Genomic DNA, 72089 nt, shown 5'->3' with positions numbered 1-72089 from the left:
AAATAATTATAAGGTGGTCACCGAATCAAAACTCTTTATAGGTACTTTATTAATGGGATAGAATAAAGGTAAAATTGGTAAGTACAACCAAAAAGTGGTCATGAGATGTACAAAATCAATTCTCTTTATTAATAGATATAAATAGTTTAGTAAAAAAAAAGGAAAAAACAGAAATAACTTAAGACATAAAATCAAAATTGTTGATTGTGTAAAACTTATTAGCTAAAATTGCGTATGAAAATTAGAGTGTAACCCAAAATTACAATTTAGTTGATTCCACATTGTTTTCTTCATGGAAATAATAATAAGAAAAAAAGAAAGTTAATCCAATGAAATTTGTTGACCAATTATTACACATGCTTGACAAGTTGCAAAGGAAAAGAAGTAGAGAATAATATGATTGTGAAGATGAGGTCATTGTTTCTTTGTTATGTCCCCACCATATCCCCATAAGAGATTTGGTGACTCAAGTGCCACCTTTATTCCTTTGGGTTCACATCACGTGCCTCTAATTATATAATCAATACACATGCTCCACACATTCAAACTTTTATCACATTTATATCTAATTAGGGTTTGGATTTGTCTAATCTTGTTTCTACATGTTAAGAGAGTACTTGATTTGAAACATAATTGATGGACGAGGAAAAATTAGACAACTTAAGAAACTTTACTATGTGTAGGTTGACATTGATGTTTCTTATACTTTCCAATGGTTTGGGATGAGTCATGAGTGGTGTTGTCTTCATTCTTGCTTTCATTATGTCATTTCTCTCATGTGAAGGAGATATAAATTGTTTGAGCCACTAATCATTATTATTATTCCCTTAATGGTGAGAAAATATGTGTTTTTTTTTGTTGGTTTTGTAACTTCAAAAAATTATTTGCAACTAGTTGGTGATCACTAGAAAAATGAATATTTTCTATGATGTAAAAGCTGTCATGTTGAGATAGTGGACAATTATTTGATCAATTATAAAAAAAAAAAAAAAAAAAAAAACTAAACTGTTGAATCAGTGTGAGACATGTAGTGTTTGAACATTGGTAGACATGTATTTGATAGGCATGGCAGTTGTCTCTCAATAGTTTAGTGTTGGAACATGGATCATAAGAAGTGTAGTCTTATGTGTCATTCAGAATGATATAGATTTAAGGTTAGAAGTGGGTTTTAAGTCTAATTCAATTTTACAAAATTGGTTTGTAAAATGAGATTTGCACTTCAGTTATATACTATGAAATTATTTTATCTCTAATCAATATGAGACTTCCAACAATTATCCTTTAAAATTTGATAAGAAATTTTAAAAGATAATTATTTTGTTTAAATAACAATATAAAAGTATTGAGATTTAATATTTTATCAAGTTCATTACACTAAAATATAGAAAATTATTTTCATATTAATTGGTATTTTAAAAAATATGAATTGGTCATGTTCTTTAATCAATATTGTAAATCTAAAGTCTATATGTAATTTTTAGTTCATGTTAGAAAAGGAATTTATACTTGTTAATTTATTTTAGCTAATGTTGATTTTACATATTAAATGTTGACTACGATTATTTTGGTTAACATATTAAAATTAATGCCCGACCCGCCTCGTCTTAGCTTTCGACTTGGCCTAGCTAGTCCTAGACGTCAGACCGGGCCGTTTGGTCTCGGCTGTCGACTTGGCCCATCTCAGTCGGTTTCCTATCCTAATTCGTCTCAGTCGTTGACCCGACTCGACCCATTTATCATCAACCCAAATCAAACTAAAAGTGGTTTTTTAAAGGTTAATTAATTGGTAAGGCCAAACCCATCTTAGCCCGGGTCCTATCCTAGTTGAGAGGAGGCTTTGGAGGCTGGAGCTTTTTTTTGCCCCTAAAAAGGGGCTTAGTGATGTGTGGTCTAGGGTTGGCCCATTGGCCATTGGCCATTGGCCAATATGACACCTCTACTAGCAATTGAACAATGAAAAAATGAATGTTTTAGAACACATACAAAGATAGTTTATATCATCGAGGTTCATACCAATCTATTGCAATGGTTAAGTAAAGAATTGTGCAAGTAGCGAAACCATACAACAATGTTGTCCTTCAGGAAAACCACAAGTACCTGCCAATCAGTGGCGGAACTTGGACAAAATATTTAGAGGTGCCAAATTAGATTTGTTATATATAATTTTTTTTAGTTAAAAAAATAAGTTTTTCATTTTTTCTCTTCATTTTCTTTTCTTAAAATAAAACACACATAATAGTAGAATTCAAAAAGATATGACTATTATTCGCTATTATATCATGCTATTATATCATGATACTAAACCATGAATATCATTTTAGATAAGCTCTTCATACCTCATCAATTTAATTTAGTGGGTATTGTCAAATTTGACGATGCTCTTCATACCTCATAAATTCATTATATATAACTCTAGGAAGTTTAGAGATTTGTTTTTCTTTGTGTTGAATTCTTGGTTCTCATAAAAAGTTAAAGGTATATGCATTTTTTTCATCTTTATCACAAACCTTCTTCTTTAAAAAAATAATCAATTTTTTTACTCTTTATCATAATCTTTCTAATATAAATTTATCACATATCACCTATTTAGAAAAAAGATAAAATTTATATTCACAAATCACAATTACCACAATGCAAAACATAACCAAACTCATACCACTTTAATTAAATAAGTATAAATTCAAAACTTAAAAAAAAAAATTACCATAGTAAGCGGAAAACACAAGATCCCTAAATTTCATAATTAAGGGTTATAATAATTTGGGAAAAAGTATAATTAGGGTTCATACCAATTTCATCAAAGAATCCCTAAAATCATAATTACGTTTATACTAATTTGGGATAAACTTAATTTGAAGAAACATACTAAAAGAATCATAAATCTAACATACATAGATCATAATAAGATACTAACATTGTGAGAGATCATGCGAGAATGTATACTTCAATCTTAATCTGTGTTTCCTAACTTTTGTTTCCCAATCTATCTCTTTATATTTATTTCTTCTCACACACTTCCATGATAATTTATACGATGAAAAAATCCTATAGTCAAAAAAAATCCTAATCTCTTTTATAAATCAATATCTCCATTAAATTCTTTATTTTATCTTTTATTATAATTTCCATAATATAAACTTAATATAAATAATATACAAATATAATTTTAAAAAATACATACATATATATATATATATATATATTATAATAAATTCCAAAAAAAAAAAAATTGGGGGAGCCATGGCTCTCCTATGTCATTCAATAGTTCCGCTAGTGCTGCCAATGATGCCTGAATTCAAAATAACTTCATTGTTATACCTTAAAATGAATGATTATAATTACAAGTCAACAAACTACATTTAGGCAACAACATAAGGAACAAAATATATTTCCTTCCCTAGTTCAAATAATATGGTGACGTATGCTTGGATGTAATCAAACTTATCGCCTTCGCCTTCATTAATGAGTTAGGGTATATGAACCCATATACATGACTCAACCCCACTTTGTTACTGATACCAAATATATACCTGAGCACAAAACATTTATTTGATATAAGTAACTAGATAAATCAATTAAATATAAAGAATGGTTCATAGGCTTACATCATTCATAATTAAATAAGGGTAATATTCAGTTCTTCTATCCTCGACACAAGCTTTAGGACGTCTTGCTTATGCAAGAACAATGATATGTCAATGTATATCCCAAATACATCAGAATCCCTTGGAACCGTCATTGACTCATCAACTATGATGTCAGCAAGTTGTTGTAATGCACTAAGAGGATCATCCAAAGATAAGAGAATTTTCTTAGGTTTAGGACTTTCCTCTTGATATAATTGTTGTTACATGCAAAACAATTAACATCTAAACTTAAAAATTGAGTAGTGTATGGTGAGTTTGAGAGTTCGTACCGGGGGGTCAAAAATAGAATCAACTAAACATATAGGTTATGCTAGGAAAGATTGAAATAGTTGTACTACAGTATATACCTTATTTGTTGCCTTAAGAACTAAAGCATCTGGTATTAGAGAAGCTGAAGGTTTCTTAGTGGTTGACTTAAACAAGTCCTTGCCGAAAGTCTTTTTGATAGAGGATTATGCAAGCATGTACCATTATAATAAATGGGGGACAAGTAAAGGTACTTGTGGTTAGCTCTAGGAAGGAGTCCCGATGTAAAGGGACTATGTGAACGAACTCACATTTGAAGAAAATATTATTGGTATCAAATTGTCCCTCATTAAAAAAGCTTATATCTTATTAGTGTTATATATGATTATTTCTCGAAATATCTATCCAAAAATAAGCTAAGACGGAATACTAGCTCTATATTGATGAATAAAGAGAAATTAACTAACTAATTATGACATATAAAAAAAAAACTTTTAAAATATTTTTAATCAAATGTATAAAAATGAGAACACGAGTTCTCTTATATAAATACAATTGTTCAGTTGTGTAATATCGCTTAGATAGATCAAAATCTTAACCTTACTAATATATGAAGGTTAAACGTTTCATGCTGAACAAAAATATATGAACTAAATTTTTAAAGAAATCAAAATTACTTACGCAAATTAAAAATCTAATTTTAAAGAAAATATATTCAATTTAGAAAAAAAAAAAAAGGTCTTTCTATTTCAAGATACTCAAATTACATTTTATATTTCAGAAATAACAATCAAGAAATAAAGCTAGCAAACTTGATTATCAATAATATTAATGAATGAACAACAACAATATTGTGATAATATATATAACAAACTGAAAATAATTCTTACTATTTAGAAGATTGTCTTTTAAGAATTGAAACTGTCTTAGAAGATACTTCAACCACATAAAGCACACACCAATTTACGTAACAAACTCATTCTCAAAAACATATGTTCACTTATAAAATTCTATAACTCCCAAAGCTGAGAAGACACGACAAACAACTCGAAAATGAGAAAATCCTGAGAGTTTGGATAAATTCTGAAATTGTTTCTGAGTTCTTTCGGTGCCAGCATCCAAAAACATAAGGTTGTCAAAGCCAGTGACCATTTTATCTGCATCTGTTGCGTGAATTGCTTCAGGCATTATGATCTCCATAACAATTACCTTTCCTTTTTCCGGCAAAGCTTTGTAGCAATTCTTTAAAATTTCTACACATTTTTCATTCGACCAATTGTGTAATACTGCCTACAATTATCAACAAACCATGAAAAAGTAAAGTGTTTTTGAAGTGGGAAATTCAAGTATTAGTCGAAAGACACACTTAAATAAAAATAAAAAATAAAATTAATTAATTATTGTTGGAAGTCCCACATCGAATAAAGATAAGGCCAATTTACAGTATATAAATGAGGTGCAAACCTCTCACCTTATAAAGTCAAGTTAGAACATATTTTAGCAAACTTTCTTGAACATTTAATTAGGTTATTTTAGTATCCTTTCGTTATTAATTTGTAACTTAAAGTTGATTTTATTTAAATAAACTATTTCAGAAATAGACTAACCTTTAATATTATAGCATCACCTTGCGGAACACTGTCAAACATGTTTCCTTCAACTTGCTTGATCCCTTCACAAGAATTTAATATTTCACTCATTATAGCTTGTAAAGTAAATAAACAAATGAAACAATAAATTCCATATATGGGTGTGTTGGAATTATATCTTGAGAGGTTATTTTAATATAAAAACTAGTAGGAGACCCGTGCATCGTGTTTTTTTGCATTGAAATTTTGATTATGTTGAAAATTTTAATTTATTATTTTTATGTATAAAAAAATAATTATTGGAAGAAAATATTTTGAAGATTTGAATACTTAATTTAATAATATGTAGCGATTACATGAATTTAAGGATATGTTATTGATATAGTTAGGTCAAATGAAGTATTATTCTTTATTTATTATAATTAATAATAAATTAGTTGTAAGGTAGATTTAAGTATATTTGTAATATGTAATTTAATTTGTTGTAATATATATTCTTATTTAATGTTATTGGATATAGATGATTTATTTCGATTTAAAAGTTTTGAAATGGTTGATTTGTCGGTGTGAGTATATGAAATGATTATACTTATTAAGTAAATATAATATATTATAAGTACGAACAATTAATTAATTTGATATAGAATATTTCAATTTCTTAATTTTGTTTATGTTTGTAACGTTAATGATTTAAAAGTTTATTATTTGTTGGTAAATTTAAATATAAAATCATAACTATTAAATTTGGAATATAAGGAGATTAAGATTTTAATTGATAAAAAAACCTATTAGTAGATTTTTGAGACTGAATGAGAGACGTTATTATTTTTGGTTGAAATTATTAATATCATTAAATTAGAAATAAGATATTTAAGGGAATACGAAGAGTTGGCGGCAAAAGGAATTATGGAGAGTCTTGTCAACGTGCTGAGACTGATATTGTGCAAGATTTTTTCTAAACGTCAGAAGGTTTGGATTTGGAACAAAACGTTTGCTTTATTTTAGTTAAAAGGACATATCGTGGCTGTAGCTTTTTTTCTTCATAAACGAAGAAGAAAAACAGTACTCCTCAGCAATCACAGAACCGTCCAACTATCAATGTCTGCCTCCAAAGATTTCAGCTTCACCAATTTCTACCAAAACTCTGTGATGGTGATGGAACCCTTAGAGGTTAGTTTCGTTTGCTTGTTCTGTTTTCTAATGTTTTGTATGTTTGACGTATACAGTTGGTTTTTGAACGAAAGTTTATATTTTTCTTCCATCCTTTGGTTGAAGCATGTGGATAAAGTCATACAGTTGTTATTTTGAAGGAAGTTTGTGTTTTTATGCATTACAGGAATTTTTGGAGTTTGAAGAAGGATTTTATGAACAATGGGGCAAATCTCTACTGCCGGGGACAAATTTTTTCAGTGATCCGAGAGGAAACGTGATCAACATAGAGTTTGAACCCAGGCTTCTTCTTCAGAGACAGTTCCGTGCGGTAGAGCAGCTGATGGGTTTTTATGATCTAAATGATGTTTATTACGTCGTTAGCCTTTACTGTGGAGATCGCTACTTTCGTATGAGATTGTTCGATCTGGACTGGACTGAAGTGGTGTATCCTGGTAGAAGGAACAATGGTGTACCACGTGACCCTCTGTCCTCAGTTAGATTTTTCCAAGCCTTTAGAGTGCAGTTCATTCCAAACACGGTATGTAAGTTTAATAATTTTTTTTTTAATTTTTACTTAACATTTGTTGTTATTTTGACTAATATAGGGTTTCTGTTGGTTGTTGTGGTAGCTGTTGATAATCTTGCCCGACTACTTCCAAATGTTTTGTGAGGATAAAATTTCGTTTAACCATCCGGTGAAGATATATGATCCTTTGGGCAAAAAATTTGAAATTTTTGTGGATACAGATGAGGGTGGAAGAATGGTGTTGTTTGGATTTTGTCAGTATCTTTCATACTACGGGTTCGTTTCTCCTTGTTTCCTACATTTAAATTATGTAGGAAACAATGTGTTTGTTCACAGGATCTTCTCGGTGGAAGGAGTTGAAATTGATTATAGTAGAGATTTGCAGGCTGGTGGTAGCAACCAAGTTGAAGTTGTTTATGTTGATTGTGAGAAAATATTAAGTTCTTATGATGTTCGTTCATCTTCTTTGGTATGGCTGATAGTTGTAGTTATGACTTAATAATATTTGGTTTATATTTATGTTCCTGACAATATTTCTTTGAGTGTAGTATCTGGATTCGAAATTTGTCAAAGAAGGCTTGGTGAAAGGGAGAAAAAACTATGTTCTGACGAATGGCCATGCACAATTCTGGAACTGCAAAATTCGATGGACCTTTCATTTGTAATTCCGTATGACACCTTCCTTCATTCACAAAAAAACTTGTTACATCAGCTAATGGTGTACAATTTCGTCTTTTTGTTTCACGGTGTTTCTGTTGTATGCACGTAGCATTCATCCTCTTGTGTTGGATTATTTGTTTCCTTTTTAATCTTGCACTTGTACTGGACTTGGTATTTTCATTATCCATCCTAATAGATAAAACAGTACATGAAAATAATTAACACAACAATACAACATTTCAAAAACAAATCTGTAAATGTTATGGAGACATTTTGTAATACATATTGAAGATTTAAGACGAACTTCCTAGAAAACAATTGTAGATGAAATTAAAAAATCATCCAGCAGCCAAATAATACTCTTCATTGCTCAAGTATAAAAGTTATCTGCTTCAAGTCATCAGTAGCCTCAAAAATCTGGTGTTCTACCATATTTTTGTATCTGCATAACAAAATTCTTCCTCAGATTCACATCATTGAAATATTTGGTGTATATGTTAATGGATGGAACAATCCATCCATTTTTACCGCCAAAAATAAAACGTGTATATAGTAATAGTAGTACATCAGATATCATTAGGCTTGTTAAATGAAGGTCATATCAAGTTAACATGTCTTATCTATCACATATACTGCATTTTCAATTCACCTAATTTAACATTAGGTGGAATAGCACAATGAAATATTAGGTTGAACACTTTTCGTTCAGGATACCCATCAAAATCTTCTCCGTAATAGTAAATTGACTACTTCTCTGCAAATTTTAATGTTCAACAGTAGTATTAGATTTAAATGCTTGTCCTCTCAATCAATATAATGTCCTTTCGAGAAATCCAAAATCATCCCATCCAAACCAAAAAGTGCTTTAAATTCTAACTATTACAGTTTTTGCTCGTGCGTTGTATTATTATAGTTCATGGATAACTTCTTTATTCAAACAATTGTATCAATTATAACAAAAAATGTATTATTATAGTTCTAATTAGCAATTCTATTTTGGGGCGCTTTCGATATAAATATTGTGATAGTATGATTATTATGTTGCATAATAATGATAATTAATGGTAGTATTAATTAATATTCAAACACCGTAGTAGTCATTATCCTTAATTTTTCTCTTAAATCATTACTAAATAACACTAAAAAACATATATCACTAATTTCATAAATTGACAATATAGTTACTTGAAAAAAAGAAGATGTAAAATATAATAATAACAATAACGTTATATTACCATTCTACGATATTGTGTTCTACAATTTTGCACCACCAAAACTATTAAAGATGATTCACAAAATCCATAAGTACAATTCATGATAACACAACCGGGATTGAGTCTACTATAGAAATTACAATATGGTTGACAAAGATAAAAACGTTCGCAAAAATATTTTAACAGACTTTTCTTGGGCACATTAATACATTTATAATTTCTCCTTTTTGATACTCTTCGTTGGCTTTGTAGTCTTTGTAGCTGATAACTGAGCTAGAGGAATATCTTCCAGAAAATCAAACTCCATGATACTTGATGGAATGTCTGGAAGATCATCAATACGAGCAGAAACATCTTTAGAGGGCGTCATACACAAAACTATATCAGGTTCATCATCAGCGGTGGAAGAAAGGCACATCTGCAATAATGAACATAATCATGTTACACATTCAAGGAATCAGTTATTTTATTATGCTAACTGAATTAAAATAATCCTTACCAATGAACTATCCGTATCAGCTGTTAAGTCACATGCAGCATTACCAATACATTCAGCAAGTTCAATTGCCTGCCAACATATATATAATTCATGTCAAACATTGTAAAACAATTTACCTCACAACCAAAATGACCATATTCAAAATACTTACTAAAGAAGTCCCGCTAGAAGTTGGTACATCAAGAAGACTGGCATTGCTACATTTACCAATAACCATTGGCTGCATAATTCATTTGCAATTACAATTTAAAAACAAAAACTATCATTGTTGTCATAACAAACAAAATGTAATTCAACTATACTTACTGAGGAATTGGAAGTATCAGGAACTATATCAGATGGACAGCTAACAATACATTCACCAACAAAGCTTGCCTGTAAATTGGTATAAAGAAACCAATTACTAATACGACTATGATTGATAATTCAGCTTATGAATACAAAATATTGCAATACTACCTCCTCCTGTCCCAGTAGTGCTTTGACGTGATCAATAATTTCCACGTCAGTAGAAACTCTCATAACTGAGGCAGGTCGGTTCTTTCCTTGAAGCTTAACCTTAAAAGCAAAAATACATCCTAAAATAACATCTAGATCCTCTGGAAAACACTTTGGATCGTCTTCACCATGCTAATGTAAATCAAGTAGAAGAAAATAAATTATTAGTAACTTGTTTACAAAAATGATTCTTGTAAAATTAGTTAAGTTATAAAACATACTGCATTTCTTTTACCTTGATCATTTTCTTTCTCAAATCAGCAGCAGAAACACCAATTAAATTCATGCAATCTTGGTCCCAAAGCATGAAATTGCCCACCTTTTTCCCATCAGTCACTTGAATTTCCAGCTTATACCTACAAAAATTTATATTAAAAATAACACTATGACATAAGGCATAACATATAAATTAAAAATATACTAACCGGATTCTTGGAGAATCATTAAAGGCATCACAACTAAGACACTTAAAGGAACCAACTTCGTGAGTTCTTTTCCCACAAAAGTTACACACCAGATAATTCCATCCATCATTTCCCAAGTTAAATTTAAGTGTACGTGCAACAGTAACACAGGAAATCTCCTATATGAATACAAAAAAGGTAAATAATATGATCAAAAAAAACAAAATAGATTTAAAACAAAATTACAAACATAAGAACTACCTCTAATACAGTCATAATCTCTGAAACACTTTTAACAACGGTTTTATACATAAACCTATCAACATGATTAATCTGTGAAGAGCCACTATATTGACTCCCTTCCTCAAAAGTTTCACTGCCACAGGTTCTACACACAACATATTTGTTAGTGTTTATGAAAAATAAAATAATGAAAAATACATGCCTAACATATAAACATACTCTGCGAATTGCTTCTTAAAATTGATCAGCTCAGGTATGTCATCGCCTATGATCAGTTTCGAACCATTCCAAGAATTAGACAGTGAAACTGGCCATGGACCTATACAAACAAATTAAATTAGATTAAATAATAATGATAATCTAAATATAGTAATGACGTTATTCATACCTGAAGCAGGCTTTATCTTAGCCTGAGTAAGAATAATAGCAACATTAGATGTTTGACTACATGTCCTCCAATAGGTCAATAATTTCTCACAATACGAATCCCACAATGTGCAACAGATTATAGCACCACTGCATTAAGGACATAACAACAATAACAAAAAAAATAGTTATCAAATAATTATAAAACTATTGCAAATATAAAAAAGCAAATATAATGAAACAAACCTCAAATCTTTCAGGTCAAAGACAACATTTTTCGAATGGCCTTTCTCCTCTACATTGTCCACCATACCAATGACATCTAACATGCAAAAAAATTAATAGATTAACAAAAAAACAAAATATAGGACACATACATAAAGATACAACAATAAACTTACCAACCAACAAATCAGAACAATACTTTCCATCAATGATATCCTTTATACTTTTGAACTTCCAGAGCTTTCTAGGTATGCTTGCAATGGGTTGTGCTCGTATAGACGTTGCTCCTATAAACAACAGCTTAAATGGATGCTCACAAACTCTATATTGAGCTCTGTTCTTCAAGAGTTTAAAGTTATGCATTATGTAACTTTCACCCTCTTTTAGCTTCTCTTTCCAAACACCCATATCTTCCTTCTTAATCATTGCAACAATAACATCACCCTGAAAAACAAATTAAAACATATATGGTTAAATATAGTTGTCATCGAATAAAGTCAAATTTACAATATGCTAAAATATGGTACTTTACATTACCTTTTGATCCATCAGAACCATTTCCATACTTCGTTTGGATTCCCAGGACTCAACATACCACAAATCTACGATTCTAACAGCAAGTTTCAACGTCTCCCTTTTTCCATCAATATCCTTGATCATATCAAATTTTTTTGCCATCTAATATGTCACAATAAGTTAGGTCTTAAGTTTCAACGGACCACACAACGAACAGAAATAAAGAAAAAAAAAATTAAGTAAACAAAATATTAAGGTAAGAATCATCTTCAAAAATAACAAAACAAAATAGTGTTCAATATGTTCTAATCATATACAACTGAAAAAATTAACAAAAAGAAGTCCTCAAAATAACAAAAAATATTTGTTATCAACAAAAACATCACAACATCTTAAAAAAACATTAACAAATAATATCTCAAACAAAACGAAACTTATATAACGGATTTCAAAAGATAATACAGCATAATAACCAAGTACAAAAAAATAATTCTATAAAAGTGTTTTAAAACACAATAAACAACAATGACGAAGTAAAAAAACAAACCATGAACAACAAAGATGCATCAAGAAGAAAAAACAGTAAATAAAAAAAATATTTAACTTTTAAGAAAATCAAATAAAATATCAACAGCAAACCATGAAAAAGAAAGATGCATCAAGAAGAAAAAACAGTAAATAAAAAATATATTAAACTTTTAAGAAAATCAAAAAAAATATCAACACCAAAGATGAACACATAAAATGTAGTTCTTTAAGTTAAACAATATTAACTTACGGAACTAACAAACAAAAGAAGAAGAAGATGAAGAAAAACAGAAAAAGGACGAAGAGAAAAGAAGGAAACCTGGAGAAGAACAACGCAGGTAACTTGCCTTGCAGAGGAAGAATTTTCAAATGTAACCAATTTTGCTACGCGACTGAGAAAGGAAGGAAGAAGAAAATGAAGAAATAAAGAAGAAGGAGGAAGACAAAAGAAAAGAAGGAAAGCTGGAGAACGACGGAGGAAACTTGCCTTGCAGAAGAAGATTTTTCAAATGTCACAGCCCATCACATCATTTAACTCTCTGCACCGCCAAAAACAATATAACAACAAAATGACTAAAATAACCCTAATCTAGAACACGTGTCAATCAACGGGAGTGTCTAATTTAGTAATTTCGCTATCATAACATTTTCTTAGATATATAGTAGAAGACTTGTTTACATTAAAAATATTATGCTGGTTTTATGACTTATAAAAAATATTTTGTACAATAATTTTTAATAGGTTCTATTTCATATTGATAATAATGATTTGAGAATGAAAGATACCTGAATAAATGGGAGCATTTTGTATGACATGAGGCAGATCAAAATTAATGCCCTTTATAGAAGGATACTTGGAGATTATGATATTCAGATTTTGGCCAATACCACCACCCACATCAACTAACGAAGATATATCTTCAAATCCTTTATAAATTTCTATAATCTTTTTCATCTCGATTGTGCCAAGATTAGTTATTGCTTCATTGAAAATATTACTCAGTGTGGGATCCGAATATATGCCTTCATAAATAGGAACTCCATGAACTTTCTCGTACAACCCCTTCTCAAACTCCAAAAGTACCTCCTTATAGTTCACCCTAAAAAAGAACACACCTAGTCAAAATTATATATATTAACATAAAGACAATTAAACAAAATAATTACACCAAATAACACGTCACTCAATTAATAAAAAAAATGTAAATTATAAAAACTTCATTAAAAAAATGTAAAAGTTTTAAATATTCAATAGACAAAAAAAATTTAATAAAAACTCAAATAAAAATAAGAAAAAAAATTTATGAGTAACTTAAAATTTAACTAAACAATTTTTTTTATTTATTCATCTCTCAACCAAACAAATAAAACTTTTTTAAGAAAGAAAGAGTTGTTAAAAGATATTAAAAAAAATATACTTTCACATTTTTATAGAAATTGCAGCAAATCATAGTCCATTTTAATAATATAATAATATATATCAAAATTTTAAATTAAAAAAAGAAAATAATAATATAATTAAAATATTATTATTTTGAGTTGTGAAATGAAATCTTTTATTTATTTGGTTAAATACGTTTTTATCAGTTAACTTTCACTAAAACTTGAAATTTGTCTCTTTTAAAACATTATCTCTATTTAATTTTTATTTTTAGAAATATATGAATTTAGTTATTTTAATCATGAATTTAGTCTTTTTAACTAAATTTTGTTAAGTTTATTTGACATTTCAAAAATGTTTTTCAATTATCATTGAAGTAGAAATGTACCAAATTATATAAACAACTAAAATGATATCATGAAACACGTTTGAAATATTAAATAAACTTAATAAAATTTGATTAAAAGAATTAAATTCATGCATTTCTAAAGTTAGAGAACTAAATTAGATAAAAGTTAAAGGAAAAAATATATTTAACTTTTTTTTTCTATTTGATAGTTATCAAAATATGACCACTTTAATGTATAAGTGAGATATAATAGTGACCTTAGAAGATAGGCTTTTTATAAAGTTAGATGAGAGATAAAATTATTTACTAAAAGGTCAATAAAATAACAGTGACCTTAAAAACTTGTTTATAAAGTTAGATGGAGCTCCAATGTGTGGTGGCTGGTAGGAACTCCATAGGCAGCGAAAAATGGCATGGAGACAATTATTTAAGACTCTTGTAACAATGGAATTTGGAGTGGTGAAAGGAGAACTAGACTAGAAACTAGGCTAATGGAAGGTGGCTAGAGGAAATGTTGTAAACCTCTAGCTTAGATGCTCTCAAAATAATAGAAGAGTGAAGTGATCTCAACACAAACATTCTATTAGAAATTTCAAGAGTGATTACAATAGCTTGAAATTTAGACTTTTATATGAAAGCAAATACACATAAGCACTCTTAGCCCTTGGATGAGAAAGGCATTTAATCTTGGTTGTGGAAGATGGCTTGGAGAAGGAACAAGGCTCATGGCCATTGGATGATGCCTTGGAAAAGGAGGAAACATTCCTAGCCCTTGGATGCATTGGATCCATAAGGTGTAGGAAGGAATGTTGACTTCCACTTAGTCCACCTTGGACCTTTAGTAGCTCATGGCCAAATCTCCTATTGGGCTTAGTCAAGCCCAATTTTATCAATTCAACTAGACATGGTTTGATTTATTATTCTAGAAAACAAGGACTAAACAATGTCAATTTTATTGTTATTCTATTGCTCTTTGATATACCTCCTCAAATCTTAACATCTTCTTTAGCCCGTTGAAGAGTGTGAGAAGCCTATGTGAGTTTGGGCCATCTTGAATGAAACTCAATTGGATCTTTTTTAGCATGCTCCTTGTTATTAGACCTCTTGGTGGGCTTTAAAATTGAGATGCATGTAGGCCATGGATTGGGTCTTGAACATGATTTGGACCTAGGCGTTGACCCAAGCTATAAGTCTTGTTGGAATCATGTCAGTGAGCTTAGAAGCTAGGCTTTTTATGAAGTTAGATGAGAGATAAACTTATTTACTAAAATGTCAATAAAATATTTCAAAATATAAATCTATGTTATTCGAGTTGAAGTTATTATGTGAACTTATAGTAAGTTGATTTTGTAAAATACAGCTATATACATTGAGCTGAAAAATTAGTATATTACTATAAAAAAAATATGAATGCATTTAGGTTAAATTATGGAAGTGCGATACTTACAAGACATGGAGGATGGAAGGGTGAGTGAAAAAAGTTGACAGGGGAGCCAGAGAGCCATTGCTGTGATCTTTGACGAAGAACTTACCAAGATGAGAAAGGTGGTAGAATCTTTGAGTCTCACCATCTTGGTTTGTGCGAGTGGAACAAGTGAGAAGAGAGTGAGATGCAAGCAGAGACAGCATGCGATCAATCCTGCGACCCAATTCTGGGTGTTGTGTCGGAAGTTGAGAGGCAACATCAGATGCTGTCACACCAACTGATGTTGGAGATGCCTTTTCTATCATCTCAAACAAGTTTAGCTCAATTGCTGCATTCAAAACTGCACAATATATTGGACCAAAGCAATGCTTCATTGCAGAGATGCATGCCTTTTCCTCTTCTGCGTAATGGGAATCCATTCTACACTTTCTTTTGCTGTCTCTGCGATCTGCGTAATTCTTCTTCTCACTGCTCCTTTTTCTACCAAAAATATCACTTCTTGTCGGTATTGTTCTGTGGCTGGAAACAGATACGGGTCACTCTTCAACAAAAAAGTAGAACACTTGTGTCTGGATATCTCTAACACAGGTCATCCTGCACTCCCCTTTTTCCTTCTTGCACTCCAAAAAAGTTATAATCCCCAAATTACTTTTTATTAAAATTATAATAAAAATATTTACACGGTTAAATATGTTTTTATCATTTAATTTTCAGTAATTTTAAAATTAGTTTATTTTGAAACTTTGGATCAATTTAATCTTTTATTTTTTGAAATGCGTAGATTTAGTCCTTTTAATCAAATTTTGTTAAGTTTATTTGATGTTTCATATACATTTCAACATTTCACGATTGTATTTGAGTTGTTTATACACTTTGACACATTTTTGCTTTAATGTTAAGTCAAATACTATTATGAAACACGCTTGAAATGTTAAATAAACTTAACAAAATTTGATTAAAATGACTAAATTAACGTATTTCGAAGTATAAAAAGCTAAATTGGTTCAAAATTTTAAAATAAACTAATTCCAAAATTCATTAAAAATTAAAGAATCAAAACATATTTAACCCTTATTTTTATTATTTTTTAATTAAATATTTTGAGAGATGTTTCGAATTTAAAAAATATTTTTCAAAATATTCGATCCAAAAAATATAAAAAAATACATTCCAAATTAAATATTTTTTATTTTGTTTTTCATAGATTTTGGATCAGGTAATATTTTCCGAAACATACATTCTAAAATATAAAAAAGAATTGAAATAAATGTTTTGAAAATCATTTCTAGATCTGAAAATACCTTTCAGAATACCTAATCTATAATGTGTTTAAAATTGTATTTCGAAATAGCCATTGCAAAAGATATTTTTAAATTTAAAAATATCTTCTAAAATATCCAATATTCTAAAATATAAAAATATTTTTTTAGGAATGAGTGTAGTGTTCTAGAAGACATTTATGAATCAGGGCAAATATCAACCTGTTACTCGTAAGCGTAAAAAGGCTATAAATATATTATATTACATGGAGTACGATCTTATAAGTATTTTTACTCTATAATATTTCACAATCCTCCTACCAATATGAGCATGAAATCTTTATATGTGGACTTTCTTCCTTAGTGACTATTTAGATTTCAATTATACTTCACTAATTATTCCATTTACAATTTATAAATAATCAAGTTCATGAAATTAAAATTTTTACTTTTCACTTAATGTAATTATGTATTGTTCACACTTTAAGTCATCTTTTACATGTTTTTAAGGTTTAATTACTCGTATGATACCTAATTTAGTATAGGTATGTTAATCTGGTATCCGTTTTTTAAAAAATGTCAATTGCATCCAATTTTTGAAAAAGTATTTTAATTAGGTCCCTTTTAGACAACTCCGTTAGTCAACATGTCACGTGTCAGTTGTGGTTTTTTTGAATTGTTATTTAATATTTTTTTCCTTTTTTTTAATTTCTTTTAAATTTTTTGAAAATAAAAATAAAAATGCCACCCGTCAGGTCCCCGTGTGTGACACGTGGCATTGCAATGCCACGTGTTAGTGTCGCTATCAGATGTCATTGTGTTGATTTCGATTTAGTCCACATATATATCTTTTTGTTTCAATTTAGTATCTACTTATGTGTATCTGATTCAATCTTTACCTAATTTTTTTTAATAATTAAAATCCATTTTTTATAAAATTAAAAGTAATTAAGTATGAAAATTTGACAAAAATTAAGTATTTGATATTTATATTAAAATTTTGTGGTAAAAGTCATTTTATTAAGTCATTTTTAATAAAAAAAATTAGTATAACATTAAGACAAATAGAAATTTTGGTTTAAAATTAGTAAGAGACAATATTGTTCATTTTGGAAAAAAATAATTAACAAAACATGAGTACTTAATAAAAAATTAATTAATAAAGTATATGTTAAAAAGTCATTTTTAATAAAAAATATTAGTAAAATATTTATACAAATAATAAATTTCGTCTGAAATTCAGATAAATAACATAAATATTAGTACTTAATTTTGTAAAAATATTTATACTTAATTAGTTTTAATCTTATAAAAAATGGATTAGAAAAATATTTTACTTATTAAAAAAATTGGGACAAAATTAAATCAAATACGCATAAGTAGGTACTAAATTGAAACAAAAACACATTAATAATTTAGTAAAATAATTAAAACAATTCTTTTCTGATTGACATCCGAAAGGGGTCTAATTGAAACACTTTTTTAAAAGTTAGGATACAATTGACATTTTTTTAAAAGTAAGTACTAGATTGACACACTTGTACTGAAGTAGGTATCATCCCAATAATTAAACCTATTTTTAAACTATTATTTTAACATAAATAAATTTGAATTAAAGTTCCTAAACTACACAAAGGAGAATAAATTAAAATTTTCAAATTGAAAATAAACTATCACATAGAAATTTTATAATTAATATTTATTTTGTATAATGTACAGTAAAGCGAGGCGTATTATATATATATATATATATATATATATATATATATATATATATATATATATATATATATATATATATTTATTGTAACTACCCATTTATATACGTCATACTTTGGAAAATAAATAATCAATTAAAAACTTATTATATTTGTCATTAAAATGGAAGATTTACTAAGACTTAATGGTCTACTTTTATAATTTAAAAATGATTCATACAATATAAAGTTTTGGTAATAATAAATATATAAGTAAACATCGAATTATTTCTATATATAAAATATAAAGCTTCAAAAGGCAGCCAAAATATATTAGAATATGCGGGTCAATCTAGTTCATCACATATTTGAATCAGATTAAATTAAATTTTTTTACAAATTTTAATATAGGTTGATTTTTATTTAGAATCTTAATTAAAAATATAATTTTCAAAAATTTTCTAGTTATTAATAGATTAAGTTGAAAAATCAGTTCAGAAAAAAGACTTCCATGACAACAAACTTTGAAGACGATACATGTCTAAATTTCAACATTTTTATCAGTACAGAAATAATGGACTACTAAAATAGCACGTGAACAAGGAACTTGTTGATGTGTATAGTTTTGGAACTATATTATAAAAATAAAAAAATTAATATAGGTTAAAATTAGTTTATATATAAATTAAAAATAAAATTTTAGAAAATTGACATAGAAAATTGATAAAAATAATTAATCAAGTTAATCTATTTAATTATTTATTTTTAAATTGATTTATGAGAAGTTGATAAAAAAAATATTCATAAATTAAAAACATATTAGTAGATGCCGGTCAAACGAAGTTTATATATAATGCTACTCATTCTTCTTTTCTCCTTTAAAAGTTCAAACTTTGACACTCTCAACGAGTATTATTTATTGTAATATTTTTGAAAAAAAAATGGTTTTCCTTTAGAATGGTATTCTTTGTGAGCATTTGTTCAAAGACAAATATGTACTAATGTGTGGTTTAGAAGAATTGGTCTAACCCTTTAAACAAGATTTTATTTGTTTTGCCAATTTATTTTAAACAAACAACCGATCAATATAATTAATATAAGATCAACTAAATTTTGACAATTTTCTCTTACAGTAAATCTGAGATGATATTTTTTAAGTGTATTTTCATTTTTTCATATTTTTTATTTTTCTATATTTTAAAATCATCTTTTACCGTTCAAGTTATTAGATAAAATTGCTAAAATTTAGTTGTCAAAATATCATTGGCCTAACAAACATAGTTCAAAAAAAATACAATTTTAATATTCAATCAAAATGATTTTTTTATCTTTTACATCTAAATTTAAAAGTTAATCTCAAACTAAATTAAATATGACTATTAATTAAAACTAGCGAAAACACAGGCGCTTCCGTGCCTGTGTGTTCGCTTTTTTTTTTTATGTAGCTATATGTATAATATTAAGAATAATAAATGACAATTTATGATGAGTATACTACATAGATTGGTTGAATAAGAAAACAGTAAATTACTAATTCGTAAGATTGCATATGAACTAATATTTAATACATTTGATCAAGATTTGGGTTAATGAGCTATATGTGATGGAGTCAATGGTAGTTGTCTATAAATATACAAACTACTTTAGTAGGTGTCTATAAATATACATTCGTTAAAAAACTGAAATATATATTTACTACATACATGATGTAGAAAAAAATTAGTAAATGAAAGTATCATACATTTACATCCTTAACCATTTCTTTAATTGGGAGGCCAAATAAAGATTGATGTCTAAGACCCATATACAGCTGCTACTTAAGATGTAGTTGGAAGATTATACTATGATTGATTCGCAGGACGCTCTTTAATGAATAAAGAACATATCTGAATATTTGGTTATTAAGTAAGTTGTCATCGTTTCCACTGCGATAGAGGAATTTTCCCGGACTTGCCCAGAATATCTTGGTTGATTACTTTTCCACCATAATAAATTGAAAAAGGATAGGAAAAAAAAATGAAACAATAAAAAAACATGAAAAGTGAATAATCATAAATTGGACAATTGGGTATTCAATAAAGATTTAATAGAGATAATCATAAATGAAAAGGAACAATGGAAAATACCTTTTTTGTTTTGTCCAATAAAGATAAATAGCATCAACAAAGTGAGTGTGAAAGCAAAGCCAATAAGCAAGGTAAGACAACTTCATGAAACGAACAGTAATGAAATGATGTTGTTGCAGAGAAAAACAAACGGTAGAATAACAGTTACATGTTAAATTATTTTAAAAAGACGAAAGAATAACCATTAATAAATAAAGATGAAGAGAAGAAGCAAAGACATCCGATTTTATAAAAATCTTGTAAAAGTAACGGTCAATTTTTAAAAATTTAATAAATTATTATATTTAAAGGGTAAAATGGGTATTTTGAAATGTGGACACAAAAAGGGGAATCCCCTTTATATATTGTTATAGATTAAACTACATTATTTTTTATAAAAAAATTAAGAAACACCCACTACATTGAATATTACACTGTTTTATAAAATATCAGCGTAACATCCATGACTTAAAATAATGACATAACATAATATGATATTAGAATAGTATACACAAGATTTTTCTTTGTGTGTATAGTATAAATGTATGCTACTTTCCATTCAACCCTCACACAATGCACCAATTTTTATCTGAATAATAATATATACATAAGCTTTGGCTTCGTATACCTTTTTCCTTTCAAACTAAAATGGCTTACTTTAAGAAGCTTATCTTAAACATGGTTATGGTATCAATATTTGCGATACTCTTATCAATGAATCTGTCAGCAGCAAGGGTACCCCAATCTCATCACAAACCATGTAAGTAACATACAATTCCTACAATTAATTATTTAAGATCTTTTGAAATTGAACCAGTTTATGTTTCTGATTCAAGTTCCAACAATTCTTTTCTTCTTTCTCTCAAGTTCTTTTATTTTATTTTAGTTTAAAATTGTGTTTAGTTCAGTTTTTGTATAATAATTTTGATTAAGTTCCAATATTTTTATCTTTTTTGGAACCATGAAGATGGACGCTTCCTTCTGAAAGCAGATGATCCACGAGACCATAATTATTATGCTCATCATCCATGAGAAGTCAGAGAGACAGTGCAGTCTTCTGGGTTTGAAGGAAAACTTTGCACTGCATAAGCATATAGATATAATTGCATATATCTATTAATAACGGTTAGAAATAGTCCAAGTGTAAGTCAAAGTCTCATATTAGATAAAATAAATAAAGTTAAACATTATATAAGAATAAAGACTCATAGCATTATCGTCTTAAAGTTTTGATGTAAAACTGGTGTCAAATGTCTTATATATTGTAAAACCAATGTCATATATATATATATATATATATATATATATATATATATATATATATATATATATATATATATATATATATATATATATAAATCCAACAGTGGTATCAGAGCCTATGCCTTAGATATATAAAACTTATGTCATATAATTATGAGAAAAAACTATATATATATATATATATATATATATATTTTGATTTGTATTTATTCATGCAAATTCTACAAATAAATTAAAACTATAGATTTAATTATTGATCATTCATCGAGCAAAATAAGTTTATGATCATGAATCAATTCTTTCTTATCTCTTACAATAATGATTTTTTACCATAAAAATTTGTTCAATTTGTAATTCCGTCATATTTAGTTAGATATATGTATTCTTAGTCAACCATATAGTTTTTGCAGGTAAAGAGAAAGAAATTCAAGGAACAAATTGAGTATTATGAATATAGTATAAGCATTATGGTAAAGTTATGCATAAGTTTAAAAATTTATATCAGGTTTCACGTATTACTAAAAAAAACTCCTATATTCAGTCAATTTTTTTTAAAATTTTTTTTAAGAAATATCTATAAATTTTGTTATGAAAAAAAAAATTGCAGGAAATTGTTGCCAAGTTTTTTGTAAAATATTTTGTATAAAATATTTTTCGCAAAAAATTTTGTAGAAAATATTTACGAATTTTATAATTTTGTAGGAAATATTTATTCACGAAGAAATTACTTGTCAATTAAAATTCTTAGAAAAAATAGCAGGAAAAAAGTCTTTTCTTACAAATATTTTTAACAAATTTATAAGAAAATTTTCATGTAATATGAGAATTTTTAATAGTGACAAGTTAATTTTATAAAATTGGATTATTCAAATTAGTTCATATATACAATAATATTTTTCAAAGTTTAAACAATCATTATTACATATCAACTTACCACGTTACATTTGATATAATTGAGAAGATATTAAATAAATAAAATGAATATTTATTAAGTTGATTTTAAACATTTAATTTCCTTAAAAATAAAATTTATAAATTATATATATATATATATATATATATATATATATATATATATTCTTGTTGAGAACAAAGTCTTGTAATATCTTTTGTCTTTAAAGTTATACATATGTGAAAAAAAAAAGTGCTTCATTATTCTCTTCTATAGTCAGAAGTGATAGTATATGATACATATATGGTTTAATTACTCGGATGGTACCCATTTTGGTAGGAGTGTGTCAATTTGGTACCCGCGATAAAAAAAGTGTCAATTGCATCCCCACTTTTGAAAAAGTGTCTCAATCATGTCCCTTTCAGAAAAAAATAATTAACGCCGTGTACGACACACGACACGCCATGTGTCACTCTCTGATTTTTTTATTTTTTTTATTTTTTAAATTTCTTTTTTAATTTTTTTTTTTGCAATTTTTTTTTGTTACCATGTGTCAAGTCCCTGTTGTGACACGTGACAATGTTAGTGGCACATGGCAGGATAATGCCAGGTGTGACAAATGTCATTGTACTAATTTCAATTTAGTACCCATATATACTTGATTGTTTCAATTTAGTCCCCACTTTTGTGCCTTTGGTTCAATTTTGTCCCAATTTTTTTTAATAATTGAAGAACATTTTTAAGTCATTTTTTTATAAGATTAAAAGTAATTAAGTATAAATATTTTTACAACATTAAGTACTGATATTTATATTAAAATTTAGTTGTAAAAAAAATATTATACTAATAGAACAATATAATCATCCACTTTTTTTTACAATATTGTTTCTATCCAACTCAAGACCAAATCTATTATTTGTATAAATGTTATACTAATATATTTTTTTATTAAAAATAACTTTTTAGCATATTACGTTATTGGTATGTTATTAACCCATATCTTGTCAATGTATTCTTTGACCACTAAATTTTAATATAAATATAAGTACTTAATTTTGTAAAAATATTTATATTTAATTAGTTTTAATCTTATAAAAAATGAATTAAAAAATATACTTCAATTATTAAAAAAAATTAGGACAAAATTGAACCAAAGGCACAAAAGTGAGGACTAAATTGAAACACTGAGATAAATATATATACTAAATTGAAATTAGTATAATGACATTTGCCACACGTGACATTATCCTGCCACGTGCCATTGACATTCTCACATCACAACAAGGACTTGACACGTGGCAACAAAAAAAATTTGCAAAAAAAAATTAAAAAAACCAGAGAGTGACACGTGGCGTGTCGTTAATGCGTTAATTATTTTTTTTTAGAAGGACCTGATTGATACACTTTTTTCAAAAGTAGAGATGCAATTGACACTTTTTTTTTCACAAATACCGAATTGACACACTCTTACCAAAGTGGGTATCATCCGAGTAATTAAACCTATGTAAATTTATTTTAGTTTAAGAAGATTACTAAGACAAGATAACAAGAATTGGCATTATATATTCATCTTCACCACGAGTGATATTGCACAATAATAAAGAAACATTTCAAAAACCTTTTAGAAAAAACAATTTAATATGGCTCGAATGTCACAATATAAACATTTTATGTCTTTTTAATACTACTCTCACTTTCATCTTGAATACATAAATTAATCCTATTAAACATAAAATCCAATCTTAAGAAAATAGTTTTGTTTAATGTGAGTTCTCTACATAGAAACAAAATTGATGTATTCCTTTAAATGAATGTAGTGAATATATTATTTATCCATTGTTTTTTTATATATTATTTTCATCAAAAATTACAAAATTCTAAAAAATTACACATGTTTTATTTATTTTGAAGTCGTATTTCTAAAGTACAACTTTTCTGTTTATGTATTTTTTTTTCTTTTAAACTGCCTATATCAGTAAATTTAATAAAAAAACACCACTTTTGTAATTAATCCTCCAACATAATCTGGTTCTAATATTGAACATATAGTCAAAAGCAAACTTTTATGATATTGAATTATAATTATATGTAGTCTTTTTCTTCCTATTTATGTGTAACTTATAAAATAATATTAATTATTTTTGTTATTATTATTATTATATTTTTTGTGTTTTGAGATATGTAAGATCGACTAGAGATAAAATAAATTTATAGTATATAAATGGATATAAACTTTACATTTCAAATTGATTTTGTAGAGTTAACTTAAAAAGTTCAATTTTAATATAATATCATAATCATAAGTTTGAGTCTATCCCGGTGAAATTTGTTGTTTGTTGAGCTTATTATGTCATTCATTCGAAGACTTGTTATTTGTTGATTTTATCGTGCAATCCGTTATCAGATCGTTATCAGACTACCCATTAATATTTAGTCTCACATATGGAATATATATACCTCGATGTGAAGGGAATGTGTTAGAGATCCCACAACTACTAGAAATAGGATGAGTTTACAACATATATAAATTGATTCAAACCTCGCCTTATAAATTAATTTTATATGATTAAGATAAGCCTTATAAAGTACATTTCTTAAGATATTTTAAAAATAAAATGGTTGAACTTATATACTTTTTAAAGAATCTTGTTTATAAGTTATTAATAGATTAAGTTGAAAAAGCATTGGGAAAAGACTTCCATGACACCAAACTTTGAAGAGGACAAGTGTCTAAATTTCAACTACGGATATATCTTATGGAATTTGTGGTCCATAGTTGCATATGAACATTTTCCATCAACATTTAATTATGAGTACACAAATAATGGACTAGTAAAATGCACAGAACTTGTTGATGTGCCTTTTTTGACCTATATTATGAAAATAGTAAGGTTAATAGAGGTTAAAAATATAGTTTATTTATTAATTAAAAATAAAATTTTAGAAATTTTATATGAAAAAAGTACTTACGTATTAAATAAGCTAATTTATTTATTTGTTTTTAAGGAAGCTCAAGAGAACTTGATCAAAAAAATATTCACAACGTAACCTGATCTATTACCATCCTTAATCATCCTTATTTGGGAGTTACGCAACTTTTTGAAGGTAAACATCTTTATAACAAGTCATGTTAGTTTGGTATGACTTAAGTATAAAGAAGTTGTGCTATTTTAACATGACTTTTCACTTTTTTCTTTAATGCACAACTTCAATATAATTTGAATTGAGCTGAAGTTGTGTAAGGGTAACACAACTTTAGTTATTTATACAATTAATTTTCTACAAATCATTAAAAATAGTTAAAATTTGATTTTTGCCTTAAATTTTGTTGTGATAACTTGTTTTGATATATATTTCATAGAATAATTATTACATTTGATAGAACAGTCCTATATTTTACGATACAAAACTTTGGTGGAGAAAAACTTTAAACATTTATAACTTTTGATAGGGAAGTCAGATTGAGATGATTTATATATAAAAGTTGCACGAAATTTTGCAATGGATACATCGGTCAATGCTTAAAGGAGATTAAAAATCTAAAATATTCAAAAAATACATCATTTACTTTTTTTATTATTGTACTATTTTTTATCTATTTTTTACATTTAATTCTTATAATAAAGGATAATTGTTTACACAGAGAACAAGTAAATCAGAAACACATTCTCCAACGTTAGAGAAAAAAAAATCTTAAATTATTCTAAATTACTTTTAAAAAAATCGGATAGTTCCTCTCCCAAACTAGAAATATAAAGTTAAAAAAAAATTAGTTCTATTGATAGGTTTATATATATTTTTTATATACAAAAATTTTTAACTCACAATTAAATTATTTTCGACGATAAAAAATATATTTAGACTTATAATGATTTAGGAGCATCAAACATTATATTATTTTATAAAGATTCAGACAAATGAAAGACAGAATTAACTATTAACTTTGAAATTTGAGGTAAAAGTAAAATTGTTGGCTAAAAGCTAACTCATATTTAAAGTTCTTTATTGTAAAGAAAAAAAAAAGTACATCTTTTAAATAAGAAAGGCAACTTCCCCCGAAAACTAGGTTTTATATTTAAAGTCACATCACATCAGTCCTTCCACAATAATGAATGAAATTAATGTAATGTTGTATTCATAAAATTGACAGGTTCTGAGATACCATACACAACATTTTTCTTACCATTATTATTATTATTATTATTATTATTATTATTATTATTATTATTATTATTATTATATATATCTCTACTTCCCATCCTATATTCTCACATATTTGAAATTTTTTTTCCTTCTAAGATGGGTTATTATGAGAAGGTTTTGATGAAGATGATTTTTCTATTTCTCATTCTCTTATCAATGAATATGGCAACAGCAAGGGTACCCCTTTGGATTTCAGACCCTCACAAACCAAGTAAGTCACCTACCATCAAATTATTAATCTTTCAAACAACCATTTTTGCATTGATTAAGAGTATGAATTTAAATTCATTTTTTTCATCTACTTTTCCATCGAAGATGAAGATGCTTGAGATTAAAAATAAGAATATTTTTAAGAGAAATGCTAAAAATGATTTATATTTAAAACTTTGATTATTTTTTACCATAAAAAACCTTTGATTTTATTATTTATATTTCTTTGGTATCAATATTTAATTTATGTGGATTAGTGATTATTCATTTTCAATTTTTTTTTTTTTGGGTACCATGAAGATGAACGGTTCCTTGGAGGTGGTGATCCCATAGGCCACAACTTTCCTCGTCGTCCTCCAAGTCCATGAAAAAAAGTTACATAATATTGTATTGTTTTGGCTTTCATCGTTCCCACAAATTATATTTATGCTTTACTCTTATTTATAATTAATAATCATATTGTACAATATAATGCAATTATGGTTCTGATGGATTAGATCTACTCCGCTGTTAATATGTGATGTATCATCTTAAATTTCAAATTTTAAAAACATTAACTAATTTATTTAAATCAATATATATATATATATATATGAAACTAAATTTTAATTTTAATTTACTAAAATAATATGACATGATAAAATAAATGTGAGAATATAAGTTTGCTTGTTATAATAAATTTGAGACTATATCCATTCATTTCTTATATTTAGAGACTAAAATACATCGAAATTTGAGATGTAGACGAATTTCAATTTCTCATCAACTAAAAATATATGTTATCCATAAATGTAGTATCATCACTATAGAATACAACATATATTAAATGTTTCTAACTTAAATATTTTTTCAATCTTTGTAAGAAAAAAATAAAATAAAAAATAATTTGTATAGACTAATAAAAATAAACTAATTATATATATATATATATTAAAAAAACTCCATAAATAATTATATTTTGTATAAACACGTATTAATCAATTGTCTTAATTGTCACAAGTTAAGAATAAATATTATTCAAAATTTAGTTTCTCACACTTTTTTTCTGAAAGGATTTATAAAAGTATACAAAGTCATTTGAAAATGGTTAAAAAGTCCTTGTATTTTAAAGTTTGAAAATATAAAATTTCGTTTTTTGGACTTTGAACAAAACCAAATGAAAAAGAAAGTTAAGTCATTTCTGAGTGAGTCAGTATTAGGTAACATGTAACACATGGCTTTTATTGTCAAACATTGCAGGCGGGTATCCCAATAATGGAGTCAATTATTGCAACAAAAACCAAACCTACCCAACTCATATTCTTATTAAAATCAATGTAAAAATTTATGTACTGATATACACTACATAATATCATATTTTATGTATTATAATTTTTCATTTTAATAATAAATATTTAAACAAATACAAATAAATTTATTATCTAACAATACAAATAATAAATATGAAATATAATCAAAATTACCTTCCTAGAGTCTTTCTTCAATCCCTTATCCAATGTCTATTTTCATGCATGAATACTTTATAAATTTACTCTCCTCTGCTTTATAGTGCACGTATAAATATTATCTTTCTACGATAAATATTTTATCAATTTCAGTAACATCAATCTTAAAATTGATATTAAGGATAAAATAATAAACAATTATAAATGAACTAAATAAATTGCTTATATTGTTTTTAGTAAATATTTTCCGTAATTAAACTTTCCTACCCACTCTCTTATTTACCCCAAATTTAGTGCATGATTGTTAACATGCATAGCTCTATATTACATTACATTATAATGCATATTCACACCATCCTCGCATGAAATTATATTAAAAGTAAGAAAAAGTTATAATTTATTTAAATTGTTGGAAATTTATTAAAAATAAGACTAATTCATAATATATAAAATAAGTATAAATATTATTTTACAAATTTGTAAGGTTGAGTTAAATTTGAAGTCAACACCTTAACATAAATTATTAATATTTATCCTATGATTTTTCAACCTATTATCATGAAATACTTTATGAATTTATTTTTCTAACTTCTCACATAATCACATTCATTTGATTCACTTAGAAATTAGAATAGAATACTAAAACTTGACCTTCATTTATTTTATAAATAATATATTAATTTAAAAACATATATTGATTCGAGTAGCAGTATAGAGTTAGACAGGAGAAGAAAATTATTTAATGACTAAAGTTTTATACAATAATAGACTTAAAAAGTTAATGTCGGTAGCCTTTTTACTAAGTGAAGGTCTTTGCAAAATGTTAAAAGATGAATAAGGACATTTTTGTAGCTTTTGTATAAAGTCTTATTACAAGTCTTCCTTTTTGTCGTTTCCACAAGCAGACACACACATCATTTCCATTAATTAATAATAAATAATAAATAATTAATTTTTAAGTCTTTTACAATTGTTCTATTTATAATAAATTATTGCTTTTATAAGATAAATAAAATTTAAAATGATAATAAAAAAATAATATAAAATATTTTGTTAATTGTTTTCACTTTTTAAAATTTATACGAATCGATGCTCAAATTCACTTAACAAATTAAAAACACATACATATAAGTGAGGAATCTTAACCAAATTTTTGTAGAGAGTCAAAATAATATACTCAAAAATTTATATATTTAATATTATTATCACTAATTCAACAAAAATGAATATCCAATTTAGTATAGATATAACTATAAAAAAAGTATACATATTTAAAATATTGTCCATCATTTTTTCATATTTTTAACTCATTAAAAATTGAATCATTTAACTAAATCTTTCAACTAATTTTTTCAATGTAAATAACCATATTATCTGCAAAATATTCATCTTCCATTTTATTAAGGTGGATAAATTGATTCAAAAGTTTTCACAAGCTTTCATTTCATTTATGCAATGAGCAACTATATTGTGTAGTTTTCATCTTCACCGATAGTTTCTCTTTTATCAATTTTAAAAATGAATTTATTCTTTTATTTTTCATCAATATACCTATTTAAAAAAGAAGTTTAAGACTAAAAAGTAATTTATAATAATCTAATAAAAAATTAAGAGACATAATTACTAAAAAAAACTATGATAATCAAGTCACAATTAAAAATCGGTTGTGAAAACTCGCATAATACTTTATTTGTTATTTTGTATTCATAAAAAATAAATATACAAAAGGGTCATGATATAAAAAAATATTGTTAAATATTAAACAAATATTCCACTATCAAGTGAGACAAGAAAGAATTATGTTTTTTTCTTTAAGAATGGAAAAGAAAATATGAAGAATGAGGACATAAATAATGAGATTTTTTTTTTCTTCACTAACAAAAGAAAACATATAAATGTGAGAGATGAGTACAACATGTGAGAAACTAACAAAACCAATTCATCTTATACCCCTTCCTTCAGCATGACAATTGGTTGATATTTATATAAAACTTCTTACACCATAACCATTTAAATCCATATTTTACGAACTAGGGATTATTAACATACTTCTTCAGTTTGAGGGGACTAATACACGTAGACAAATTGATTTCAAAATCAGTTTCTAATTATTTTGACTTTCCTTACGGTGTCACTACCTTATTTTTAGTCTTGATATTGTCAATCTATTTCAATCTAATTTTATTAACTTGGATGTGTATTTTATATATATATATATATATATATATATATATATATATATATATATTACCGTTGGTTCCTATTATAAATAAGATTGACTTTTCTTCCACTCTTCTGATTAACAATTTATTATAAACTCAAAAGATAAAGGAAGAGAAAATAAAAAATTTTAACATTTTTTTTGTTATTATATTTGATTTTATATTTTATTATTTATTAACATTAAATATTATACCTTATAAAAAAATAAAAATATATATATAATTTAATATTCATTGGTTTTTCGATATAAAAAATATATAATTTAAAATATTTAAAAATGCACATAATTTAAAAATTTTAAAAACAAATTATTTTCAAAAAATTCAAAAAGTTAGAAATGTATAAGCCATGAGAGAAAGAAGAAAAGATGCCTGCAAAAAACACACAAAAAAAGTTTGGATAAAAATCAACTCAAGAGAGTTTGCTTGCTTGAAGATTTATTAGAACCTTCGTTCAATATATAGAGTACAATGTCTCATCATATAGAGTGAAAAGTAAAAAACCAAATAAAATAGAATATTTGATAATAATAAAAAAGAATCAAATATATGATATCTCTATCAATATAAATAGAAGCATGAGATATATAATATCTTTATCACAATTAGAGACTAGGTATTAGTGCGAACAGGTGGGGTCCACCATTTTAGTTAGGGAGGAAATTGTGTTTCCTTCTGAACTTTCAAAATCTGTCAATTTAATTTTATGCAAAAATTCCTTCATGGGTTACAAATTAATTGCCCTTCAGTTACAAGTTAAGTTTGGCAAGTTTTTCTCCAAATGTACCTGGAGTTGGTGGACCCAAGTGAGATGGGGTATGGTATTGGTGTGCACAGGTGGGGTCCATCATTTTAGTTAGAGAGTGAATTGTGTTTCCTCCTGCACTTTTGAAATCTATCAATTTTATTTTGTGCAAAAACTTCTTCATGGGTTACAAGTTAATTGGTCTCTAGTTGTAAGTTAAGTTTAAAAATGTGTCACGAAAGTTTTTCTCAAATTCACCTAAACCTGGTTTACAAACCCTAAACGTCGACGACAACAAAAGCCTCAATCTTTGGTGAGGGAAAACAACAAAATATCGACAGAGAAGATGAAAGCATATGCAATGGCACACAAGCCCCAATCTCTCGCAAGGAAGAAGATCAATTTCAACCTTCATCTCCACAAGACCCACAATGGCACGGGTAAAGGACGAACAAAAAATGAAGAACAAAACCTTGGGTTATTGCTTCCAAAGTTTAGACCAAAGAAAAGGAAGGGAGAAGGGTTTTTGGGTTGCAAAGTGAATTGGAGAAGGGGAGAAATATTTTTTTTTTTTTCGAAAAGGCCCACAATTTATTTAAATTCTCTTTGCCAACATGGACGATTTAAAAGAAAATTAAAAATTTCAAATAAAACCACGTGTGTTGCTAGTTAAAATGGTAAAAAAAATGGTAAGATTTGGGTGTCAACAAATCGTTTTTCTTTATATTCTAAGCATGGCTCGAATACTAAAGTAACCCACCATCCAACAATAACTTTTTTTCTAAAATTGTTTATTTTCATTATTTGAGTTCTTTTGTTTCAATATTTTTGTGTGTTATATTGATTTATTCAATTCCATCGTTGTTTTGGAGCTTTTGTAAAGTGATTTAATAATAAAAGAAAAAGAGGTAAGAAGAAAAAGCTAAATAACCCACTTCATCCTCTCTCATTGTCTGCACCATGTATTATTTCTCTCTCTTCCTTTCAATTTCATATCTTGATTCTTATCCATTTCAGAATCTAATTTGTCAAATAGAAATTGAATAGATAAAAAGCATTTAAAATTGATTAGGATTTCTAAACACTATTTACTCTATACAATCATTTTTATTTATAGTTTTTGTATTAGTTTAGTCATCAATATTGGTAAGAATAGTTGAGAAAAGTGACCATCTCAACTTAATTTACTATATACTGAATTTATATCTTGTTTTGATACTTTGCTCGAGGTCTCTAGTAAGAGTAGTATTGCTTCTTGGTTTGTGGGAGTTTAGCCATGAAGGAAAGCTATACATAGGTAAGGAAAAGTAATAATTGATTATATGGTGATAATGATAAGTGTTTGAGATATTGAACTCTGTTTGTAAAGTAATTATTCAGACTGTGAATGAACTATTTTGATAGAAATGGCACTACGTAAATGTCTGGATCTGAGTAGGGTGCATCAAATTGATTAATTGATACTATATGAGTATATTTTGAATTGAATTAAACACATCTTATTACAAGAAAATGGTAAAATGGCCCAGATAGACCCGATATATCAATTTGATACATTTTTATCAAATTCTGAATTATGTAGTTTCGCTAGGCGGGACGTTGGAGTCATTGGGCGTGACAAAGCCTTTTTCTTAAAGAAAGCTCTCAACTTTCTTTTCACATGGTGGGCCATTTTATCTTTAGATGAACCAAGTGAGCGAAAACATTTTATTTGAAGTCTAAAGAGCAAGGGATTTTGGTGATTGGGTGAGTGAGAGTCTTGTTGGGCGGTAAAAATGGATGATGGGAGATATTTTGTGAAAATATTGTATTTTAAATTGTTTTGGAATGGGTTACATGTTAAAATGTTTATGGAATTATTCTAAAAATCTGGTTTGATTCTCTTCTTAAGGCTAATTTCTCTTATATTTTTTCTTAAGAATATAACATTTTCGCTCAAGCGAAAATAGAACAAAGACCCAACCCTTACTTTCTACTATATTTTCTCTCAAGCGAAGTATGTTTTGCTCATGCAAATAGTTGAATATAACCTTGTTTTAGGCCTTATTTTCGCTTAAGCGAAGGATTTCTTGCTCAAGCAAACATAACATTGCAACTCAACCCAATTTATGCCAAATTTTCACTCAAGCGAACATATTTTTTCTCAAGCTAAAAATAATCTTGTTTTAGTCTCTTTAACTCATTGAATGTGAATGTTTTTTTATAAATGCAAATTGAATATTAATTCCTATACATGATTGATTTTTATTTTATTTAAATGAGTTGTATTGTATAACATGTTTACTGAGATTGATGAGAACCATGTGAATTAATGATCACATATCTAGGATGATATGTTAATTGTTGTATGATTTGAGTATTAAGTATTGACACCTATGTTGTATCAAGGATCCCCTATTTTCATTAATTGTCTAAGTCACATAAACTAAAATATTAGATGGTGAAAAGCTAATGAAAGAGTTATTGCATACTTTGACATGTAGATGTGTGATTTGAGTTGTATTGAACTTACCTTAATAATTTTCCTTGATTCACTTTGTTTTGGTGTATATTTAGGTTCTTTTTATGTATTACTATAAATGTTATCTAAACTCTTTGATGAATTTATAGTTTAATTCTTAAGATATTACACTTATTATATTCATTTAGCAAATCAGAAAATACTAGTAAAAATTTAATTAATTATTATTTAAAAGTAATCGATTATTTCTAAAAAATAGTATTTGAAAAAACTTGCCATAATTAATTACATTAAAAAATTTACACATAAAAATATATTATTACTCAATATAGTGAAATAACATTTTTGAACAGAAATAATAAATTATTTTTTAACATAATCAATTATTTATAAGATATGGAAAAACAAGTTTAACTTATTTGAAACAAGTAGATATAAGTTATGTGGACATTATTTTATAAATAGAGTTTTCTCATAGAACATATTAAAAAGTATACTATTTTAACACCGGACAAGAGACTTACTCGTATACAACATCAAAATTATTAAACTTTGTATATTTTGTCAACAGCTTTTGATATCAAGTCTTCGGCTTTGTCGTTTTATATATTGTTGCCTTTTCTCTTTTTTTTTTTTTTTTCTTTTCCTCTTTTGCTATGCAAGAATATACATTGCAGTAGTGGACATTAATATAATAGGAAGAAAATATAAAAATAAAGTCTGATTCACTACGAGTGAAAGAAAACTGAAATTAGTTCTCTTATAAGGGATTATTTTAGATTTAGAAGTTCAAATTTTGATTTAGCAGTATTAGCAGTATGAAAAAAAATGAAAAATTATATTTTGACTTATTTTTTTTATTCTTATCATTTATTTTTTATGTAACTTAGTGTAAATCATTGATTTCTTTTTAAAAAAATAGTAATACATTAATAAATAATCCACATTAAGTCACATTAGAAAATAAAAAAGGATAAAAATCAAAAAATAAAAGTTATGATATCATTTTTTTTTCTCTTTTATTTGTGATTCTCTTACCAATGAATAAGGCAACACCAAGGATGCCCCTTTGGATTTCAGAGCCTCACGAACTAAGTCATTCATTTGAGCATCTACCATGAGATTATAATCCCCTCAAAGGTGTAAATAGAAAATAAAGGGAGTTTCATTTGCAAAGGAGGTGCAATCAGCATTTTGGGAGGTGTCATTAGGAATGAGCAATTACATTGGGCAGCCTTAGCCCAAGAAAAAGCATGCGACACTGATTTGGATTACAAGGAAGAAAAGACATTGCCTTAGCCCAAGAAAGAGTATGCACATTTGGAATGCAAGGAACACAAGGCGCCAAGAGAGCTTCTTGAAAAGGGTCACACATTCAACGTTGGGCACATGTTAAATGTCCATCCATATCTGGAATCCCTTGATTAGTGGCACATAATTAGGAACTTAATCTTGTTTAGTTTGAATTAATTTTACTCTCTTCTCTTAAACTAGCATACCTCTCATCTATAATTAGAGGATTGCATTCATTGTATTCTCATATTTGATATATAATACAGAAATTCTATTGAGATTGCGAGTGAGAGAGTGTTGCTTACATTTTGAGTCTTAACTTGGGTGCATAGCTCAAGTGGTGAATCCAACTTCTACTAATCTTGGCCTTTACTCGAAGTGGTGTGACTTCTAGTTCAATTTTGATCTTACTTTAATCTGTATTCAACTGCATAAGTCTTCTCTGTCTTTTAAATTTGTGTTCAGATTAGGGTTGCGCACCAGTCGGGTTGGATCAGATTCGGATCCAACAAGGTCGATCCAACCAAATTCAAATGTTGATATTTGAAATCCATATCCGACCTTTTTAGTTTTTGGGTTCGGCGTGTTCGGGTTAGGGTTAATTTGGATCCGATCAGGCATGGATGGGTGCGGTTTATCCGAATGAACTGTAAAAATGTGAAAACGTAACCTCCATCACCTTTCAGTCTGCCATGGCTTCCTCCATCTTCTCCATAATCTTGATTATTTCCATCACCACGTCACCGCGCAGACTGACCAAACACCACTACCTCGTCACCTACAATACAGATCGGAGACCACTTCGTCACCTACAACACAGATCGGAGTAGATGGGTTCATCGTCACACAGTTGTCCATTGCGCGCACTTGCATGAGACACAAAACCAGATCGGAAGACGCGAACTCCATAGTAGATTGTGTGTCACCTCCCCCACCGCAACTCCTCCCTATGCACCACTGCAAGCTTTATCACCCACCGTTGCAACTCGCTGGAGATTGCGCTTCACCTAAAGTAGAAAACGATGACATATTGACCATGACAAATCTCTTCCAAAGGCAAAATCGTTTGTTGGGGAGATGCTTGCAGTTGAGATGCAAGAAACTTGAAACAGAGGAGAAGTTGTGTTTGAAAGATTGCTGGTTTTCAAAAGTTGGAAGTGGAGAAGGTTCTAAAGACGTTGGCAACAAATTAGGTTTAGGGAAAAGTCATTGATTGTGGGTCGGGTCGGGTAACCACGAAAATATAAAATAGAATCTGTACTCGACCGTTTCTATCCATATTATCTTATCCGTTCAAATCGAATACGAATAGAGCAATCCGTATCCATGATTTCTTTCTCAGATATCACGGTTTTGGTCGGGTTGAATATTTATGCTCACCCCTAGTTCATATGTTAGCTTCTGTCTTAATCAATTAATTACTCACTTTAATCGGTTAAATCCATTTAGTTATGTATTCAATCTTAATTAGATTTGTTAATCGGTTAATTCCATTATTTGTGGTATATTGTAATATCTCATTTTAGTAGTTTAAAACTGATAAAATAGGATACTTCATCATAGTATCCAAAACAGGTAATCTAGTGTATAAAGTATATTACCACAATCTTACAAAAGATAGGACTATAAAAATATAACATTTATATAAACAATTGAAACCAAAAAAGCTTTATACAAAGACTAACCACTACTAAAGCTCATCAAGACATTCCACTACTATAACATTATGGTTCCTTATCCTCTAAAGGTGTCTTTAAACTTGCATTTGCATATGCTCACACCAATATGGTGATCATTGCAAACGAGAAAGAAAAACAAACACAAGAAATACAAAGTACACAAAATGGTAAGCTAGTATACAAAAGAGTTATTTAATACCATAAAGTAATGTTATAAATACAATTTTAGCATAAATAGTCACAATATAAGGATATGCACAAAAACAAGATCATTTTATACTCAATTATTCAGATTTATGCAATGATGGCAGTCTTGGAAGGTTTTGCACTTGTGGTGGTTTATATGCTATGTAGAGCCTAGCCTAGAGGGGTTATCACCCCAACCACACACAAGATTAGTACCCTTCACATCTTAGGCCAATACGTTGCCTTCAGACTAGGACATCTTGCTACTCTCACCACATAACTCATTTTACTTTACATGAATATGAATGATTATTAAAGTGTCAAGATAAACCTCAAGCCTTGGACTCCCACGTCAATATGTATACTAAAGTCACACCATCATAGAATCTCTTCACGAGATTCCTAGAATTACGCCAAACACACACAATGCTCATTCTCATGACAAGCTCATCATCATTACATTTTCATACATCATTATATTAATGCATATTTATTCATAAATCAAACAATCACTAAGGTCATAAACATAAATAAATGAACCAACAAACTACCAAAAACATCTAAAGAGCAAAACAAAACAAACAGCGAACATGACACTCAACGATGACGCTCAACGTCAGAGCTCTCACAAAAATTGACGCTAAATACTAAAGCATTCGAAAAAAGTAGCATTCAAGGGCACAACTTAACGCTCAGCACCCTAAAGCAAAAATTGCTCCCAAACCTGTAGCACAAACTAGAGCTCATAATAAAATAAAACTTTATTCCTCTCATATTTGAAAATCTCAATAAAGAAAAACATTATTTTACAACCATAAACTTTATTAAAATGAAAAAACTAAGACTAAAATATTATCTTAAATACCTCCTGATATAAATCTTTTCCCTAGTGTCATGTAACTTTCTCAACATTTGTACTATCATCTATTCCCGTATATAAATATTTTTTAATTAATTTATTCAATAAATAATCATCACATATAACTTGTTTATATTATAATAATTAATTTATGTACCTTTCAAGAAACTTATATTATAATAACTACTCTATATATCTTTTAAATAAAATAAATATTTTAAATAATTAATAAACTATAAATTATTAGAAAATAAAATAAATTACCTTCGATATATATTTTATAATTGTTGTAATTTTTTCAAGGTCTTTCTGATATGTAAAATTATTAACTCTCAGTGATTTATTGAATTATATATATTAATTTTTTTAAAATTTGTTAAAATATTTACATAATCATATATATATATATATATATATATATTATATTTAAAAATTACAAAAATTTATAAAAGAAAAAAAAAACAGCAAATCGACGTAACCTCTGAGAGGATGGGTAAAGGCTTTCAATCCACTAATTATGGCGGCTGAATCCACCTTCACTAATTTTTGGCCACACAATAAAGTGACATATTTTTCACACTTGTAAAGAAACATGTGAAGGAAAAAATATATTTTAAATTAATTACAATAGTTAACACAATATGAGTAAAATATAAATAAATACTTTTTTCAGGAGCACAAATTAAACCAAAAATTTATAATTTATTGAGAATATAATTAAAAAAAAAATTATTGAGTACTGAGAATCAATTATATATTATAGAGAGATATCTTTGGGTGAATCCATCTGGAAACTCTTCTAAACATATGTCGAATAAATCTATTTATAAACACCTATAAGAGAATAAAAAGAAAAGAGGGGAAATATTTTTTTAATAAACTAAAATTAGTTTATATAAATAATAAAATTACAAATTTATAAAACTAATATAATTTTTTTATAAAATAAATAATATTTAAAATAATTTAAATTTATAGAAATCTACCTTTTTGTTTAAAAATGTTTATAGAGAAAACTATCTATCTTCATAAGTACTTAATTAAGAGTGAAGATAAACAGACACCTGGTAAAATACACCTATTCAACACAAATAGCATAATGTTTTCATTTTAAAATATACAATAATTTAGAAAAATATACCTATAAAAATAAAAGTACTTATTTTTAATAGGTGTTTTATAAGTATAGAAAAATGGAAACTGTCCAGTAACATTGTCCAATATTAAATTCAAACACTGAGAATACAAGAGTACAATCGAAAGAATATTACTGAAAGTTATTAACGAAATTATTGAATGAAAATTAATATTAATAATTATAAAATAAAAATGTATAGAAAAAATATTAAAAAGAATTAAAAGCAGGTTTTGTGAAGACCCACGTGGAGAACACGCATCTTCTGCAGATCCACATATATTTTATCTTCTCTGCAACAAAACTTGATATTTTCGGTGCCAAACAATAGAGTTAGTGAGGGAACTCAACTAAGTAGTTACAAAAATCATAGCTCTTTTAAATGTATCTGCTCAAAAATATCTTTGTAGTCTTCAATCATTGCTATTGTTGCTTTTATTGAATTAAAGAAATCATCAATTACTACAATATCTTTGTATCATAATATAAATTATCTACCATAAGTAAGATATGTATATTTTTTTTTATAAATTTGAATTATATTAATAAATTTACAAACATTTAAGTATTATACGATTTATCAATGTGTAAAATTAATATTTTTAATACGAGCAACTATCATGAGTATTAATGTTATGAGATTATCTGATATTAATGTTATGAGTTCAGGTAAACTCCTCTTATTTTAAATTTCATTTATTTCAAAGAATTATTCTAAAGAGAATATGAGTTAGGAATGTCCTAACTTGATCCTAACAAATCCTAATCCAAGAACCAAACATATCGTTATTATTTTATACTAACAAAATATTCATCTTTCAAATCTCATATGCATGAACACACCTCACCCATACCATGAAAAAAAAAAAGATTCGAGAAAAAAAAAATAAATATTAAAATTTTGATTAGGTAAAATAGAGCTAATATTTATAGTCTTCTAATTGGAAAATTTAAAGAAGAAAAATGACATTTAATCATCTTAATAATTGAGAAAACCAATTAAATGTTTTTCTTTATATGTGTACGCATATTTTATATATATATAGTTATATAAAACTTTCATTTTACCATTTTATATCTTACAATAATATGAAAAAACCTCAATTTCTAAACCTTAATTATGAATCCGATTTTTGGATCACTGATTTAATATTATATTTATTTATTACTATTTTAATTATTCAATTTTCTAGTTTTAATAAAATATTTATTTTTATTAAAAATGGTGATTATTTTGAATTGTAATGAATTTTGTAACACAGAATTACTTGGAATTTGATTAAATATTTATTTTTTAAAATGTAATTTATAATTTTTAAAAACATACAATCATCTAATATTAAAATCTAATTCAATAATTAATTATATTCTTACTTATTATATATGATATACAGATACACGTATATTAAATATATATTAAATATGATATGTATATGATTTCAATCTATTTATTTTGAAAATAATATAAAAGTATGTGATACATGTATATTAAAAAATATAATATAATTCGATAATTATATAATTGTTATTTTATAAATTTAAATTAAAGTATTTATTGCCTGCTCTCTAAATAAAAAATTATAAATTATTTATTATCGTAAAATATAATTATTTTATAAATTATATATTTCATCAATAAAGTATTAAATGTGGATATATATTAACACAAATAAATTAAATTGAAGTATGGATATATTCTAACTTATCGAACTAATTAATAAGTTAATCACATTAAACATTTTAACTTTTAGTTCTTTTAAAGGAAATTTGGTCAAACATAATCATAGTTTACCTAAATTTATACTTTTGACATGTATGTAAGACTTTTTAAGACAAAACATTTCGACAAAAACTTCTAAAGGAGAAAAAGTAAATAAAAGAAAGTAAATGATTTCTTTTCACGAAATAAAATTAATATATATATATATATATAAAATAATTTATAGAAACCTTCTCATATAATTCTTTTAAATCTTTTAATGTATTTTTTAAAATTTACTTTTTTAACTTATACTGTACTCAATTTTAAGTTAGTTATAAAACATACTTTTTAGTTGGATTTTTTTTTCAAAAAAGTTTATACAAACATAGATTAAAATACTCCCTTGGTTCATGTTTTTGTTGAAAAATCTCAAATAGGTCATAAGATTTTTTTTAGTCTCAATTAGGTCCATATTTTTGAAAATATGTAACAATTAGGCTCATTCCGTTAGTATGGTGTTAACGGTGTTAAGGATATGACACATGTCAGCTTCTTATTTTTTTGAATTTTTGTATTTTTTTTGAATTTGTTTGAATTTTTTTAATTTTTTTTTTTGAAAATTATTCATCTCACGTGTCACATCAATATTGTGCCACATGTCAAGTCAGTAAGGTGACACGTGTCAAGTCATTGTTTGAATCTCAATTTGGTCGATATATTTGTTATTTTAATTATATTTCAGTCCATTTTTTTTAATTTTTAATTTCATCTTCTAAATTGAGATCAAATTTAACTTTTATATAAATTTTATAATGATATTTTTATTAAACATTTTAATAATATTAAGTTTATTTTATATTTTGTTTTAAAATTTTAAAATATTTATTTTAACTTGTTACAAAATTGTTTTAAATAATTTATATACAAATGTTAGAGTTGGTTTAAAATTAACAATTTTATAAATTTAAATATAAAATTTTAAAACAATTTTGTAAAATGTTAAAATAAATATATTTAAAAAATTTTAAAAAATGGACTGAAATGTAATAAAAATAACAAATATATGGACCAAATTGAGATTCAGACAATCATTTGACACGTGTCACCTTACTGACTTGACACGTGGCACAATACTGACGTGACACGTGGCATGAATAATTTAAAAAAAAATTCAAAAAATTCAAAAAAAATTCAAAAAAAAAATTAAAAAATTTTAAAAAAAATTCAAAAAAATTTGGAGTTGACACGTGGCACATCTTTAACACCGTTAACTCTATACTAACGGAATGGTCTAATTATTACACATTTTCAAAAATATGATCCTAATTAAGATTAAAAAAATCTTAAGACCTGTTTGAGATTTTTCAACATGTACCAAGAAAGTATTTTAACCTAAACATATCCACAAATTAATTTTTGAATCCGGGAAAACTCATTTAAAAATTTATCCACACACTGAAAATCATGACATGACAGGATAATAAAGATAAAATAAATTTATTCTATTTGGCTTCTTTAATTGGTTTGTAATGTGAGTCAGAATGCAGAAACTGAACACACCAACAACATGCGTTCTTTCGCTCTCTCGTTCGCTCCGCTGCCAATCACTTCCATATTTTCGAAATCCCAGTTTTGCCCTTCTTCCTCGTGTCGCGTTCTCTGTCACGTCGGTTCCAATTCCAATGCCCAACGCCACCTCGCTGCGGACCACAACTTCGTCCTTCACGACGCTCTCCACGCTTCTGGAATCGACACCACACACGCTAGAGTAATCACGATATCAACGATCAAACTCATCTTATTATTATTATTATTATTATTTTTCTCTCACAATATTCTAATCACAATTGTTGGAGTTCTCTTGTTTTCGTCATATTTAATGGAAATCTTTGTTTCGCAGACTGTTCGACTAAAAATCCTTACCTGTTGTTTTCTGATTGAATTCGAGTTTCTTATGAAAGGCTTATGTTAATGTTTAATGATTGAATATTTATTTGCAAACTGCTGAAATGTTAACATCCTTTTTCCAATTCAATTTTGGTTGAATTTTACTTTACTTTTGATTTTTAAATTCTGTGGTAGTTGCAGTGTGAACTTGCTGATTTTATTTGATTTGATTCCTTGGTTTCTTTATATTTTATATGTTGTAATCTGCTAAATAACTAAACATTTAATTTTTCTTTTGTTTTTTCTATATTTTCTTATGTAATCAATTAAATCATGTTTTAATTTATTTTTATTTTTATTTTATATTATATATTTATACTCTATTAAATAACTAAATATTTTATTTTATTTTATTTTATTTTATCTTTTTTCAGCATACATTTCCTATTTGTTTCCTCAACCAAAATCAAACGTAGGCATTAGGGTTTGAACGGTTTGGACTGCAGAGTTTGCTGTGGATTTGTATTGTTATATTTTGTTTTGTCGTTTTGTCTTGTCTCTTCTCGTTTTGATCGAAAATGGTGTAATATGTATAATTTGGAATTTCCTTATGCCATTCTTACGCGCCTTTTTCTTTTTCAGTACGTGTAATTTGAAATTTTTGGTTTAGACCCAAAAATGGTTTATGCTGATGAGTTTGAAATTATTTTTAAGCTTTTTTGGGTTTTGAAGTTCTAGATTCAATCTCATTTGTTGCATTGTTGGTAAATGAGAAGGAAGCTAGAGAGCAATTCTGCTTACAAATTGGGAGATTTAGTGATATTGAGAAGCAAACCAGCATTTGTATCAACAGGTGTGTTGATTTGGGGAGAACTGCTCTCTACATAGCTGCAGAGGATGATTCTTTGGTATCACATTCATCAGTTCCACTTCCCGTGGATGATTTCGTCACCAGATTAGACGATCTTTCCATGGACTATTGTCCTCACTACAGCCCCAAATATGAATCATCGCCTGAGAAGTTTTTAGAGAGCATCGAGAGGTTTCTATATGTTCACAAGGTTTGTACTTTGATTTCATGCTCCAAGTTAATGTGCTTGACAAAAATAAGTGAGAGTGTTATAGCTAACAGAGTAAACTACATTTGACTAGCCTTTCTTGTTCTTGTTCTTCTTTTTGTTTTGCTCAATACCCCTTCTTTTTAGAGACATAGACCCCTTAATTGTTTTAATAGTATTACATTGACACTCTTTGTACATTACATTAACCCTCCCCTCCTTAATTTTTTCAAAATTTTTACCATGTGTATCTCTGAAGATGATTATTGTAAACACTGAAAAATCAAAAGTATTAGGTGCTATCTGAAAAAATTTCAGTAGATGTCATTATATATTACTCTAGCTAATAACCACTCAAGGGTTCTGAAGCATTATTCTAAGACAACAGCTGCAAAGTATCCTGCATAAGAAACTGAGCCCAGCTTATTAAAGAACCTCCAATTGTTTTTTTTACGCTTGAATGCAAACAAGCATTTAGATTCATTTTAGATTTAAAAATGGAACAAATGGTCAAGCTTGTGTAGTTAGCTGTAAGTCTAATCTTGAATGGGAGAATTCAGAAGTTGCAATGTCAAGAAATGTTCAGAGAAATGTAATTTTGTTTTGCTGTATTTAAAGATTCTCTTTCCTTTATTGTTATTTCTGAAATTTTGCATTTAATATTATTTTTTTGGAAGTTTGCAAAATTTTCATTGCTTCCACCTTGCCAAACTTCTCGGACAATTATGTTTCCTAACTGGTCCAATTTATCGTACCATAGTTGCATTTCTCGTAATTCAACAGCGGAATTACTTGTTAATATCTCAAACACCCATAGATAGGAAACGTTGGTTATTGGTTTAAACAATATATCATCCAAAAATAAAGGAACATATCACCTTTTTGAGAGACACTTTTATCTCCTCCAAACTGCAATTATAAGCAAAGTCTCCTTCCGTTTTGCCGCCTTGCAATTCACAATCACCTTCCCTAAAAATTGGTGCTGATACCAAAATCACTCCATCTACATTCATGCCTGCTGTCGTGGCTATTAACAACCTGCTCTTTTAGTTTTTTTAGTCTGCGGTGAAGACAGCTCCTCGTATTCTCATATTTTTATTTTTTTATTTGGAAATCTAAGATTGATTAAAGATATAGAAGTTAAATTATAGTATATAAGTGGGTGCAACCCCCCTCAATACTAGCTAGTTTTAATTCACTTTTTTATTATGATATCAGAGTCTATCTTAGTGAAGTTTGTGAACCTATTGTGTCACTAGTTATTGAGTTTGCTCCATAGTCTAATGCTCGAGATGTCTAATCCTCACCATGACCATGTATATTGTAAATCTCATATCAACTAATGATATGACCAAATTATAGTAGATGCTAACATCATTTTACCAAACTGATTTGTGAGATTGAGTTAAGTTTAAATTCTATTTTCTTTAAGACTCTTCATACACGTGAAGAGTGCATCCTAGCTTTTGCCATCATAAACTTGTGATAATGCTCTAACAAATATCTTCTGAGAAGTACACTTTGTATATGTGTTTTATAAGAATGCCCGCTGCATTGATGATAATGCCTTTATTCTCTGCACGTCATGAGCAGGGTAATGTATAACGAACTATTAAGTACTTATATATACCAATAAGTTCATTAAAGGTGTTCAATCAGTTCGTTTAAATGTGTTATACTATGTTTGACCTACATAAGTGTAGGTCATAGAAACTTGAAAAGTAGAATATGTATTATCATATTCACGATCTATTTTTTTTTTGCTGTATTTTTTTTTGTTGCTGTTTTAAGAACTTCGTTTTGACAGCCTGTAATATATTCAGTTATTTTTTCTCACTTCTCTTAAATTATATGCTTTTAAACTAATTTCATCCTTTTACCTTGGTGTTCTTTACTTTTACTGATCACTTTGTTGTTGATAGGGTTTCAGGAGAGCCAATACAAATATATTGGAGCCAAGAGCTCTTTATCTCCACTCGGTAACATATATTTATTTTTACAGGTTGTTTCTGAAGAGAAATCTGTGAGGGGTAGACGTTTGATAGATTTACTTTGATGTTCTGAGCAGGTTTTGACCCATCGTTCGGGATCTCCTGCAATGCTATCGCTTATATACTCAGAAATTCTGAAAATGCTTCGTCTGTGGAGCCTTTTGTATTTTGATGCTGAAATTTTCTTCCCTCATGATGCTCTTAGCCTTCCCAAAGGCTATCATAAGCAGAAAAGCAAGGAGTCAGACCAAGCTCACATAATGACTTCAGGAAACCTATTAGTTGAGGTAATGTCTGATTGTGTGCTCTCCATTCCCTTTTACTTTGCTCTGTATCTCTTCAACAAACAATGTGAAGATTTTCCTAGTTTACAGCAGTAACTGTTCACTTGTGCGATAAACTAGGAGGGATTGGCACAAATATATTTTGCTGCCATAGATCACAAGTGCTACCGGTTGGAGACAACCTCCAACTAGGCTATGGCTGCATGAGCATCTTTTTTAAGTATGTTCATAGCAAAATAAGTTCTATGCTCCTGAGGTTTTCTGTGGACATTATGGAGTGTCTTTTCCACTTGCTGGCTGTTCCAATAATATCTGTAATAAACTCCTGGAGCAATGGTGCGACCAGTAATATCTGTAATAAACTCCAGGAGCAATGGTGCGATGCATGAATATATGCTAGACATTGGGAATCAGATTCTTGTACTGTGGACATAGGAGCATGCTTATATTTTTATTTCCTTTCACTCTAGGTTTCTTTTCTTACATCTTCTGATATACTTGTTTGGCTTTCTGTTAAAGTGGATCATTCTTATCTATGCCAATCTCAACTATTATGTTGTTTTAGCTGCTTTAGCCCTTATTCTCGTTTTTCACTTATGTTGACCTATGTGCAGATCTTAAATGATCTGAAGCATGCATTCTGGCCTTTTCAACATGATCACACCAAAACTTTATTCTTAAGGGCAGCAACTGCCGCTAACTGTGTTGACAGATCTGATTTTGTTGGAGAAAGGTACTTATTCAGATGACATTCGCATCTCTTATTTCTCTAATGTAATTAGTTTATGTAAGAAATAGTTTAAAAGTTTGTCAAACTGCAGTGGCTCAGAAATTGCATCAGCTAAGGCTGCTCAACATAGACTAGACCGAGGTGTTTGGACCAGTGTGCGTTTTGGGGACATGAGGCGTTCTTTGTCTGGTATGCATTTGATTCGTTTTCTCTGTTCTCTGTCTCAATGATGTAAAAGCATTGTAAGGCTTTGGTCATACAAGTTTGTTTAGAAAGAGAAAAGTCAGGTGTAGAGATGCTAAATATTGGTAGTGATATGAAATAATGAATTTGTTCTATTTATTTATACTGATAATTGTGGGCCTATTTGAGTCAGTATCTTCATAAGCATTTATAGAAAAGAAAAATAAGAAGCAAATCTTCTCCAAAAAATAAAATTAGTCTATGTATAAGCTGATTTATAAAAACTTTTTCATGTTAGCTTCTCCAAAATCAGGTTATTAACTTGCATATAAGCTAGTTTTATTCTTATAGAAGTATTTATGGAGACGTTTGGTTGAACAGGCAGGCCTATGTCAAGAACTAGCTAATTTTAATAGCCTAATCCACTTAAGCACAGTTGGTTGGGTTCCTTAAGCATATTATTAGGGTTCGATTCTCGCAGATTTAAATGGAAGAAACTTTGTCGGGATAGATAAGACTCAATTTGATGATTCTTACGTTTCAAAAATAATTAGTTTCTAATATCGGTCCGAGAACAATACCCTCGGTGGAAATTTTCTGATCATACAACTAGTCCCATTAAAACAAGGAAATAAAAAGAAATATAATGAAATCTGAGACAAATCCTAAAGAGATTATTTGATATACTCTAAATGTTTTATAACATAGAATTAATATTGAGATGTTTTATGGATATTCTAAAAAGTTTGCTGGACATTATTCCTTGGATTTGTCTTTTGTGAATTCTGCTGATATTAAGCTGCAACTAACACATTTTCTTATATTTTGATATGATCCCAAATAATTTCCTTATCTTTTCAGCGTGTGAGCGTCTTATTCTGTTGAAAAATGATGCAAATGAATTAAGAGATTACAGCATTCTTCTCTATCACTGTGGATTATACGAGCAGTCTCTGGAATACCTGAAAAAGTACCGGGAACAACAGGTACCATTACTACCCTATAAAATGCATGTAACTGTTTTTCAAAGTTTACTGATTGAGGTGTTTTACCATTAAACTTGTGCAGAATTCATCAACACAAGAGACATTATCATCAAAGTCTCTTAGCAGCCTGGAAGAAGATGCCGTGAATAACCTGATGCTGCGCTTGAATCTGATCCTGATGGAGCAAGGGTGGACTCGGCCATCTTATGCCAGGAATTTTCTTGGTAATAACTCTGAACCATGGTAGTTCGTTCCTCTTCATTCTTGATGGAGACAACATGGAACAACATTTGCATCAAACCAAAGGTACGAGGCAGCAAGTTTTGTTGTATTTTCTGGACACCAAGAGTGAGATGTTGTTTTTGCAATAGTTTGAATGCTTTGGAACCATACAAATAAAAGGGTGTTCGCAACTGCTGAAGTGGACGAGATTGTGCAAGGAAGAGCAATATAAGATTCACACATATGATGATTGAAGGTAACAACCATATAATTATGTAGGTAGCTATGAAAATTCTGTACTATTACCGTGTTTTAGTAATTATATATAATTGTGTATGTATGTATACCTTATGCACATTTCCTCTGTACAATTCATGTATATACTACTGAACAGGTTTTTCCTCTGACAAAGTAATGAGATATGATATCAGAAGCATTATTACTGAAGCAGCATTTTGTCATATATTTGAGTAGTGTCCAAGCAAGTAGGGATTAGGGTGTCAAAACCTTTTTATAAATTTTTATATGTGAAACATCAATGTTGTCAATGGAGATAAAAAAAAATATAAGGATGGTAACTTGAATCGTAAGAGTTATGAATATTTTAATAACAAACCTTTGTAATCTAGACATCCATCGCCTTATAATTCTTACCAATGTATTTGAGTTTTAGTTTTAAGTGCATGTTGAATTATTAGACCATCAAAAAATTCAAAGTTTCTCTTGAAACTCTCGATGCGAATACCAATCTTATTCATCTCATCAATATCTGCTACCAACCTATCTAAACAAAAATTATGCAACAATTCATTGTTCCATCTTTGATTAATGATTTCTTAAAAGTTGAATAGAGTAATTTCAAAAACAAATTTATAATTTAAAAGTTGAATTAGATAATCAAACAAGTGAAACATAATTAGTTATTACCTTTTAATAGTTTCATTAAAGAGAATTTGTATCTTCTCTTTAGTAATATTGTTTTTTTGTAGTCTTTCTCCCTCATTCTCTAACACAAGAAAAATAAATGGATTTACTAACAATCAAAACCCGCCATAAAATACTTTAAAAAAATCCAAAAAGAATAAAAAAATCATGGCTAAGGCATCTAGGGTTGTATATGTTGAAGTAAAACTTACAAAATCTCGTGTTTTAATACTCATTTGAAACTAATTAAACACTAAAGAAACAATTTAATTAAGTAAACCAATAAAATAAGATATATATGGTGTTAAAATAATCATTACAATATCTCATGTGGTATACTAGCCCATCTTGTGTGTAGTTCCTGGTAACTAAATATATTTTTATATATGAAAATTCATGACTCTGAATAATTTTCTCTTTGTCTGGAGCAACAACATAGTTGGATTTACAGTTAAGAAATGATGAAGAATCAAATAAGAATGAGCACATAAACAAATAATTTGTAATCATCATTCAAATATTTGATAAGATTTTCAGACAAATTTAAAACAATAGATAACAAGTGGGTCAGCTATGATAACCGGCACCTACAACTCAAAGGCTACAGGCCCTTATTTACTAAGTACAACTCACTTTCTTTTATACTATATTTTAATTACCAAAAATACTCGTTTAAACCTCTTTTTTTATCTTAATTCATTATTCTTAATCCTACTCACATAAAAGTGTGTTCCATCAACTTTATATGTGCTGTGCATTTTCTGAGGGTCATTGCATTTCAAGGTATGTCAATGGTTGACTATATTGTACGCGGTACTTCATTTTCTTACACAACAAATAAAAGGGAACTAATAGAAAAAGAAAATAGGTAATAATCTATAACAATATATAAAGGGGATTCCCCTTTTTGTGTCCACTTTTCAAAATACCGATTTTACCCTTTAAATATAATAATTTATTAAATTTTTAAAAATTGATCGTTACTTTTACAAATTTTTTATAAAATCGGATGTCTATGCTTCTTCTCTTCTTCTTTATTTATCAATGGTTATTCTTTTATCTGTTTTGATATATTTCACTTTATTTTTATCTGTTCTGATATATTTCTTCTTTATTTTTAACTTAATAACATTATAATATTATCACATACTAATATAATATCACACATATTTAAAAAGTACATACACACAGGCGCGATAGCGCCTGTGTTACGCTAGTTATATATAAACCAAGTTTAATAGTTATTCTTTTTCTGATTATTATATTTTTCTTTAATTTTTGTCAGTATTTTTAACTTAGTTTCATTTAAAAAAAAAAAATTCTTCTGTAAAATGTAGGAATAGTGTGAACAACACCATAAGTTAAAGAAACTCACAGGTGAAGTGAAAAACAACAAATAACATGTACTATTGAGTAACATCATTATTATTAATTTGACCAAAGAAACTAAATTAATTTATTTACAAATTAAGAATATTTTAAAATAATAAAACAAAATTAAAAAAATTATCATAATGAAATAGAAGAAGCTATTAAACCTATTTTCATGATTTTAATTTTTTTTTCTCGCAGTGTTTCGTCCATTGAGAATTCTGAGTATAGCATATCTGCTTCCTATTGACACGAGACTCTAAAAGCATATTAGAGTTCAAATTTTTATTTTAAAACTATCAAAAGCTACTTTCCAAAATTGATATATGTTGTTTTAAGAAGTAATATACAAAATTATGTTAAAACATAGTTTTGCAAACTACTTTTCATAATTGATATGTGTTTCCAAAACGTAATTTCCAAAACTGTGTATTTTGTTAAAACATAGTTCAATAAATTATTTTTGGAAATTGATATACTCTAAACTATGTGTATTTGTTAAAATGTAGTTCTGGAAATTACTATCTGAAAGTTGATATTTTCTTTACCTGGACAGTAATAACTTTAGTTACGTATATTTTGTTAAAACGTGGTTTTGAAACTATTTTCTAGAACTGCTATATGTTGTTCATGAAGGTTAATTTGTTTATTGCATTGCTAATCACTAAAGAAGAAACACTCACAAATGAAAACTAAAGAGAAAGACCGAAGAACCTCAACGAAAGGAATTGAAAACAAAGAATAATTGCTTTTACAGAAGTGGGTTTGCAGAGGAATAGAAAGAATCACTTCGGGTGTAGGAGACAGGGGGTGTGCTTAATAAATAAGGGTGTAAATAAAATTTGTTAAAATTTCAAGGTGAGTTAGAAGTTTCTCATTAGATAAAAATGAGTAATGAGTAAGATGGATAATATATAAGTAGAAAATCCCATAAATCAAATGTTTTAAGGTTTTTACATTGATAGTGATGTCTTGCTCCTTTATATGGGCTTGTTCACAATCTATTGATGTTGAATCTTCCAAGTTCTTCTTTCCAAAAACCTAACAATAATATCAAAGTCGATAAATTCATCTTATTGACAACTTGGACAAGTATGATATAAAACAGGTGAAGAATCTTAAAGTTTAAGAATTGATTACTACTAAGACACTTGTGCTTGATAGTTTATTCTAATGATGATTTGGCCGATAAGTATAAAGTAAGTGAAGAATTATAACAATTGATTACTATTAAGATACTCATGATTGATAGTTCATATAGATGACGACTTGACGAGTATAGTATAAAGTAGGTGAAGAATACTAAAGTTTAAAGATCGATTACTAGTAAGATACTAGTGCTTGAAAGATGTTCCAATGTGGAGAGACTCACACCTAAAAGAAAGAATCTTAAAAATTCAAGATAAATTGAAAGTTTTATATTCGATAAAAAGTAAACAAGATTAATAAATAGAAAGACTCATAAATATATTGTTTTAAGATTTTAGTTGAAAATTATATCCTAATATCTTGAGGTGATTTGTTGACTAATTCATGTCGAATCTTCGTGTATCTTTTCTAAAATAATCTATCAGAATCTCTTATTTCAACTACTTCCTTCTATTTATTTATATCCATATGTAATAACATTTACATACTTTTATAAAAATTTTATATTTATTTTAATTATATTTTAAAATTAAAAAAAATAGAAATTACTAAAACTAATTATATAATATAAATTATTTACATCTTTCAATAACATATCTAGTTAAAACCACCTAAAATTATTTTTATACAATAACTACTTTTATTTGCTTAACAAGTATGTATATAAAGAGTTCTTTTTTCACTGATATTTAATTAAAAATCTTTAAAACAAATTTTTATATTGTTTCCTTAAGGACAACTTAAGATGTTATTATTACTTTATATGCATATTTTTTTTTTCTGTGTTTGGATGAATTTTTAAATTAAAGTATTGAACCAGTTATCTACACTAATATATTGTTTGCTTTGATTTTATAGTTTCATAACGTTTTCTAATATAGTATAAGAGTTGAATAATATCTTCAAAACAATTTTATCCTTAAAATCATCTTAGTTATATTTTAATCTTAATTAGTATATTATAATAAATTTTATATTTATTAATAAAATTTTACTAACATAAATTTTTATTGGTAAAAAACTTTTATTGATAGATTTTAAAATTTTTATTATCCACGGATATTTTTACGGTAACTAATTTGTTAATAATTTTAAATTTTTTATTATTAGTTAATATTTTCATTGATATTCATATGTAAAATTCGTTATTAACAAATATTTTTGTTCGTAAAATCTCTTGATAATTGAATGTTTTAAGAACTTGTTGAAAGTTTTATCTATCAAATGATTATCAAAATTCTCGTCATTAATCCTGTAATTCGACTATTTTGTAATAAATTCATTTTAAATTTCGTCGATAATTAAATTTGTTATATAAAACCTATTGAAATAATGACATTAAATTCAACATAAAATTATTAACTTTACGTCTTATAAAGTTATTAAATACATAATTTAATTAACATTATGTCAAATGTAAAAGTTACATAATCTTATTTTATTTAATTTTTCAAAACATTGTAATTTTTATTCTAAATTTGTTTAGGAATCATATTCAAATAAGAAATGGTGAGAGTGAGAGAGATCGTGAATTCAAATCATATACAAAACACTTGAGAGATATAAAATTGGTTTGATGAGTTCGGAAAGGAAGGCAAGAAAGATTATAGACTTAGCTCTCCTGTTAAATGTTAACAACTATCATTATCGATAAAAAGAAAATACTTAAATAATTTTTTACTTACACTTTTACTTTTATAAAAAAATGATTTATTTTTATAGATGTAATCTTAAATTTGATCATGGTAGAATGAAATGTTTAAAAGATCCAAATTCTAAATTGATCCCTACTATGGGCTTCCAATATGTCCTAATTTGTAGTGTATAAAGATATAATGTTAAGTGGAATTTATAGAAGACATGTAAGTCTTTATGAAAAAAAATAAAATAAAATAAAAAAAGTGATGTGATGTGTGATGAGAGAGGAAAAGAGAAAAACAAAATGGGTGAATAATTAGGTAAATGGAGGGTGATTATGCCACATCCATGTCAGTTGGGTTGGCGAAAGAAGAAAAAGATGAACAACTTTTATGCAGTGGAAATGACTAATGAGGTAGCAATTGTAGGGTTGAATAGCCTCATAGTTACCTATTTTTGTTTCCTATAACACAACTCTATACCCTAATTAGGGTTAGCTTTAGTCTCAACATCTACATTGGTCCCCCTTTCTCATTTCTATTATTATCATAACTTTCTCTTTAATACTCTCGTGCTTACCTAACTGTGCTCCCCAATTTAATAACACTTCAACCATCAAATCTTACCCTACTTTTCTTCTTCATCAACTTTCCCATTCTCTTCACCAATTTTGGCTTAACTTAATCTCCTCTCGTTTCTCACTTCTTTTCACATTAATCATGTTTCATAATTCTCATGCTTTACCACCATTTGCATTGCAATCATTGTCTTTTCTTTCATTTATCTACATAAACACAACCTCAACATTATATTATTACAACATTCATTTATGTATAAAATTACAAGTCGCAATCGTCAATATAAATAAATAATTTCATATTTCATAAATTATTTCTGTAAATTTCTCATTTAATTTTTTTTCTACGTTTTCTTAAAGACTTTGAAACTATTTTTCATTCTCTTCTCTAATAAAACGGCACATCTAAGGAGATATAAAAAAAAAAAAATAGAACAATTGATTTGATTTGATCAAACTTTTTTATTTTAGGTGAGTTTTTATTTTCTTCATGTATCAAGTTTCCCTTCATAGTAATGTTTGCATGTTGTTGTGGGTATGGAGGTCACATGTGGGATATGAGATGATTTGATTAATCTTTGCTAGGTTAGGTTTATATAATAAGTTTTCTTTATGAATCAAGTTAGGATTTCCTTAACTTTGTATATTTAATTTAACACTTTCTTAGAAGAGTAGATGAATATATATATAACAAGAGCTAATTTGGAAATACATATTATATTAAATTGGTGTGGAGAAAAAAATTACTTAAATAGAAATTGGATGAAGGGATGGGGAACTTGAGATGCTTGTGTAGATTTTGTTATAGCATTATTGCAAAATAATTTTTTTACATTAATTATTTGAACTAAATTATACCACCTTCAAAATAGAGGTGGCAATGCGGGTTGGACGGGCATAATCCGCATTTATCCCACAAAATGCAGAGACTAGCTTGTCCCGCATAAGTTCTGGCTCGTGGGCTTGCATGCCAGTCCATTTTTTATTTATTTATTTCTTGTGATAAAGTCTTCAATATTGTACAAGTTCAAAAAATTAATCAAAGATCGTAGAGAGTTGAATGATAAATTGATAATCCAACATTTTTATGATATTTATACTTTTATTTTGACATGCACGATAAATTCTTAAAATTTTAGCATATTAAAAAATGCAAAACAATTATTTTTTCTACTCATACAAGAAAAGGAACATATAAGCAAAATTTGGCCTAAAATTCCAGCCTACCTCGCGTTCTTTGTGTGGGCTTGCAAGCTCGCTAGCACGATTCGTCCCACTTTGACATCCCTACTTCATAATGAGTGTTGTAAACATGATTTATTGTACACCAATTAATCACATAGCACAAAAATTTTATTTTATAGGTTTAAATCATTAACAAGCATATAAAAGGTTTAGTTTTTAACCTCAGCCAAAGTAACAAGTGGTGTAAAAAAAAAATGAGACTTTTTATGTTGGTTAAGGTAAAAACCAATGTAAAAATTATATTATAGGTTCATTATAGCCAACATGAAAAAAACTTCATTTTTTAAACTATTGGTTTTTGGGCATCAATACAAAATCTCTAAATGTAATAAATAATGTGCACAGTCAGACCATTTGAATCACAAAACAATTATAACAGCTAAATTATCTATTTTAATCTAAAGTGCTGAATATACCAAACTATCTTTTTTTTAACAAAATTTGACAAATTACTAAATAAGGTTAAAAGGTACTATTTTTATTACTTTTTGTAAAAAAATAAAAAATTAATCTACTTTAATCCTATTTATAGAAAGTTTGTCAATTTTGTCAATTTTTTTTTTGTCAAAACCTCATTTTCCTAAAATGAAATACTAATTATTTCAATATGTAAGAGTATACTACCTCAGTTCATAAATTAGTAATACCGTTAGCAATGATTATCATCATATAATACAAGATGTAATATATCACACTAAAATGAATTTTCTTGTCCATTACACTAAAATGAGTAGTAAATCGTAAAATTATCTCAAAGGTCATAACTATAGTTATAAGTGTATACATTAAAAAGAACATTAACCTTATGGTCTTGTTATGCTCCCTTCTACTTAATATGCTGGTACCGAACACAAATCTAATTAAGGAAATACACACGTAAATCAATTATGTAGTTTAAAATGAAATATGAGAAAAAATAATTTAAAACTTGCCCCTTTTAATAAGCTTTTAACTTCATTTGCAGGTTTGTTCTTTAATGAATAATGCCACGTAATAATGCACTCTTCATGTATAATGATAATTAATTTCTAATGAGGCATGAATACAATGATAACAACAATCTAGTAATATAAGTATAATAATTACAAAATAAAAAATTATTCAAAACAAACTAATCTATGCATCAAGCCAACTATATACGTCTTTATGAGTCACTCCATCATATTTATAAGTGTTATTGGATTTACACATTCATGTTTACAAACTTTTGAATGGAACGATGCTCAACACATTTATATATTTATGATTTCTCATACTCCATACTCAATTTGTCATGTAACTACGGAAATAAATTTATTGGTTAAATGTAATTATTAATGTATTAGGAAACTTAACTAGATAAAAACATGACTTGATAAGTTTAACATGAAAGTTCTTTTAATAATCTCCAATGCATCTTGCAAGAGAAATGTACGATGAGACAACAAAATTATCTACTCCAAAAACCGGCTTGGAATGTGAGGTTTGCAACCACACATTTATACTTTAAATTAAGTTAAGGTGTTTGCACACTCTAAATATATAGACTCTAAGTACTCTAATATGTTAAAGAATGTGATTTAAGCCTAACTCAAGCCCAACAAACCGACTTCTAAGGTGAGGTTTGCACCTCACTTAATTGTCTTATCTCTAGTCAATGTAAGACTCGGGAAAATTAATTAATTAAATAATTTATTAATTAATAAATGCGGGTAGAAGGCGTCTTTATGACATTAATTGCTGTATAAGATCATGTGGAAAAGTGCTAGCTCACGTGGTTGAGAGTACTTTAATTGTGTGAGAGGACTTGGGTTTGAGTCCTATGTATGCTAATTATGTGTTGTTGTTTTATGATTTGTTTTAATAATATGTAAGAATGTGGAATTTGAAATGTAAATTTCTGATGATTGTTTATGTCAACCAAATGTGAATTGACATAGTGGTTGTGCTTTGGCTTTATGAGTGGAAGGTCATGGGTTCAAACCTTGGAGGGTAAAGAATAAGCTTTATTTTTGCTAACTATTAGATTGGTATGAATGTGAAGGGGTAAAGAGAACCTAGCAGAACCGTGGTGAGCAAAGGAACATCAAATTTCATCCAATTTTAATTCAATAATCCAGGTTAGAGGTGCTGAGTTTATTGTACGAATATTGTATGTGCATCTGCGTTTTGTCAATTGGTTGAAGTGTTGAATGAATTTTTGGTAAAAGGTGCAATGTGTGAGAGAACTTGGTTGGTTGATCATGCGCATAAAGTCTTTTTGTGTTTGGTGTAATTTTATGAGGGTTTTTGGTACTGTATGTGGTTGTGTATGGTCAAACCCTCTCGGTTTGGTGAATCAAATGGGAGATATACCATGTTCATAATATGTGCTGTTGATTTTAACGTATTGGGTCCTGTTGTTGCTGTGAGTGTACGTATTCTGGTTGTTTTCGCGTGTGATCAGAGGGGGGGTTCCTGCAATTTTCGCCCAAGCGAGTCCATCTTGCCTAGGCGAGAGATACAGGGTCTCGTGTTGAGTATTGGTTCGCCTAGGCGACCCAATATCGGTGTTGAGCGAATTGTCTCTCGCTCAAGCGAGAGGCGCTCGCCTAAGCGGAATCGCGAAGTGACATGAGGGTTTTGAGCGCGATTTCTCATCTAGGCGAAGGTTTGTGGGTTTTGAGCGAACTAGGGTCTCGCTCAGGCGAGATGACCTCGCCTGAGCGAGATGTAACGGTCAGGTGTGATGTTTTGCATGTATTTCAGCCCAGGCGAGTTGAATTGTGTTTTTGGGCGAGAGATGAACTCGCCCAAGCGAGAGGACCTCGCCTAAGCGATAGAACTTGGTGTTGTTGCTGTTTTAAGCTTGCTCAAGCGAGGTGGGCTAGCCTAAGCGAGGTTGGGGGCTTAGCTTGGGCGAGAGGTCCATAGCTTAAGCGAGTTTATGTGATTTACTATGTTTCTATGTGCTTGTGAGTGGGTTTGGTTGTTATACCATGGTTAGGTTGTATATGCATGTGTTGTGGTGTGTGGGCTTGAAGGACTAAGTCCATTAGGGGTCTGGGATGTGCTCGGTGGTTGGACACATGATGAGCATGAAACTGGTTGAGTTCCCGTCGGCTACTAATGGGCGAGGAGTCCTTAGTATGGTGATTGCATGTGTCGGGCGCACGATGGGCAAGGAACTGTGAGGTTCCCGTCGGCTACTATCGGGCGAGGAGTCTATAGTATGGTGATTGCGTGCGTGCTAGGGTCCAAGTTATGAGACTTGGATGTTTATACTACAGGCGAGGAGTCTGTGGGCAGGACTATGAGCGGAATAGGCTCATAGGGTTGGACCACGAATGAGTTAGTTTCGTGGGAGCACAGGGAAGTCCCAAGACTTAGTTCATACATATGACTCACGAAAGACTATGAGGTCATGGTTTGGGTGATTTAGCAATTATAAATTTAGTTATGTTATTTTGGGTTGGGAAACATATTTATATCATGTCTTGTTTATATATGTTGTGCATAGCTCACCTTTTCTATGTGTGTGTGGCGATGATCGGATAACTTGTTATCCGGGAGCAGATGTTGTGACAGGTGGGCCAGGAGACACTTAGACGTGGAGCGAGGGCTAGCAGGGGGATAATTTTGTATATGTATATAGATGTTTATGTTTTGAGCTTTGAGAAAGTTATGTAACCCCTTTGGGAGTCTTTGACTTTTAATTCGGTTTATGAATTATGGACTCCTGGATTTATGGATTTTAATTTTTAAAGTTTTAAATTTCCCGTGTTTTGGAAAATGGTTCATATTAAATGCAGCACTTGTTGGAATTCCAATTTTATTAATATCAGTAATATTCCTTAGGGATGTTACAATTGGTATCAGAGCAAAAGTTTTGAAAATATTTTTAAAATATTTTGGGGCTAGTGAGGAGTGAGCTGATCGATGTGTTTGTTTGTGGTATGTTGTGTGTTCAATGTGAAAATTGTGTGGTTTTGTTTGACTAAGCGACTGATTTTTAACAGTTGTAATGTGGCGTATCCAAGCTATGGCTGCTAACAAGAGGAGGAGAAGTAGTGGTGCTGATGACATCGCGGAGGCGATTCACCGGATGGTGGATGCGATGCAGCCACCTGTAGCGGCGCAGCCTAGGACGGCGATTGCACCAGTTAGGGTGCCAACTGTGGAGGATTTCCTACGCCACAAGCTAGCAGAGTTCACTGGCAAGGCCTCCCCTAATGAAGCAGATGCATGGCTCCGCAAGTGTGAGAAGATTTTTAGGGTGATGAATTGTGAGGATGAGCAGAAGCTGCTCTTTGCTACCTATCTACTGAATGACGATGCAGAGTATTGGTGGACAGGTATGCAATAACAGATGGAGACTCGGGAGGAGCCGACTACCTGGGAAAACTTCAGGACTCGTTTCCTGGAGAAATATTTTCCAAATACTGCTAGACAGGATCGGGAGGCAGAATTCCTTGCACTACAGCAAGGAGATATGTCAGTACAGGAGTACGTCAACAAATTTGAACATTTGGCAAGATACTCCTCACAAAATATGACTGAGGAGTGGAGGTGCTTGAAGTTTGAGCGAGGACTCAAACATAAGTTGAAGAAGGTGGTGACGCCTCTGAGAGAGAGGAGATTCTCGGTCTTGGTGGAACAGGCCAAAAGTGCTGAACATTTAGAGAAGGGCCTCGGTCCTATTGTGAGCCGACATTAGAAGAATGTCACGGAGGCTAGGCAGATGAAAAAGCCGTATAGCCGACCTCAGACATCTCAGGGTCCCAGTTGCTACCAGTGTGGCGGACCCCACCTGAAGAGAAATTGTCCACAGCTGGCAGGTGGAGTAGGAGGGTCAGGAGACTGTCGCAAGTGTTTTATATGCGACAAACCGGGACACTTCGCCAATAATTGTCCAGAGAAATAGAGTCTTGGCACGAAGAAGTTAGCAGCATCGCCAACAGAGCGAGCTAGAGCTGCGGGCAGAGTCTTTGCCCTGACCACCACAGAGGCTACACAGTCGGGTAATCTTATACTTGAACCTTGTATACTGTTTGGTAATGTAGTGCTTGTATTATTTGATTCCGGGGTAACCCATTCTTTTATTTCTGATGTGTGCGTGGGGAGATTGCAATTGGTGACACACGATTTGGGATGTGAGTTGCTTGTTTCAACTCCTTCCTCAGGTCAAGTGGCTACCAGTTCAGTCTGCGTTTGGTGTTCTATGGAAGTGGTAGGTCGCAGATTCAAGGTGAACTTGGTGTGCTTGCCTTTGGAGGGACTAGACGTAATCTTGGGGATGGACTGGCTGTCTAACAATCACGTCATAATTGATTGTGGACGGCGCAATTTGGTATTCTCAGAGCATGAAGGACTGGAGTAATCTCGGCTCAGAGGGCGATAAACGAAGTAGAAGCCGGAGCCACCTACTTTATGATAGTGGCTCATGCAGAAAAGAATAGTATCGCCGAGAAGATCAATATGATTCCAATCGTGGAGGAGTATGCCGACGTATTTCCAGATGAAATACCCGAGTTGCCACCGAGTAGGGATGTGGATTTCTCCATTGATATCATCCCTGGGGCTGGCTCAGTATCCATGGCGCCGTATAAAATGGCACCCGCAGAGTTGGCAGAGTTGAAGAAGCAAATAGAAGATTTGCTTGAGAAGAAGTTCATTCGGCCGAGCGCATCACCTTAGGGAGCACTGGTACTGCTAGTAAAGAAAAAGGATGGCAGTTCGAGGTTGTGTGTTGACTACCGTCAATTGAATAAGCTGACCATAAAGAATAAGTATCTGTTGCCGAGGATAGATGATATGTTGGATCAATTGAGGGGAGTCGTAGTGTTCTCTAAGATTGACTTGAGGTCTGGATACCATCAAATCTTAGTCAAATCGGAGGATGTGCAGAAGACGGCATTCAGGTCACGATACGGCCATTACGAGTATGTAGTGATGTCGTTCGGGATGACAAATGCTCCTGCTATTTTCATGGACTACATGAACAAAATATTCCGACCATACCTTGATCAGTTTGTTGTCGTGTTTATTGATGACATATTGATATACCCGGAGGATCGGGATGTACATGCAGATCATCTAAGAGTGGTGCTAGGAATTCTCAAAGAGCATAAACTGTATGGGAAGCTGTCAAAGTGTGAGTTTTGGTTGGATGAGGTACAGTTCTTGGGTCATGTAATCTCAACCCAAGGTATATCGGTGGATCCAGCGAAGATTAAAACAGTGGTGAAGTGGGAAAGACCACAGACGGTTACTGAGGTAAGGAGCTTCTTGGGTCTGGCGGGTTATTACAGGCGGTTTGTGGAGGGGTTCTCCAAGCTGGTGAGTCCCTTAACTTAACTCACTAGGAAGGATCGGCCTTTCTCTTGGACAGACGAGTGTGAGGTCTGCTTTGAGGATATGAAGAGGAGATTAACTACTGCACCCATATTGGCTATTCCTGACACCGCTAAGACGTTTGAGGTATATTGTGATGCTTCATACCAGGGTCTAGGTTGTGTGTTGATGCAGGAGAAACGGCCCATTGCTTATGCATCTCGTCAGCTGAAGGTGCATGAGAAAAACTATCCTACACACGATTTGGAATTGGCAGCGGCGGTTTTTGCTCTAAAAACATGGAGGCACTACTTGTATGGGGCACAGTTTCAGGTATTCAGTGATCACAAGAGCTTGAAATACTTGTTTGATCAGAAAGAATTAAATATGAGGCAGAGGCGCTGGATGGAATACCTGAAGGACTACGACTTTGAGCTATTATACCATCCTAGTAAGGCTAATGTTGTAGCAGACGCTTTGAGCAGGAAGAAATCTCATGTGTCAGTCATGATGATTAAGGAGTTGGAGTTGATCGAGAAGCTGCGAGATATGAATCTGGGATTGGATATGGAGACAGATCACATACGGTGCAGCATGTTGAGGATCACTAATGAATTCTTGGATGAGGTTCGGGTGGAACATGGTAAGGATCAGGAATTTCAGCATATGATTAGTGAATTGGCCACAGAAAAGAGAAAAGACTTCAGGATGGGTAGAGATGGCATCCTGTGATACAAAGAGAGGGTGTGTATACCCAACAGTCGGATGTTGAGGAAAATGCTCTTGGATGAAGGACATAAGAGTCGTCTTAGCATACACCCAGGTATGACTAAGATGTACAAGGACTTGAAGGCGACTTTCTGGTGGACTGGTATGAAAACTGATGTGGCAGACTATGTAGCATCTTGCTTAGTGTGTTAGAAAGCGAAAATAGAGCATTAGAGGCCAGGTGGTACGTTAGAGCCTCTTGAGATTCCTTAGTGGAAATGGGACAGCATTTCCATGAATTTTGTTACTCATCTACCGAGGTCAGTGAGGGGGCATGATTCTATATGGGTAATAGTGGATTGACTGACGAAGTGCGCTCACTTTCTACCTATTAATCAGAAGATGTCCCTAGATAAGCTGGCAGAGTTGTACATCAGGGAGATAGTCTGATTACATGGTGTGTCTGAGAGTATCATATCGGATAGAGATCCACGGTTTACCTCGAGGTTCTAGCAGTCGTTGCAGAACACTTTGGGTACTCAGTTGAAGATGAGCTCGGCATATCATCCTCAGACGGATGGCCAGTCTGAGAGAACCATACAGTCTTTGGAGGACTTATTGAGAACGTGTGTTCTGGATCACCTAGGGACTTGGAGTGATGTGCTACCACTGGTGGAGTTCACTTATAATAACAGCTACCATTCCAGCATTGGGATGGCACCGTACGAGGCCTTGTATGACAGGAGGTGTTGAACACCTTTGTGTTGGCAGCAGGATGGGGAAGTTGAGGTACTTGGTCCAGAGTTCTAACAACATACCACTGAGAAGGTAAGGGTAATACAGGAACGGATGCGTGCAACTCAGAGTCGGCAGAAATCCTACGCAGATAAGAGGAGGAGGCCACTCGAGTTTGAGGCTGGTGACCACGTATTTCTCAGAGTTACACCTACAACAGGTATTGAGAGAGCATTGAAGTCGTGGAAGTTGACCCCTTGATTCATCGGTCCATATCAGATTACGAGGCGAATTGGACCGGTGACGTATGAGATTGCATTGCCACCTCACTTGGGAAACCTGCACAATGTTTTCCACGTATCACAGTTGAGAAAGTACGTGGCGAATCCTACTCATGTGCTGGAGCAGGATGATGTTCAGGTGCGTGAGAACCTGACTCTTGGAGTTGGACCAGTGAGGATTCTAGATTCTCAAGTCAAACAGCTCAGAGGGAAGGAGATACGGACCGTGAAGGTTCTCTAGGACGAGGCAACCCAAGAGATGACTTGGGAGATGGAAGATCTCATGAGAAAGTCCTATCCTCACCTCTTTACTGGTAAGTTTTATTTTCGAGGACGAAAACTTTTAAAGGTGGGGGAATTATAAGACCCGAGAAAATTAATTAATTAAATAATTAATTAATTAATAAATGCGGGTAGAAGGCGTCTTTATTATATTAATTGTTGTATAAGGTGACGCGAAAAAGTGCTAGTTCATGTGGTTGAGAGTACTTTAATTGTGTGAGAGGACTTGGGTTTGAGTCCTATGTATGCTAATTATGTGTTGTTGTTTTATGATTTGTTTTAATAATATGTAAGAATGTGGAATTTGAAATGTAAACTTGTGATGATTGTTTATGTCAACCAAATGTGAATTGGCATAGTGGTTGTGCTTTGGCTTTATGAGTGGAAGGCCATGGGTTCAAACCTTGGAGGGTAAAGAATAAGCTTTATTTTTGCTAACTATTAGACTGGTATGAATATGAAGGGGTAAAGAGAACCTAGCAGAAGGATAACTATTATTAGGCGTTGTGAAACCTTTCCACTAAGTGACTTGAGTAGCCATTAGGCCCATACGTAAGTCCAAATCTTTTTCTTGTTTGGAATTTTGCCTATAGAGAGGGAGACGAAATTTTAGAGAGTGAAGAGGTGAATTGGGTTTTTGGAATTTTGCCTATAGAGAGGGAGACAAAATTTTAGAGAGTGAAGAGGTGAATTAGGTGTTTCAGAGGTTGAATTGGGTGAGGTCCGAAGCAGAACCGTGGTGAGCAAAGGAACATCAAATTTCATCCAATTTTAATTCAATAATCCAGGTTAGGGGTGTTGAGTTTATTGTACAAATATTGTATGTGCATCTGCGTTTTGTCAATTGGTTGAAGTGTTGAATGAATTTTTGGTAAAAGGTGCAATGTGTGAGAGAACTTGGTTTGTTGATCATGCGCATAAAGTCCTTTTGTGTTTGGTGTAATTTTATGAGGGTTTTTGGTATTGTATGTGGTTGTGTATGGTCAAACCCTCTCGGTTTGGTGAATCAAATGGGAGATATACCATATGTGTTGTTGATTTTAATGTATTGGGTCCTGTTGTTGCTGTGAGTGTACGTATTCTGGTTGTTTTCGCGTGTGATCAGAGGGGGGTTCCTGCAATTTTCGCCCAAGCGAGTCCATCTCGCCTAGGCAAGAGATTCAGGGTCTCGCGTTGAGTATTGGTTTGCCTAGGCGACCCAGTATCGGTGTTGAGCGAATTGTCTCTCGCTCAGGCGAGAGGCGCTCGCCTAAGCGGATTCACGAAGTGACATGAGGGTTCTGAGCGCGATTTCTCATTTAGGCGAGGGTTTGTGGGTTTTGAGCGAACTAGGATCTCGCTCAGGCGAGATGACCTCGCCTGAGCGAGATGTAATGGTCAAGTGTGGTGTTTTGCGTGTATTTTAGCCCAGGCGAGTTGAATTGTGTTTTTGGGTGAGAGATGAACTCGCCCAAGCGAGAGGATCTCGCCTAAGCGAGAGAACTTGGTGTTGTTGCTATTTTAAGCTCGCTTAAGCGAGGTGGGCTAGCCTAAGCGAGGCTGGGGGCTTAGCTTGGGCGAGAGGTCCATATATAGCTTAAGCGAGTTTATGCGATTTACTATGTTTCTATGTGCTTGTGAGTGGGTTTGGTTGTTATACCATGGTTAGGTTGTATATGCATGTGTTGTGGTGTGTGGGCTTGAAGGACTAAGTCCATTAGGGGTCTGGGATGTGCTCGGTGGTTGGACACATGATGGGCATGGAACTGGTTGAGTTCCCGTCGGCTACTAATGGGCGAGGAGTCCATAGTATGATGATTGCGTGCGTGTCAGGGTCCAAGTTATGAGACTTGGATGTTTATACTACAGGCGAGGAGTCTGTAGGGCAGGACTATGAGCGGGATAGGCTCATAGGGTTAGACCACGAATGAGTTAGTTTCGTGGGAGCACAGGGAAGTCCCAAGACTTAGTTCATGCATATGACTCATGAAAGACTATGAGGTAATGGTTTGGGTGATTTAGCAATTATAAATTTAGTTATGTTATTTTGGGTTGGGAAACATATTTATATCATGTCTTGTGTATATATGTTGTGCATAGCTCACCCTTTATGTGTGTGTGTGGCGATGATCGGTTAACTTGTTATCCGAGAGCAGATGATGTGACAGGTGGGCCAGGAGACACTTAGACGTGGAGCGAGGGCTAGCAGGGGGATAATTTTGTATATGTATATAGATGTTTACATTTTTAGCTTTGAGAAAGTTATGTAACCCCTTTAGGAGTCTTTGACTTTTAATTCGGTTTATAAATTATGGACTCCTGGATTTATGAATTTTAATTTTTAAAGTTTTAAATTTCCCGTGTTTTGGAAAATGATTCATATTAAATACAACACTGGTTAGAATTCCAATTTTATTTATTTAATATCAGTAATATTTCTTAGGGATGTTACATCCAATATCATTATCAATAATAGGTTGTTCCCTTACAAGAGGTATAACATCTTAAACAGTATACAAAAACTTAGTGGATCATTGATAAAGTGAATTGAATATAAAAAATGTAATTTAATACCTATTGGTATGCTGAAATTGACGGTAGAATGGCTTGACCATGCAAGGAATAATATCTCAAGATTCATTAACAACTACTCACATCCAGTCTTGATGGCAAACTCTCCCTGAACTACTCATCCAATTGCTACTAGATGCAAAAGATCATTTTGCAATACAACTCACACTAGCTTGATACATTAGTTTGGTGTTATATACTCAATGTAAAAGACAGTATAGAAAAGCTTATTTTAATAAAAGATGTTCCACCACAAGTTGTTAATTAGGGTCTCCATGTCGATCGAGGCAAATTTGATACATAAATTACTACTTTTACACTTGTGTTATAAATAGTTAATTCGAGTAGTTTCATCAATTTTTTTTTTTTTTTTTGCATTTTGATCTAGATAGCTAAATCTCATTGTGATGAATGACGTTCCATTTCTACTTGTAATATTTTTGAAATGGTGATGAAAATTAGAATTGGTTTTGGTTAAGTTCCTTATGAATTTAAGATAATCATTATAAGATAAAATAAGTTTAGATGAAAGTTGTGATGAAAATGAGTTATTTTGGGGTATTATAAACACACACACACACACACATATATATATATATATATATATATATATATATAATATTTTGTTGAGATATTGTTATGTAATGGTATACAATTTCTATTTTCTTATATTTTTCTTAAGGGACAAATTTTGCTTAGGAAAAAAAAGAATGAAACAAGTCTTTCTCTTTTAGGTATTTTTTTTTTAAATAAAATATTTTTACTAAAGTAAACAACTAGCGAGTTTAGTCTTTTTTGTGGTTAATTTGGCTGAAGTAAACATCTTCAAATTTCTTTCTTTTGATTACAAGTTTTAGCAAGCAAAAATCTTGTAGAAAAGACATTAGTTTTTTTTATGTATTATTTCTCACTCAAGTGAGATTTTGACTCTTGAATGACATACTTGTGATAAATAACATGTATAAATAGCTAAATCATAATCATAATTGTTAATTGTGGTTGGTTTGTGACATATTGTATTTTATGTTTTTTTTTTCTTACCTTTTTATGAATGTTGTTTACTTCTTATGGGTGTTGTTGGCCTCTATGGTTGTTATAGTGAGATATACTTGGAATTGTATTATGATCTTAAGAGTAAAGTATTAAGCATGAGACTCACTAAGAAGAAGAATATTTTAACTTCACTAAGCATAGTTTGATAATCATAGAATAGGGAGATGAGGATAAGTTTCATACATATGCTCATGATGAGCTAGTTGTTTGTTTCTCCTATGATAGGCTTAATAGTATTCATTCAGAAAATGTCAAGTATGAGAGTAAGATAATAGTTATAAAAAATATAAAAAATAAATGTCTATAAACATGTAAGAGATTATATTTATAAATATTGTGTAAATTATTATTTATATATTCATTATTTGTATGTTGTGATTTATTACTGAAAAAATTCATATTTTCTACCAATATTGTTTTGAATTTTTTTCGTAGGAAATTCTTATAAATTTTGTTATGAAAAAAAAAATTGTAAGAAATTGTTACCAAGTTTTTTGCAAAATATTTTGTATAAAACACTTTTCGCAAAAAAAAAAATTGTATGAAATACTTGTGAATTTTATAATTTTGTAGGAAATAATTATCTATGAAAGAATTATTTACCAATTAAAATTCTTAGAAAAAATGACAAAAAAAGTCTTTTCTTAGAAATTCTTTTAACAAATTAGCAAGAAAAATTCCATGTAATATGAGAAATTCTAGTTATAATTGTTATGATCATACTTGGTATGAAAGTAGATAATGTTGAAAGTTAAGATGTAGTTTTTATATTCTATTTTTGTAGTGCTATTTGATATATTATTTTGAGAACTTTTAAGCTCCAAAAGGTATAATTATAAAACATGTTATATATACCCGTGTAAACACAATCGTTATTGTGTCTTTGTGTGCATATTTTTTTAAATATGAATGATATTATATTAGTAGGTGATGATATTGTACTGTTATTAAGTTAACATATAAAATAAATTTATATTTATTAAAAATAAAGTGAAATGTGTGAGATCCAGGAAATTTATGAAAACTTAATAATTAATGGAATAAAGAAATGAGAGGTTGAGACTACCTTAGGAGAATTCTTTGATAAAACCTAAACAAGAAATAATTGGAACCTAAGTGATTTGGAGCACTTAACTATGTTGTCGGAACTTGGGTTCAAGTCTCGAGCAGGCCATTAGTAAATTTAATTAATGTGAGTTGCTATTTTTTTTTTCGTGATGTAGAGTTCATGACAGATTTTGGAAAACTGGGTTAATAAAATTTGTTGGTGTGTGTGGTTTATTATAAAGCCTAGAGTTTATAATGATTGATATTTTATAATGGGAAGAATTGTAGAGAGAATATAAGTATATTTATACAAAAAAAGGGAGCGTATTTTATTACGTTGATTTTGTAGTAATTTTTCTTCTCTTTATGCTAAAGTGATGCATAATAGATTAAATAATATTATTTTGGTTTATTAGCTTAAATCTCATGGGTGCTTTATTGATGAGTTTACGGGTTACTATTCACAATAGAATTCATATTATTACATTTAATAAATACCGTAGAAAAGTTTGAAATTCTTTCATGTTAAAATCATAGTATATTTATTTTGGACATATAAATTATAAAAGGTCAAACTATATTTTTTTTATGCAAATACGAAAGATTAAAAAAAAAAAGAGAAATTGGAGTATAGTTTTTAATTCTATTTCTATTAGTAGAATTATATTGATGATAGATTAGATAATAATTTATATGGACTCTCAGTAAACTTTTGGTAGTTTACATATTCTTGGATTATTATATTAAAGATAATATAATATACAATTTTGAATTATTATATTATTTTAAGATAATATAATAATATAAGATGATTATGGTATTATGGGTTAAGCGGTTTGTAGCCCAATTTTGGTCTGGCGGCGTTTAGGCAGCGCCAGACGATAGTGTAAGGGTAGGGTCCATTACAGATGGATTCGCATGGATGGCTTGATGGCTTGGTCAGGGATATGCTGGATTAGTTACGAGCGGGGAGGTTCGTAACGGAGATTGGAGATGCGTGATTGATGCGAGTGGGTAGGTCCGTATCTTTTGTACTCTTGTGTGGGGAAGTTCGTATGTTCCGTGCTCACACTTGAGGCTACTATGAGCGGGGAGTTTCATAGTAGGTGTTCACGCATGTTGGACTACGAGCGGGCAGGTTCGTAGAGTTGGACTACGGGCAGGGAGGTTCGTGGAGTTGGACCACGAGCGAGTAGGTTCGTGGGAGCATGATAATCCCTAAGGACCAAGGTTGTGAATGAATATTTCTCATATAGGTTATGATATTAGGGTATAATGTTATAGAAAGGTCAATAATCTAAAATTGTTTAAGTTAGATTGGGTGAGGGTCAATTCTTATTATTTTATTTTTTGTATTATTTTCTCAACTCACCCTTTCTTGTTTGTGTGTTTGTGTTTGGCGATGATCACGTGACTTGTTACGTGGGAGCAAATGTGAATTCAGGTGGTAATGCTGATGCTTAGCGACAGAGCGGGGCTACCGATGGGGGATTTTCATTATATTATGTTTTCCTACATTTTGTAATAGACATTATGATGTTTTATCTATTATGGACATGTAATAAAGATGGGACAATATGAATGGATTATAGCGAGAAAAGTTTTAAATTTTCACGCGCTTGGGAACTTATTATAATGTCTGAATTTCTTAAAGAAAATTTTATGAGAATAAGTTTTATCTAGTAATATCCATTTGGGGTGTTACAAAATGAATGGAGAAAAAATAAAAATATAATTGTTGATGAATAAGATAAAAAAGGAGAACTGTTTTATAAAAAATATGTAAAAGTAACGGTTAATTTTTAAAAATTTAATAAATAATTATATTATAAAGGATAGAATTTGAATTATGAAATATGAACACAGAGAGAATCTTTATATATAATTATATATAAATAATTTACCTAAAACATTATTTATCTAAAACATAAAATATGTGAATTCTCTTTAGTTCCTGGGATTATTCCTTTGTCTTCTCTTTTATGCAAGCATACATATTATATTAAAAGGTGACAATTATTCCACTAATATTTGATAGTTATAATGTTAGTTTGAAGGGTTTGGAAGGAATTGTGAAAAAGGTTGTGAAAAAGGTTGTTGATTCAACTCTTTAACAAAATATTAACATTAATTAACATTACCGATGAAAAAAATATTAAAAGATGATAAAATATAAAACAATATAATATTGTTTTATTATTTTTATCAGTGAATTTTTCTTTTCCTTGATATGATATCCTTACTTCTTTGCCTTTTTAGATTTAGTTGAATGTGAGGGTTTCTTCTTATCATATGTGAAATTTGAGTCGAATAAATAAACTTCAATTATTCTACGTCTATATTGATAATTTTGATTTATAAGTTATTAGGCCTTCTAGGAGTTAGTAGGGACTTTCCTAACTTTTATAGCCTTTTTGAGCAATTCTTTCTAGGCTTTTTGAGCAATTCTTGATTTAAATGTCGTGTTCTTCATTTGGGATTTTAATTATTAAATTTTGATAATAAAATAATAAGTAAATAATTGTCTGATGAGGATATTGAAATCTTTATACCTGCGTATATATATAAGGATTTTTATTTGGATTTATATAAATTTTTATGCACATTTATAAGTAGTGATGATATAAATATTTTAGATGAGTAATTTGCGTTATGATTTAATTGATATATTCTATTTTATTATATTGTGGATTACTATAATTATGGTTCTAATAAAGCGCATAGACATTTTAAGAAGTTACTTTTGAATTTATATGTGCGGAATGTGAAGATATGTTGATATTTCAAGAGCAACTTACATATATGTTCTTAAATTAATTATGATTTTGGATATTACATTAATTACATTTTAAAATCCATTAAAATTTTGAATAAATTATATTACTTTTTAAATTATCTTTTAGAAAAATAATAGTCAACAAGAAGAATAATTTGCTTTCAAATGGTTGGAACTCAAAAGCATATTACAACCTCAAAACGACAAAAAGAAAAAAAAAATATAAATAGAATTATGAGAAAAGTGGTGATAGAAAAACGATATATTTGGTAGGGTGTCTAAACATTTAAGTTGCCAATATATAGTATAAAGTATTTGTAAGTTTGATCCATTGACTACACATATTCAAATGTGAAATCGATATAGAAAATTGTCAATAAAATCATTTATTACGACCAATAATCATGGATACCATTTAAAATAAAATAATAACATCATTAAAAATTAATTAAAGAAAAATAATGTATGCTTCAACATTTTATCTAAAGAACATACAAGTATATAATTACCTCGATAATAAAAAATATAAAAGAAAAATTGATTAAAATTTCCAAGAAGTGTGTGTAGGCACTTACCCTAAAGTTATTGGGTATCATGTGATGCTTGATAAGATCAAATCTTTATGGAAGCTATAAAGTAAAATTTGACTCCTTAGAGTATAGATCATATTTAATTATTGTCTCAAGGTGAAAACATGGTCTCTTGGTTTTATAATGGTGTTAGTGAGGTTCATTATTCTAAAATTGAAGTACTATGTGAATTTCACTTAAATCCACACATATTAAAAGTGTGGTAGCACGTTAGTAAATAAAACGTGACACATTTTCTTGATTCTACGATTTTTATACTTAGAGTCATGTTAACTTGTATTTTAAGGGAATTAATCAAGAATAATTAATATCTCTTGAATCCTATAAGATTGTATAATTAATTGTAATCTTAAATAAATTTTGACCTAATCATCATAAAATTAGTTTACTTTATTTAAAGGATAAAAATATTCATTCTAAATAATAATTTATTTGATACACAAATTCTAAAAGTTAAAAAAGTTAAAAAATAATTAAATAATTAAATTATATTTTAATATTGATAAAAATTAATATAATTAAAAGTAAAAAAACAAAAATTAATTTGAAGGACTGACAAAATATATCGTATTATAAAGAAAGGAAAAAAAATTTCACATGAAAATACAATATATTTTCATCAATATTTTTTTCGACTCTTCAAGTGTCAGAAAGATATTTTTTCTTGTATTTTAAATTTTAGTAAAAATCTTAAAAATTTCAAAGT

The 72089-nt window shown here is 29.5% G+C and overlaps 4 protein-coding genes across 7 annotated transcripts; 3 read left to right on the top strand and 1 right to left on the bottom strand.

Annotated features, from left to right (window-relative positions):
* Nucleotides 1–4782: 4782 nt before the first annotated feature.
* LOC114182110 (isoliquiritigenin 2'-O-methyltransferase-like) lies at nt 4783–16034 on the bottom strand. 3 transcript variants are annotated; one of them, XM_085672252.1, is made up of 16 exons: nt 13100–13290; nt 12801–12852; nt 12633–12705; nt 11807–11947; nt 11446–11713; nt 11291–11366; nt 11067–11194; nt 10898–10997; nt 10697–10823; nt 10457–10614; nt 10267–10387; nt 9993–10163; nt 9840–9908; nt 9685–9753; nt 9534–9602; nt 9023–9452 (listed from the first exon to the last, which is right to left on the bottom strand). In XM_085672252.1, exons 4-16 carry the CDS (start codon nt 11945–11947, stop codon nt 9246–9248), a joined length of 1704 nt encoding a protein of 567 aa, XP_085528378.1. In that variant the 5' UTR covers nt 12633–12705; nt 12801–12852; nt 13100–13290; the 3' UTR covers nt 9023–9245. The 3 variants fall into 3 exon arrangements, with proteins under 3 accessions (XP_085528379.1, XP_085528378.1, XP_027924672.2); XM_028068871.2 differs by having other exon boundaries at nt 12633–12852; nt 13100–13240; XM_085672253.1 differs by lacking the exons at nt 9023–9452; nt 9534–9602; nt 9685–9753; ... (10 more) ...; nt 12633–12705; nt 12801–12852 and adding exons at nt 4783–5183; nt 5501–5565; nt 15491–16034 and having other exon boundaries at nt 13100–13413.
* Nucleotides 16035–26936: 10902 nt separating this feature from the next.
* Nucleotides 26937–27600, top strand: LOC146888600 (uncharacterized). The gene is made up of 2 exons (XM_085667856.1): nt 26937–27099; nt 27399–27600. The coding sequence occupies exons 1-2, from the start codon at nt 26985–26987 to the stop codon at nt 27464–27466; spliced, it is 183 nt and encodes a 60-aa protein (XP_085523982.1). The 5' UTR covers nt 26937–26984; the 3' UTR covers nt 27467–27600.
* Nucleotides 27601–42338: 14738 nt separating this feature from the next.
* Nucleotides 42339–48613, top strand: LOC114192657 (transglutaminase family protein). Of its 2 annotated transcripts, XR_003606137.1 has the most exons (9): nt 42339–42593; nt 43489–43773; nt 45693–45749; nt 45839–46048; nt 46660–46778; nt 46867–46964; nt 47820–47944; nt 48027–48250; nt 48316–48613. XR_003606137.1 is itself a non-coding variant. In XM_028082435.1 (8 exons), exons 1-8 carry the CDS (start codon nt 42393–42395, stop codon nt 48189–48191), a joined length of 1260 nt encoding a protein of 419 aa, XP_027938236.1. In that variant the 5' UTR covers nt 42339–42392; the 3' UTR covers nt 48192–48613. The 2 variants fall into 2 exon arrangements, 1 of the variants encoding a protein (XP_027938236.1); XM_028082435.1 differs by having other exon boundaries at nt 48027–48613.
* Nucleotides 48614–62918: 14305 nt separating this feature from the next.
* On the top strand, nt 62919–63326 carry LOC146888599 (uncharacterized). The gene is made up of 2 exons (XM_085665182.1): nt 62919–62996; nt 63084–63326. The coding sequence occupies exons 1-2, from the start codon at nt 62919–62921 to the stop codon at nt 63324–63326; spliced, it is 321 nt and encodes a 106-aa protein (XP_085521308.1).
* The last annotated feature ends 8763 nt before the right edge of the window (nt 63327–72089 follow it).

The sequence above is a fragment of the Vigna unguiculata genome, chromosome 1 (genome assembly GCF_037176805.1).
Source record: "Vigna unguiculata cultivar grain cowpea cultivar isolate G323 ecotype 2 chromosome 1, ASM3717680v1, whole genome shotgun sequence".
In the NCBI taxonomy this organism is placed as follows: Eukaryota; Viridiplantae; Streptophyta; class Magnoliopsida; order Fabales; family Fabaceae; genus Vigna; species Vigna unguiculata.
The sequence above is the reverse complement of the archived record's forward strand: the minus strand, read 5'-3'. Positions and strand labels throughout refer to the sequence as shown.

Coding starts and splice junctions, on each gene's coding strand:
- LOC114182110 (XM_085672252.1), bottom strand. CDS start 11,947: ATGGCAAAAAAATTTGATATGATCAAGGATATTGATGGAAAAAGGGAG. Junction 10,615..10,696: donor AGATTATGACTGTATTAGAG/GTAGTTCTTATG, acceptor GTATTCATATAG/GAGATTTCCTGTGTTACTGT. Junction 9,603..9,684: donor CTTCTAGCGGGACTTCTTTA/GTAAGTATTTTG, acceptor ATATGTTGGCAG/GCAATTGAACTTGCTGAATG.
- LOC146888600 (XM_085667856.1), top strand. CDS start 26,985: ATGGGTTATTATGAGAAGGTTTTGATGAAGATGATTTTTCTATTTCTC. Junction 27,100..27,398: donor TTCAGACCCTCACAAACCAA/GTAAGTCACCTA, acceptor GGTACCATGAAG/ATGAACGGTTCCTTGGAGGT.
- LOC114192657 (XM_028082435.1), top strand. CDS start 42,393: ATGCGTTCTTTCGCTCTCTCGTTCGCTCCGCTGCCAATCACTTCCATA. Junction 42,594..43,488: donor TCGACACCACACACGCTAGA/GTAATCACGATA, acceptor GTAAATGAGAAG/GAAGCTAGAGAGCAATTCTG. Junction 47,945..48,026: donor AAAAGTACCGGGAACAACAG/GTACCATTACTA, acceptor AAACTTGTGCAG/AATTCATCAACACAAGAGAC.
- LOC146888599 (XM_085665182.1), top strand. CDS start 62,919: ATGCGTGCAACTCAGAGTCGGCAGAAATCCTACGCAGATAAGAGGAGG. Junction 62,997..63,083: donor AGTTTGAGGCTGGTGACCAC/GTATTTCTCAGA, acceptor GGTCCATATCAG/ATTACGAGGCGAATTGGACC.